The following is a 72,089-nucleotide window of genomic DNA, read 5'->3' as shown; positions in this document are numbered from 1 at the left end:
AGTGATATCATTATGTATCTCCAAACCTCCACGTTTCGATCCGCATTGACCAAGGATGATCATCGAAGGATTCGACATCATTCCCAACCCTACCGTATTATTCACGATACTTTATACCATGTCAATGTCGATTCTATTCTTAACTGATACCTCATGATCAAGGAAGGTGAAAGAGTTCTCAAAGATTACCACTCCAGGGCATGTGGTGGTCATATGTTTGGTTACGCTATAGCTCAAAAAATCCTGCACACTAGTTATTTCTAGTCGTCTATCTTCAAAGACTACATTCTTGTTGTCCGTAAGTGTCACAAATGCCAAATTTACCAATGCAACATGTGTGCCCCACCCACTCACCTACACCCCATCATTATAGATGGTCCCTTTGCCAAATGGGTCATCGATTATATGACATGTAACCCTCGTTTGGCCAGGGGGCATGGCTATATTATCGTCGCTGTGGATTATTTCACCAAATGGGCCGAAGCAATGCCTAAATATTCTGCAGATGGTAAGATGGTGGCTCAATTCCTTTTTAACCATGTTATTTCCAGGTTCGGTGTACCGCAAGCCATTTTCACAAATCATGGCTCCCATTTAAGAGATTACATGATGGAAAAACTGACATCTGCATTGGGCTTGTGCCATGATGGCTCAACCCCATATTACACTCAGGTCAATGGTCAAGTTGAAGCTGTGAACAAGGTTTTGGTCACCATGCCTCAGTGTACTATTGGTATAGACAAGTGAAATTGGCATGTCATGCTCTTTTCAACTCTGTGGGCCTACTGAACTTCAACCAAAGACGCATCTGGTTTCACACCATTCGAGCTGGTCTATGGTCTGAAAGCAACATTATCAATCGAATGCGAAATTCCTTCACTCAAGCTAGTTGTTGAACTCCTCCCCGAAACATCACCTCAAGAGGAATGCCTCTTATATTTAGAATGACTAGACGAGACTCGTTGTCTCACTGCCTTGGTCATCAAAGAACAAAAGAAACATGCCAAATCCCATTTTGATCATTTGGTCTCCCCTCGTGCTTTCTCTAAGGATGATTTGGTCCTGTTATATGACCAAGCTAATGATAAGCTAGGGGTAAGAAAGATTGAACCTATGTGGCATGGGCCCTATATTGTAAAATGCCTTTTGTAGAAAGGAGCCTATGAGCTTATTGATTATCAAGGAAATCCTCTCGATAAGCCCCGAAACAAGCTTTACCTCAAAAATTACTATGCTTAGGTCATCTTGCATGGTTACTTATGGACATTAGTGTGTGATAGTTTTCAAACAGCTTTCGTGTTTACTACGCTTTTCTCACTTTGCAAATGTCTGCAGTTACTCCTCACATTGGTTTCACCAATCGTGCTTGTTGTAGTACCCGAAACCTGTCATCCGTGGCATGGGATATTTATGACCCTAACAGTGAGTTGATTGACCTTCAAAGTATCTGCCTAAGTCATACAACCAACAAAATTGCTAAATACAGTCTGGTCATCGAACTGTTGTCAAAAGCCATCACTCTGGGCATTAGAGAATTGGTTTTCAACCTAGATTCATAGCTTGTCATCCTTCAACTGAATGGGCAATATTCCATCAGGAACACTCAAATATTATGAATGTATCTTTGTATCCATCTATTGGAAAGGAATTTTGATTATATTACATATCATCATATTCCTAGATGCATGAATAGATTGACAGATGCATTAGCTAATTACGTGTTGGATAGACATTTACAAAACATGTAAAAGATAAGACAAACCATTTGTACCATAATAGACAGGAAAATACAACATATATATATATATATATATATGTTTAGAATTTTTTATACATCAGAACCCTAAAAAAATAATATGTGTGTCTATAATAACATCAGCGACTCACATGCCTCATACATCTGTGGCATGTAGGCCTCAAAAAATATGTAAGTGATTGACCTAAGAACTAATCAGTATGGTGGTCATGGTAGCACGAGACAACTTATGCAACACGGCTCAATAGTCAGCGGATCCAATATGAAACTCCCACCATGTGCCTTTGGTACCAATGGGGCATGTCTCCTATCCGAGCATACTCCAGGATACCATGAGTTAACCCCTCGAGGTTCCTCGCGATCTCCTCCTTGTTATCACTTCCCTCTTGATAAGGGGTGACACCATCAATAGGGTGGAGGATGTGCCTGGCTATCGGGGACATCTTGGCTGGCCGCTCTGGTCCAACATCTACATAAACAAGAGAAATTTTATAAATGTGCATATAGCAAAAAAAATTAAAAAAAATCTCAAACTTAATTTTTTTTATTTTTTACGTTCGTCATCTAAGTCCTCTCGATACGGTAAGGGCATATCTAGATCTCCATGGAAATCAGTTTCATTGTACAGCAAGTCCTCCAAAATGATCTTCTGTCATCATAGCAATGAGGAGAATGTAGGTCAGTATGGCATATGCTAACCCCCAGTGATCCTAGGCATCAAGCGACTCCAGCGGGTCATCCACGGATCATGTGGCTTAGAAAGGACTACCTCAGTCAACTGATATTGGAATAATGGCACTCGTTCCAGGAAGAAGGTCACAAGTATTGATCTGAAGTCAAATTGCTTCAGATTCCTTGCCTTGGCATTGGAAAACTGGCACTTGATGTTCATCTTCATGGTCTTTGCCCAGTTGAAGATCATAGGAGTTGTGTAGTCAATATCATAAAGAAACTTCGACTTGTTAGTCTCATGTTCTGCCTGCGACCCCGCCACTCTGTTGATAGTCAATAGAAGCACCCTCAGTGTCAAATCTCGCATGTTGGAAATCTCTATCTTCCCACTTTTGGATTTCAAGGCCTCAGGGCAATGTTTGGCAACCAAGGAAGAGATGCTCGCCCCGATTGGACGTGACCCATACAAGTTCACTGGCTCACCTTTGCGAGATAGTCCAGTGATGAAGTAGATATCTGAAGTTGTCAACTCCAGCTCCTGGTCCCAAATGACAAAAATCTCCTGATTAATTTCACAAACGCTTATCAAATATCGAAGTAAATCGGGTTGGGCCCACATCCCTGGTGTAAGGAACAATTTGAGGAGCCTGCAAGCCCTCAATGTCTCCAGGAAATTTGGATCATTCATTGCCTTGGTGTCAACGTCCTCATGTTACCTTTCTTTCCAATCCACCATTTTCGGCTATTTCTCCCTTGCAAAAGCCATTAATTTGAGTCAACAACCATCCTTGGCACATAAAATCCAAGATTAAACGGTTAGTTTTTGAGAACATAGGGTTTTTCCCTATCCATGGCGCTAGCATGCCTATTTTAAAAATATTTGCACTGATCGACGTGAATGAAATTGCAAATCGCCCTCGGCCGATGCAATTCCATGCTCAGAAATCGCGCCGACCGAGGGTGAAAAATATTTTCAAAAACCTCTCTAAAAATCCAAAAAAATGGCTAAAAATAGAAATAAATAGCATGAAAATGGATCTCAGGGATTTGCTTGTTACCTAGAACTGGCGGCTTGTCGATTGACGTCCCGGATCTCCCGTAATTTGCTCTAGAACAATTAGGGCAAAAGTGGGTAAAAATTCTTCACAGCAAAGTAAAATGGTAAATGGTAAAAATATATTTACTTTTCCCCATTTTATTTATTTTTTCATGAAAATATTAGGTTTTGTAAATATTTTTGACCTATTTTACCTCAAGGACTCGATAATACACTTTGCCTTACTTGTGCAAGAACAGGTGATGGATGTCTGACGATGATGATGAGTTACATTTCAGCTCTTTTCTTGACTCCTTAAACTTAGATGAAAATATTGTCGAGTATTTTTTGCCTTTTTGACTCGTTAAAGAGAATAAAAATAGGAGGTCCACTTTCACCGCTTTTCTAACCCTTTAGAAGCGAAAAGATGGCTAAGCCCTTGTCGTTTTGAACTCGTTAACGGATGTGAAACATCATGTGCCCAGAATAAGTTTATCTCTTTTTCAGGGTGGGAGACACTATTTACGAAAAAAAGGTACTCCTTAACTAAAATGGTCAAGTGGTTCTCTCAAGTATTGTTTTCTAACTTTTCGGGCTCGAGAGACACAAATGTATGAAAAGGGACCATGTGGCCTTTTCTTTTACGTGTCTCTTTCAAACTCTGTAAACATGAAAAAGATATCGAGTTACACCTTTGTCGGACTCGTTAAAATATTAAATGACATTAGATTCGTGACCATGACGAACATGAGCTTCTCCTTCCTAGCGCTCGTTAAACTTACTAGGTCAAATTTGTCCAAAGGATGAACTTACAGTGCAAGCATATGTTATCCCCTTCAAGCTTGTAATTAAAAAATAATTGGGGTACTCGCCAGAAATGGTGTTTTGGGGAGGGGGGGGGGTGGGGGGGGGGAGAATTTGGAAATCCATCAGTCATGTCAGTAGCTCACTCTTGAGCATGACACTCTTTGCTTCGTGTTGGGTTGGGATATCCTCCTCTACATCGTTGACCTTCTTAGGTTTGGGCCATTCATTTTTGCCTTCAATTTGATATTTTCCACATTATCATGAATATCGATCCCATGGATCCAAACGCTACCAAAATTCCAAATGTGTTGTTGATACATTCAAGATTTGTCCTTCTGCAGTTACACTTACCTCTGATTCTCTGTATCATCCAAAGTTATTTTTCATCCTCTCGCCTCTCGTCGATGATGGGGGATTCATTATGGCCCTCCTTCGACACGGTCACTTTCCTTCAACTTCAACTCATTATCTGGGAAGTTGATCAAGAGACTCCCTTCTGGTACCTTAGAGCTTGCATGCCCTAATGACAAGTTCTACTCGACGACAAGTTCACATCATTGGCTTTCGATCGAGTGATTTCATGGATGTTCGACTTTAGTTCTTGTATTTACATTCTGTGAATTGTGCTGATAGTACCTTGAGGGCCATTGTCATTATTGGTGGTTTCTCTTGTGCTTGTTAACGATTTACATCATTGACTGATAATCAAGTGACTTTCTAGCATGTTTGATGTCAACACCTCTATTCACATGTTAGAATCTATACTTTGATTGGGTCATCTTGGAGCGTAAGACCCTAGAATCAAAACATGCAAGTCCAGGTTGCAAAGTGGTGTGACATGGTTTATGATGATATGCATGTTTCTTTCAGATGGCTAGCTACGACCAGACCATGAGTTATCATATGTGATCCTTCTCATTATTGGATGGTTGCGACCATACCTTGGTTTCATTGTGATCCTCTTTGATGGATGGCTGTGCCCATGCCTAGATCCATTTACATGATCATTCTCTAGATGGTTGTGTACATGCCATGATTCATGTATAATTTGACAGAGATCTCAGTTTATGTATATGCATATGTACTTTCTTGCAGGTTTTCAGACGACAAACAGGTTCCCTGCACTGATTTATAAAGAATTACATCCCTCACACTAGCCCAACCTTCATGGTTTAGGGGGGCATCTGTTACACACCATTTTTTCACTGTCCCTATACTCCCTATTCCTTGATCCTAGAGGACCTCTATAGTGAACCCCACATGCTTTTCCTTCATGAAGAAACTCCCACTATGTCTCTCTTCATGAGCAGATCATTTCCCTTTTGCACCATTTCCCTAAAACTTCTTTTCTACCCAGTTTACAAGACGGCGCTAATGGCCTCTGTCTCCCTCGCACCAATGTGCAGAAATTAGAACTACTCCTCGTGCTGACTGGAGTGACTGAGTTGTGTTTCAGTCACATTGGTCCTGTTATGGAAAGTTTTTCAAATTAGAGCTGAAGCTTCCAGCTCTAAAAGCTCCGTAACAGAAGTTTGGTAAATGGTTTGGTCGGATGGGGTCAAGGATGACAGTTTGGGCTCCTTTCCCCTATAATGATGGAACTACATCTAGGGATAATTCCTTCTCCCATGAGAAGAGGATCCATCTCCCATCCATATTTCCTATATAAACCTCCCTTCTTCCGAAGCACAAACAAGGGTGAATGTTATAGTCACAGTTGATAGTTTTGGCAGAGTTATTATTGAGTGTTGATACTATTTTGGAGTAGGCAATCAAGCCATTACTAGTTGTAGCTATCTAGTTGTGTGAGGGAGAAGTGTGTTTTGATTTGTAGTGAACCCTAAAGGGAAGAGCCTTTAAACTATTATTTTTTGAAGCCATTTTGGAATGCTAGCAGAAGTGTGTGGGAACCTGGTCTTGTCAGAGGAAGACTACAACGTCAAGACGAATGGTTGTAATCTCTCTTTGATATTAATATATGCAACTATCGATTTATTTCCTACATGTTTTGCAATATTAATTATTCATGTCTTAATGTTTCTTTACTTGTTAAGTAGGTTGAATTGCAATTTGTTTATTATCATGCTTGTTTGTTGATGTTGTTTACCTGTTTCAGGAGCTTGAAGAAGGAAGCGAGAGATTTTTGGAGTGAGCAAGCGAGGACACCATCAAGCAGGATAGGCGACCAAGAGGTAGGCCCTCTTGATTGATTCTAACCTAAGGAAATCTTCCAAAGAATGTATCTATTGGGGCTAGACCCATTATCGCGCTAGAGGAATTCGTTCATGTCTGCACTTATAATTTTACTTCACCACATCATCTCGATAATATATTACTGGTGATTCTCCTACGTGTTATCTAATGTTGCATACATCTTTGGAATGCTCTGCCCAACATCAACAATTGTCTGCACTTCCTGTGCACTGTAAATATGAGGCCTATCACCCTGATACTACGGGTAATCTCTCTTGACATTCTCCTTGCCACATATCCAACACTGCAACTTTCCCTTACCATCACCTTTATTTTTCTGCCCTCCAGGCTAAGGTCCATGTCCTTGTCTAACTATCTTCAACTAAATATTGTAAGCAACAACATTCTCCTTTTCACCTGCACCTTGGGGTATTATTATTTTTGGATTCAATTTACTTTTATTCCTGTCTTTCTCTTTCCAACCTTGGTGAGATTTTTTCTTATGCTTTGATTTCTCATAACATTGCTTCAACTTCTAGATGCCTTCTTCGGGTTACCAACGCTCATCATACTCAATCTGATATTTAACTACTAATGATAATGCACTCACAAATACTTGAACTTTGGCTTTCTCATCTTTTGGATATTCTACATACCTCAATGAATCTAGAAACTTAGTTGTATACTTCTCATCTATCATCAATCCCATCTTTAGCTCATAGAACTCCTTATTTTTACTATCACAGTACCTCTCTAACAAATATTTCCTCTTGAAAAGTGTCTTGAATTCATGTCAACCAAACTCTTCAGTCCTAATGTGCCTAACCCGCTTCACATATTTCCAAGATATGTTTGCTTTCCCTTTGAGGTTAAAGATAACTATTATGCTCTTCATGTTCTCTATGTAATCATGCAGCTCAAAGACTTCTTCATTCTAAGTAACCATGCCTCGGCATCTTCTGGTTTCTTCAAATATCCATTAAAGATAGGAGGCTTTTATTTCTTGAAGTCATCTGGTAAGTATCCCTTGCCATTCCTCCTGTAAGGATGATAACGATGATGATCGTACTACTGGTCGAAACCATAACTAGAATAGAACCTATGTCCATCACCTTTCTTATTCACTATCCAAGAACCTACCATCTATGATTGTGCCATCTCTATCTAACATATGCCCACCATGAGACCTACTGGAATTTTCCCCATTATTCCTATCCTCCTTCCCATGACTGATCCTAAGTGGTCCTTGTCTCTACAAATCTGAAAAACTCTAAAGGATAATTTCATTAACCTCTGCTTGTTTCTCCTATGTCTGGATCATTCTATCATTATCTACTTTTAAACTTCTTACTTTCCTTCAAAATTCTCAATGTGTATGTTATGTCAAAAGACTTCCCATCACCATGATACTCATCTAATCTATATTGAGAGTCTCATGAACTATAGCCTACCATCTTGCTAGTCATGTTTACTCTTCCTCCTGCAAGTATACAATCTCGACTAAATGAGATATAAACATAATCAACATACCTTAGTATAGTTCAGGGGAGGATATCTGGTCTACAAGATCAACCAGATTAGTGCAATACATGTATAAACATAATCAAATAAGGATATAGACATCATTTTAACCATTATCCATTTACCATGCATGACTATATTATAACCATGACAATGCATGCATAATGACATATAGACACTGACATGCATAACAAATCCATAACCAACATGCACTCACATTGACCAAATCCAACAACAATCACTATCATCCTCTCCATGGTGACACAAATGCAACAATGGCCACCACCATGCATACACAACAAGCACATAAACCACAATCATAAAGAAAACATATGCAACTCACATGTATGCATGACAAACACATTTCGCCCATCTAGTCCAAGGGGTGTACCATGCTCTGATACCACTCTATAACACCCTCTTTCGACATTTACCCAAGCTAACCAGTCCACGAGGGTAAACATATTATGAAGAGTTAATATGATATGATTCAACCTCCTAGATTACCTTAAGTAAATGTTACCGATGAACCAACACTTTAAATACCTCCCTCAAGCGATACAAAACGTTCAGGAGCCAACCAACCCCTCCAGGTTTCCAACCCCTGAGAGAAATTACTTCTTGGCTAAACTAGACCCTAAGTCGCTCCCATGACAAGCCTTCCATATGACTGATACCCTCTAGTTTCTCCCACAACAAGGCCTCCATGCGACTGCAACATTTTCCACGTAATTATGTGTTATCTACCCCAGATTGTGAACCACTTTTTCATGGAAAGAACTCATTCCTCTGCTCATAACTTCATGAAACTTCCAGAAATGATAAATAAAAAGATGACAAGGTTGCTAATGAAAAATTTGAATAAGGACCTGACCTAACAAAGCCTAGCCATGACAAACATTCTGCCAAACGCATCACGAACATGTATTCTACAAGTCACAACAATATATCTCAACACAGGGACATCATACTTATCTAAGATTCATCAAGAAGGTTTGATGCCCTCTCAAAATACCTACATTATCATATATTAGGTCATACATTCATTAAAATTTCATTTACTAATCAAAACATGATGAGATCGATAACCAAAGGTTTTCATAAACCATGATTATAACCGCATATAACCAACATAATAAAAATAATAGAATAACCATTAAAACCACATATAAACAAGTATAGTTACACATGGAACCCAAGAGGTAAGATATCTTATTAACATATGCAAAATCCAACCAAGTCAGGGACTTCCACGTACCACTCAATCGTAGATTGGGTTGAACCAAATATTTCTTTCAACCAATCACCCGTGTGCCATATTCCAAGTATGAATGTGGGACTCACAACAAAACCAATCAAGGATTCCTCAGGATTTATTGTGTATCCCGCCAAGGGATTCCTAGGCCCAAACAATAAACATACACTATAGGCTTTACTGCAACCCCACCATATATCAGTCAAGGGATTACTAGGCCCTAAACAAGCATGGATTTCTCCAGATCTATCCACCTAAACCATTAGGGATTTTGTCTGTCTCCACCCACACTAGGATTTTTTTCCCAACATTCATCTTGGAATACATGTCCCATGACCTTGTTTATTATTTTTCCTTTATTAACTTTATTACACGGATTTTTAACCCGTGGTTGTTACACCCAAGTTGTCCCAAGTATTCCAGAGTGTTTCTTACATCCGATATCCATAAGGAATTATGAGCACCAATCATAAAATAATCAAGTGGAAAAACCCACAACACCATGGCTCTCAAGGAAATGGAAATGCAAGTCTAGAATAATTTTCAATCAAGGAAAATATCCATGCCAATGAAAAAAACATAACCAAAAAATCACATGCATATACCATGCATCCATAATCAACAAGGAAATCACCCATGCAACCTGTTACTTGCAAAGAAATTTCATTGTAGTTATTGAACCACATGCTCCCTTATGGTTTCCTTCTTTCCTTTTCCTTCTTCCTCCAAATCCAATGTATGCCAAACCCCCCCCATTAATACTCCAAGAATTCTCCAAGTGTGCAAGAGTATGAGATAATGAGAGATTGATATGAGAGCTCCAAAACTGAACTGACAAAAGTTGTGAACTGATCCTCAAAAGAATTTTTATCATTAAGGCCTCTATTTTCTTCATTTTCCTTCATTTTACCTTCAATTTCCCTCTCATGCACATTTGTGACTCTTCATCTTCATTTTCTCCTAATTTCCTTTATGTCATAAATAAAATGCCAATTAATGCCACTTTTCCTTTGCCAATGTCTTTGCCAATTTCCATAGCCATAAATTAATCGTAAGTGATACCCATCATTATGTTTTGCCCAAAATTCAACTTGGAATAAGTGTCCCATGACCTTGGTATTGTTTTATTTACATGGGAAAACAACCAAGGGATATTACCCTTGGAATCTAAAATTTCTGAGGTGATCATGTCACCATTTCAAGAGATATGAAAATCACATAAAGGTAGTAAGGAAGAAGAGTTAAGGTCGAGCATTTTTCTAGATTGTTCTATGTATAATATTGAATATTCTTGGGACTATTTTGAGATTTCCTTAGAATTTGAAGAAGAGTCGAGTCAAATTAAATCAAATCTGGGAAACTATTATACCAACAACAGTGAGTATAAATCTTTGAACAAAGTCCCAATCCCTGTGCAAGAAATCTCTGGATTTTGAGATTACTCAAAACGTGAAGCACATTGGTCGAAAATAGGTCAAGTAGTCCAAGAAGAGGTCTATCTCATGAAAAAATAAATTTTGTAAACTTAATATTGGGAATGCTAGAATGGAATAGGAATGGCCCTACGATCCTACGAAGAGAATAAACTTGAATGGTGGCATAAGCTTCATTCCACATCTACCATCTGTTAGCACTTTGTAAATCCCTTAAGCCCGAGGAAAGAGATCCCAGAGGTAACTACAAACAACTTGTAGGTTAAGGACCAGTCTCCCTAATATTGGAGAGGAGTTTCTTGTTGGATCAACTATCAATCAAACATTGATAGGATATTGACTTTAGACTAGATATTAAGTTCGGAAAGTAGATGATATAAAGTTGAATGAAAATTATTGGGAGTGAGGGCCACTAAAGTATAAGATTATAGAACATCAGGGCATGAATGAGCCATCTAGATATCATAGGAAAGGTAGGCACATATTTCAAGTTGATTGTCAATTATAGTATAGTGAAGAATGAGGGAAACACATAAATATTTAGTCAAATGTAACAGGGAATAAGGTTATGAATTATGCTACACAAATTATAATGAAATATTCAGAAGAAACATGACAGAGCAATAAATAATTATATCACGTATAAGATCCATAATTATCGTGAGCATATAAAGATGAATTGAAGACAACACTTTCAAAAATGGGTATTAAGTTAACATAAATAAAACATAGACTTGAAACTACACAACACAGGAATCTCTAGAACTAATAGCAAAGTCTGCTTTGAGTTTATTTTTTAATGTTTACAATATAGGGCCTCCTCCTACTCTCAAGAACTCTCCCTTATGCCTCCTTTTAAGATTTCTAGGATTTTAAGAAAAGGGGGTCAATTCTTTGAAATATTGCATTATAAATGGTCCCCATGTGTAACACATGGGACCACATCATATGCGCCTGAGCCTTATAAGATATCAGAAATTTACAATTGATGATTTCACAACGTAGCATTTGGTTGTAGTCCCAAAACTTGCAATATGGGTTGAGTGACATGGCCCGATTCCATGTGGAGAGGGTATAGGAGAGTGCCCATGCCAAGTTTAACATATATATCCTCTATTAACCTTTCTCCTCTTTATAAGAAACATTTATCAACTTTTCTTCCCAACCATTGGTTTTAATGCATAAAACATATTTTTGTGTCGCCGCTCCTCTGATGCACCAATAGCCCTCGGTGCTTTGATTCTTTATGACCATGGCACTAGCCTCCTTGTCGGATCCCCTCAATTGGATTTTTTCAATCGAAGGTTTTAATTTCAAGCAACAAAATTCCTCATCCTTCAATCGTCGATTTTTATCTGATTTTATCCTTTGCCACATGTCACATGGTGAGTGGTGACATGTGTCACCCTTTCTTGACCTCTTATGACCCCTACAAATCCCAAATCTTCCCACCACATGTCCACCATACAGACATGTCAATATGACATCAGCTGCCACATGGCTTAATCAGAACCAATTGTTGCTCACCACGTGTCCCGCTGGAGGAGAGAGAAAAGTACCAGAACTGCTATGGTTTTGTTAATGAAATCCTTTGTAAAACTTGTTTCGGCCCTCCCCGATGCTTTAAAAATGAAGGCATATATGTGTCATAATTTTTATATCACAAATTTATATTGTAACATGCCCCTCTTACCATTTCTCCAATCGTTAATTGCGATATGCGATCTGCACCAAACCCTGTTGATTCACCGATTAGACCCCGTCGATTTGCCTGATCAGTGATTGGAGATCATTGATATGTTTCTGCTATGGCGCCATCATTGAACCTTCTGATTTTCAATATGTGATATCAGTGATCATTGTTCGCATATTTTCTCTGACCTCCATTGCTCCTCTTTTAAAAACTTCTGATATGTGTGACACTTAGCCTTTTTCCCTTGTTTTTGGCTTTTGAAGAAGGATTTTTGTTTTGCCATAACTTTTGATGCTTAAACCCATTTGAAGATATCTATAGCTCTATAGCTCTTCATTTTTTTTTCACCTGAAAAGTCATTTTACAAACACTTGACAAGAAAAAATCCTTCCCAACCTTTGACTAATTTGATAAATGACCCTTTTAACATGGAAAACTTTAGACTATGATACCCAGTGATTCATAGGCTAAACCGACCAAAATCAATAGTAAGAAACCAAAAAAACGTATTCCTATTATGGGACCCTAACACCATCAAGGAGGGAAAATGATTTATGTAGAGAAAGAAGAAACAATTGATCATCTTGAGAAAGCGTATTGACTTTACGTTCTCTTGAAGGTAATATTCATAAAGGGATCATGAGAGTAGTGGAAGTAACCATGCCTTGAACTATAATATTAAGGTTTAATATTTTGAAGAAGGCATTGTAGAAACTTACTATGATTATGAAGGAAAAATATACATAATCATTGTAAAGAAGGATGTGTAGCAAGTGATCAGCCCCAGTATCTCAATAATATTGTTGAGACCCAAAATTCTACCAACTTTAATTATTAACCTGATGTTCATACAAAATTAAGAGGTGATAGTGTTGTATACATAGTAGGTCAATTTCGTGCCACATTCAAGGAATGGACCAGATCAAGGAATATAAATACCACTATTTTAGCTAGCTCAAGGAATGGAGTTGAATAAAAAAGAAAGTTCTACTCTAACTATAGAAATGAAAAAAAAAATCTCTACTTGCAGAAATGGAAAGTGCCATTCATCAAATATAAAGTTTAACCCTAGTTGCAAGAATTTAAAGGCTACGATAATTGAAGGAATGAAAATTACTTGTATACTTACAAAATAAAAATATTGTGTTATTTGCAAGAATGTGAATCATTGGTCTAATTACAGAATATGAAAAAATTCTTTCAAAAGAAACTAATCCTATGCAAGAACAATGCTTTGTAATTGAAATCCTATGAGCATGAATTCAAATAAATAGCCCCAAGACCTAATCATGAAGGAAAAATTTGAATATTGATGGGGTCTTGGGCTTATTGATTTATACAAATATGTTAGGTCCCTATAGTACTTATTGATTTGGATTAAATTATTTTCTTGTCTTGGTACTCAGTTAGCTCATAGCTCATCTTATCATCCTCAATCTGATGGGAAAACCGAGATAGTAAACAAATGTTTGGAAGGATATCTTCATTGATTTGTATCTGATAAACATACACAATGGGTCAAATGGTTACCTCTGGTTGAATGGTGGTATAACACTTCCTTCCATACTACAGAAAAAATGACCCCATTTATAGCACTTTATGGATATCATCCACCATCCATCACATCATATTTAAGAGAAAATTCCAAGGTTCAAGAAGTGGAAAATCACATCAAGCATCAACAATAGGTTATCCAACTCTTAAAGGATAACCTCACTTTGATGCAGAATAGAATGAAACAATAGGTAGATCAACATCTCAATGAAAGAAGTTTTGATGTAGGTGACTGGGTATTCCTACAGCTACAACCATATAAATAAATGTCCCTCAAGCAAGCTAAGAAGGATAATAAATTATCACCAAAGTATTATGGTCTGTATAAGGTGTTGCAAAAGATTGGTACTATGGCATACAAATTGGAGCTTCCTACAGCTTCTCGAGTGCACCCAGTTTTCCATGTTTCATGCTTAAAGAAGGTTATAGGTGACAAACTCCCAGTTCAAACAATATTGCCAAAACTTAACGAGGAAGGAAAAATCATATTGGAACCTAAATTAGACATAGAAACAAGAAATCGACAGCTACGAAATCGATCAATTTCGGAGTATCTCATCAAGTGGAAGGACTTACCCATTGAAGACTCCACATTGGAGGGTGAGAATTTTATACAGAAGCATCCAGAACTACTAAAGCATTGAGGACAACACTTTTCTAAAGGAGAGGGGCATGTTAGGTCCCTATAATACTAGTGATTCCCCCATTACTATTGTCATTGTATCCCATATTGTTATTTTTATGTCCCTATTGTCCCCATATTGTTATTATTGTGCCCCATAGAAGCCCACTATTGTTATTGTTGTGCCCTTATATTATTATTGTTATGTCACATTTGATGATATTGTGAATTGTTAGACTCCTATATATAGAAAGGAGGTTTTTTCATTTGTATCATCCAAGAATTGTTCATTTGTGTAATGTAAAGGAGGTTTCCCCCTTGAAGAGGCTAATTCTAAAGGCGTTGATCTATCTTTTCTTCTATTTTGTGAGCTGGTTGCATAACAAAATATGATGAAGGGGAAAGCTCCTTGGAAATAAGGTTTCTTCCCTCCATAATCGCAAGAAAAGCGGATCTAGATCCCTTAGATCCTCACATTCTCTTCAGTTCATTGGCTTCCAGTAGACCTCAAGTTGTAGATGAGTAATTTTAGGGATCACTTCGAGTCAAAGGAGAGTAAACGCAGGGGACAAACCTCCTACAATTCCTCTATATGCCTTAAGCGTACCTCTACATCATAAATGTACTAAAAAAATCCCTTTTTTCCAACACATTAATCATATTAGCCCATGAAGCATGACAATCATCCTTTAGTCTTCCTATTTAACACTTTATGGTCAAAACGATGTTAATTAATGTGAGAAAAGGATAAATTATGGGTTGTAGGGTGGAAGGATGGCCTTATAATATAACTTTTGATTGTACCCATCATCGCCCCCTTGCTAAAAGTGTTGCTCACTCTCTGAGCAACTTACTCACTGATATATAGTTCATGCATGGCCCGAGTGGCCTCCTTAACATCCCAAGACATATCATATGGTGTGTCCTCATGTGAATAGAATCATGAATTTGTGCCTATGGTTTCCAAATCCCTTTGTTCCTCTACTTGATATCTTCTCTCTTGTAGGTCCAATAACAAGGGAGTACTGAGCTTTAGCCCTATCTAATTGATTTTCAACCTTTGAATAATTATTTTCTAGAATGGGGTCAACCTTTCTAAGGCATTCCTCAACCCTTCAGAGGAGTTATATTCCATAATTTGTAGACTATGGGGCAAAGCATTCCATCTTCTTTGGAAAGCCTGCAAGCTCTTAATCCCTAACAACCTAAAGGTATCTTCAAAATGGAGGATGACTTGTTCTTTTGTTTCCAGGTAGCAAGGGGGTAATTTGGGATCCATAGAGATGATGTTGTGGTTACTTATGTCAACCTTGAGACTTATTAACCTCGTTCTAATGTATAGGGGCTCACTTTCTTCTTTGGCGGTAACTTTATTTACTTTCTCAACCCTTATTCCTTCATGGGTCAACTAATAGGATAGTGCCATTAGTTGTTCATCCCTCAATATTGAGTTGGGGTCCCAAAAGTTCATGTTTGTCAGGACCATGTTGTGCATATAAGATTCAACCAATTTGAATTTATCCTCAATGATCACCTACTGGAAGAATTCATTGAACCTCCTATAATCTTGAAATGATAGAGATCCATATCATACCAATGTTTTGATTTGGAATTGCAGCCATTGTTCTTTGAGGAAAATGGCATATGAATGCTATATTTTCTTGCATTGGATGGCCTCCATGGAAAAAATTTCCATGGTGGCGAGTTGTGCCTCCTTTTCCTTTAGTTTCTCTCTCAACCTCTTATTCTCTAATTGCATCTTATCCTTAATGATTGATTCCTTTAGCCTCAAGTCAGCCAATTCCTTTCCCATTTGTTGCAACTTTTCCTCCATGAGGCCCACATTGTCTAATTTCTTCGATTTTTCAATTTTCACCCACCAGTGAGTTCTACCTCTCTCTTTTTCTAATTGAAACAAGAGGGGAATTGCAAAATTTGTAGGTATAATTCTTCCCCCTTCAATACATTTGTAATAGGACCTAGTATTATGTTGTGGATTAGGCTCTTAGAGTCTTTGTGGACCTTCTCCCTCCCCTTGAGGTGTTGTTTTCCCTTCCTATAGCACTTTTTCTTCTTCATGTAGCAATTTTGTTCTTTCCTATAACATCTATGTTTGTTCCATTAGTTTCTTGGTTGTGACTTCCCCAGTGGTTGGCCTTCCCATGGGTGTTAAAGGTTTCTTTCCCTTGGCTTTAAGGGAGGTGGTCTCCTCAATTTTCCTTTTTCTTCCTCCCAACTCTTCTTCTTTATGGTTAACTGATTCATTAATTGTGATTGGGACTATTAAGGAAGGTTGAGGTTTCCCTTATTTGATTTTGGTGCTCTTTCTTCTTTTAAAGTATAAGGAACCTTTCCAGGGATGCCTTTGCTTGGGTTTGAATGGTGTTCTAAGGGCTTCTAGAGTAGCACCCACCTAGTTTTATGTATTCCCCTTTGAGAGGCTTATTTTTTGCCCTTGTTTTCCCTTCTTATGAGGTCTAGAGGGCTCTCCAAGGGTATCTTCTACTGCTTTTTTCCCCTCTTCCTTCTTTCCCCTCTTCTGCACCTTCTCCTTAAATCTCTTATTCCTTCTCTCTAGCCTCTTCATGTTGTTATTCATCCTCTCCTTCTTCTTCTTACTTTCCTACAAAACTATATTTTATGGTCTCTTCAGGTTGTGTAAGGGTTTGGACTTGTGTCTCAATGAAAGCCTCCCTATCAATTTCCACAAAATTAGTCCACAATATAGGGCTCTTGAGGTGGATTAAGGCATTTATAAAAATAAGCCTTATGAGGCCATGATGGAAAATGTACTATTTCATCCCTTACCTCACCCTCTTTCTCATTTCGATCATGGAGTGGAGGAAATGTGGAACATTGAGCCTCCTTGGAATGGGCCATTTTATTTCGAACCTTAGCTCATAAAGCAACCTAAATTGATAGGCATATACAACACTCAACCTCCCTTCACAATATATGTACTTAAGTATGTTATAGGCCAATTCACCCCAAGGGTAATGAAGTCTCTCCCTTCTTACTCCATTTTTTTCTTCAATGATCTTCTCTTCAGGGACGGAGACATTTCTCTTGGTTGTGTTGGCTTTTGTTCTATATTCCTTGTCCCATTTGACTCCTAGAGGTATGGTGGTCACTCTAATAATTATATTTTCATTCAAATGGATAGAAATTCCCATTAAAACAATGATGGAATTTTATTCTCATTGAGAGGGTTCGTGGAAAATTCATGGGTTACCTCATCATCATACCCTTTCAATTTTTAAAAGAATTCCATCCACAGGTGGCTTAGGAATATATCTTTGACTGGGGTATGTTGATGGATTATGTTGGTTTTTGTAAGTTCCCTTATATTGAAACCTCCCTCCATGACTCCTATTATTTCTCCCTAAAGTTATTTCAAAGAAAATATTTTTATGAAGAATTATGTTTTGGGAAGCCTAGGGTCTCAAGGTAAGGTAAGGATGTCGGTGCCTATTTTCTAGTTAGAGTGGAGAATTACATTCCAAGCTTAAAAAGGAATACCTCTAATACCACCTCTCTTTCCTCATGTAAAAAATAATAATTTCAAACGAAATCAATTCTACAGGGATTTGCTACAAGATGCTTGTACATGTAGAATTTCACTTAATAATTACATGGAGGGTGAGGAGGAAAGATTCCACTTACCCATGTTTGGATGGTTTACTTAGGATTATGGGAGTTTGGAGGAATATTATCATTGGTTTAGATCCTCTTTCACCTCTTAGCTTGATCTTGTAGCACCTCCCTTGCAATCACGTAGCAATTCTGGTAATCATATAGCTTTTGTGTCTGATGTTGTAGCACATGCTCTCTATACTATAGAAACTGCAAATTGACTTTGTATCTCCTTTGTAGCACCATATCGAACCTATGGTTTTAGCTAGCTTGACCTTTGATATCTTATTGGCCCTTTGTAACACCCTCCTGCCACACTTAACCAAATTTACCGGTCCACTGGAGTAAATATGTGACGAAGAGTTTCTATGATAGGATTAAACCTCCTAGATCACCTTAACCAAGTGGAAATGATAAAACAAAATCTTACTAACCTTCCTCAGATACTACATAATCCCCAATGGTTAAGCCACCCTTCCAGGAGTCCAAAACCTCAGCTAACTTTCCTTTCCACTGATTTCGACTCCCATTTGCATGCACAAGCCAACATCCACTGCAAGGGTGTGACTGCAGTCTTTTTCAACCCATTTTGTGCCTAAGATTGCAAAATTTGTGCCACCTTTTAAGGGTTGGACTCCAGGTCGCCACCCAAAACTAGATGAAAATTTCCAAAATGATAAATTACACAAGGACAAAGCTTATAACACAAAACTTTAGCAAGGACTTAGCCTAAGCAAGACATAAATTTCATCAAACACATCATGAACATGTAATGTACATGTCATAAATAAACATTTAAACATAGGGGCATCATACTTATTTGAGAATCATCAACAAGGTTTGATGCCCTCTCATAATTGCTACATTATCATATATTAGGTCATTCATTCATTAACATTTCGTTTACTAATTAAAACATGATGAGAGCCATGACTAATATTTGTCATAAAATCATGCTTATAACCAACATATAACTAACAAAATAGTAATGATGTAAGAATCATTAAAACCACATCATAATAAACATATTTACACATAATACACAAGAGGAAAATATCCCTTATTAACATATGAAAAATGAAACCAGGACAGTTACTTCCACATACCACCCGACCATAGATTGGGTTGAACCAAATATTTCTTTCAGCCAATCAGCCTTGTGCCATATTCCAAGCATGAATGTGGTACTTACAACAAAACAACTAGGGCTTCCTCAAGCTTTACCGCAATCCACCAAGGGATTCCAAGGCCCAAGCCCTAATCTATACAACCAAACTTTACCATAATCCCACCACGGGATTCCTAGGCCCAGACAAGGAACATACATTATCAAGCTTTACAACAATCCCACCATATATTGTTCCAGGGATCACTAGGCCTACATAAGCATGGATGCATCCAAATCTCTCTACCTAAACCATAAGGAATTTGTCTGTCTCCACCTCTAGGATTTACTGCATATCCTTCCATTCACTGGTCAAGAATTCCTAAGCTCAACGAGGCTCCAACCTTGAGGATTTATTATATATCTCGTCATTCACTAGTCGAGGATTCCTAGGAACAAAAATGGTATACAAAATCAGGCTTTACCACAATCCCACCTTCACTGGTAAAGGGATTCCTGGGCCTTTTGTTTCACCAATGAGACCACCCCACTCAGTTTCGAAACCATCTATAAATCCATCTCAAACAAATATGAGAAACCCCATCACCCCATGGTTATCCAGAAACGGAAAGCCAAGGCTGAAAACCAATGTCACAACTGGAAAAGCCCATGCCCATGATAGAAAAAGAACCAAATACACACATGCATGTACCTTGCATGCCAAAACTAGCAAGTAAATCACACATGCAACTCAATACTTTCAAGTAATCCCATTGCGGCAGCTTGATCCAACTCTTCCTTGCTTGATCTTTACTTTCATTTGTCTTATTTGTCCTTCCTTTTATTTCCTTGCTCCAATGCTAGAGTGCTCTAAGAATGTTCTACGTGTGTGAGAGAGAATGGAGAGAAAGATCCACCCAAAAACTGTCCAAAATCCATGAATTGATCACCAGAAGCCTTTTTATCAATGAGGCATCTATTTTCTTCATTTTCTCTTATTTTTCCTTCATTTTCCTCGTCACATGCAACCTGTGACCTTTCACCTACGATTTCTCCCAATTTCCATTATTTTAATAAATAAAATGACAATTAATGCATCTTGCCTTTCCAAAGCCTTTTCCATTACCTTTACCAATTTCTTTTAGCCATAATAAACCAAATGAACACCCACTAGGTGTTTTCCCCAACATTTAGCTTGGAATACGTGTCCCATGCTCTTCATCTTATTTTCCCTTTATTAAATTTATTGCATGAACTTTTAACCCAAGGTTGTTACATCCTTTCGAATAGTTTTGGGAATGGGCTTTAGTATAATGGAATTCAAGTGTTCCTTTTATTTCCATTTGTGGTAGTGGACTCAGTGCATGTAGTGAGCTGGCCCCTACATATATTTATTTTTTTAACTATTGGCCCCACTCCTTGTAGTTATCACCCTCCCACTCTAAATTTTCCATGTTTCATGGAAGGGTGAGTGAACTACACTTTTACTATTCGAGGGTGGCCAACTTTAGTGGCCACCTCCATCCCGTAAAAACTTATTCATCATTAATTTAAAACATTTTTTGAACCAACATGCACTTAAGGGAAGAGGTGAGTAGTATCATACATAAGCCTACCTATGATGTTGAGTTGCTGTAGATGCACGTATGTTGTTATTGTATTGATGATCGATATGTTGGCCTTTGGTCATCATTCAAGCAAAGCATTTTAGTGACATTTTTAGTTAGGTGTTCGACTAAGAAAGTCTCTTTTCTTTATGTAGGTTCTGCCAGTGTTCGATTTTCTACTATTGGAGTAGATAAGTGGCCTCGCAGCTGCCTCTCAAGGATTGTGTGGCTTCCTTAGATCTCAAGGATGGCCTCTTGATGCTTAAGGATGGAAAAATCTTCATTTTGGAACTACAAACATTCTTTTCTTCTGGTTCTATAGGATTTGTGCAGGCTGCTATAGAATTGGTTTCCCTAATTTAATTTGTGTATTAGTTTCCCTAATATAATTTATGTATTTCCGTAATTTAATTTTTGTATTTGTGTATTTCACTTTCTAGTTAATGTGAGACTTTATCTGATGAATCGGCGCATAATCAAGGAATTGTTTCAATGCATGATAACATTTACTCTTACGCATTGCATAATAATTATTTCCTTTTAACAAAATAATCGATATTGTAAAATAGTCTTTTCAACATTTATTGAATGAATGCACGTATAAACATGGCTCCACAACTAGTACCGATTATAGCAAGCTAGATGGTTCAAACTTACGCAAAAACACAAGAAAGTACATAAATACCCATACGCATAGAGATGTAGCAGAAATAAAACTTCATTTCATTACTATCAAAGAACTGGAATATGCTTACCTAAAGAAATAAAAATAAACTAGCTCGGGTGATGGTAGCTTATCTCTAAGAGAGGTGGTAGATACATCCCTCTGAAATATGTTTCAATGAGGCTCAAGGGCCTATTTAATATTGAACAATAAGGGAAAACCATAAACAATAACTTGGTTAGTGGGCCCCATTGGGGTTATTTGGGCATCCAATTCTCGGGGTCGTAGCTTGGTCATATTATCTTTGTTTGACATGTGCAATAACTTGTTGGAAAGGTCTCTCTGAGTACTACAGGATTTGTGGTAAGCATGTTATGAACCCATAAAAAACACTATCTAGAAGAAATGGTCCCCATTGCATGCAGATCCTCCATGAAGTGAGGAAATTTCTATTGAACCTGGTCCCTAGTGAACCACTTTCCCTGGTGAAGGAGTTGGCCTGCTTTGACGACTCAATATAGATGGATCCTCTGTTGGTGAGTGTTCTTGATCTGTGTATCCATGATATGATTAGTTGTGGCATGTTCCACGCAGTCTAGGTTTAGCTCTATTGGTGTGAGTTGTTCTGCAATGTCGGATGTGTCGAGCAATGGTGGAAAGTATGGCTAAAGGTGGTCTACATTGAACACTAGGTGCAAAACAAGGAATTGTGGAATGTTTATATCAAAGGAATTTTCCCCCACAACCTTGGTGATGGTGTATGGCCCATATTAGAGTAGGAGAATCTTGCATTAGGGTTTAGCGAGGTGCTCCTTCTGTAAATGTAGCCAAACTTTGTTGCCCACCTGGAAATTATGCGAAACCCGATGTTGATCATGGTGTTGCTTGTAATATCATTAGATCTATCCAATATATCATGGACCTACTGGCAGATGTGTTGAATGCGCTCAATGAAGCTGTTAGCCCTGTCAGCTTCAGACTGGACATGATCCAAGTCTACCTACATAGCTATAAATGGTATGAACACATCAATGGGACATAATGGCTGAAATCATAGCCCTACCTGAAAGGGGTTATGGCCCATTCAGTTGTGGCAAGCTCAGTTGTAGCTGTGCTCGACAAAGGGTAGGATTTCATCCCATGTGTGTGGATTCTTCGAGTTGTACATGTGCATAATGTGTATGATCATATTGTTGATGACTTTTGTTTGGCCATCAATTTGGGGATGGAAAGCCATGGACTTAGTTAGTCTGGTATCCAACATCAACCAGACAATTGTCTAAAATGTACTGAGGAATATGTTGTCCCGATCTGAGACAATGGACTGTGGGATCTTGAAGTGTACCCACACTCGCTCAAATAAGTGTTTAGAAGTGGCCTCTGCTATGATACTCTTCTTGTAGGGCATCATAATGGCCATCTTAGAGAATCTATTGATGATCACAAAAACGCATTTTTTGTCATTCTTAGAAGAAGGAAGCCGCGACATGTAATCCATGGAGATGGATTCCCAAGGTCGACTAGGAGTAGGAAAAGGAGTATATAGGCCTTTCTTCTTGATGGTTGGTTTGGCAATGGCGCATGTAGTGCAGGATTTAATGTACCTTCCAACATCATGACTAAGGTTCGTCCAATAAAAATACTTCTGTAGTACTGCCATTGTTTTCTCTACCCCGAAATGTCTAGCAACTCGATTATAGTGTGCCTCCAAAATCGTCTTGGCATGCTCGCTTGAAGGAACATAGATGTGTCCCAAGTGGCATAACAGTGCATCCTCGAGGTGAAAATTTGGAACTTTATTACCTTCTAGGAGTGTCTGGTATGTGCTACCGAATTATGAATCACTCTTGCAAATATGCATCCACCCCAAAGTCTCATGCCCACAAGATTCAAGCACAGTGATCAACGCCATGACTGGTGGTTAGCTGAGGCATTATGCAACATTATTGGTGGTGCCCTTCTTATACTTAATATTCAAATGGAATTGTTACAATTATGTGGACCATTTCTGATGGTGATCATTCTATAACTTCCTTTGTGTTTGTATGAATTGTAGGGGTTGGTGGTCTGTGTGGATGACTGTTTCCCTCCCCATAATGTAATGCTTCCATTGACGACATGACTACAAAATGGAATGCATTTATTTGTAGAAAGTGGGATACTTTGGGACTGTTTCTAAAAGTTTCTCACTATGGTAAGCCATTGGATGCCCTTGGTAAGTAAGAACTACACCAATAGCATAGTTGGAGGTGACTATCTCAATCTCAAATGGTTGCTACAGGTTTGGTAATGTAAGAATTGGTGCAATGTAGAGGTAATGCTTCAACTCGGCAAGTGCCTTCTATTGGGTTTCAGACCAAAAAAATTACTTTCACTCTTCCCTTGGTGACTTGACTTAACAACCAAGTGATATGAGAGAACCCAAAAATGAACATGCGGTAGAAATTAGCAAGACCTAGAAAGTTGAGGAGCCCTGTTAGAGTGGTTGGTGCAGACCAACCCCAAATAAAACAATGTAAACTTTGAAACGGGAACTATAAACTCAAAACGGGAACTCTGGCCCAAAAACCCCAAAAAAACCACAAAAACAGTGCTCAAAACGAAAAGTGTGTATACTGGAACGATGTTTTTTTTTTTAGGTGTCAATTTTGCGGCGGTTTTAAAAATGGCAGTGACTATGAAATTTTCTACGAAATTTTCCTGCAAAATATAGCTTCAGAACGAAAGTGTTGATACTGGAATAATGATTTTTTTTTTTAGGTTCAATTTTCATACTTTTTAAACAATGCTAATAAAACCAATTTTTTATGTCTCAAACAAAGTTAAATTTTAAGGAAAAACACATTAATGTTTCTGGTAGAATATCATTTTTCTTTCCCAAGTATAAATTTAACATGTTTTCAACCACAAAACTAAAAAAACATGACATTATGAACAAATTATATCACTGAATGAATTCAAAAGTCTTTATTTGTACACTGAATAAAACAGACATTATATCTCTAATTTGATATTGCATTGTAGATATTTAAACAATAAAATTTATCATACTTAAGACATAATCCAACAACATAAAAATGCTTCATAACTTCTCATTTAACAAAATATGGAAAACATTAATTTTATTTGAAGATACGATGCATACATCAGTTATATAAACTGTCTTAAACAATTATTCAAAATCACTCATATTTTCTTGCACACCATCAGAATTCACATCTTTAGATGAGTGACTGGATGCTGACAAAGATGTTCCATATTCTTCTCTGTCATCAACTAGTGCCCCATCTGAGTCCACATGCATGCTCAATATTCCAGGTTTCAAAAGTCTTCTAGATCTACGACTGGTTTCAGCAGAGTCCCATGTCAACACTGTTCCTTCTGGTAACAACCTTTTCAGAATCTCTGTCGTCTTGAAGCGAAGAGTTCCTCTCTTTGTTAAATTGAAGTCATAAACAAGTATGTCAACATCCTTCAATTGTAATATGTCTGTGCGGCGGCGATTTATATTTGTACCCTTTCTTTTTCTTTTTCCACCATTTTTTTTGTCAACTACCATCTCTGGCTTATACACACCATTGAATGGGTGTGTATTTGTGGCATACCAATGTACTTCAACACTTGTAACATCCTCATTTTCTGTAAAGACCTTTATAACTTTAGCAACCCAAAATGGATAGACATTGGGATCTCCATCTGCTAGCACTGCAATCATGCAACCCTCCTTAATATCCTGTATTGAACCCCTATAAAGGTCTTCCATGGCTTCACGTTGTGCACGAGATCTTCTGGAACCTATATACATCTCTCTTTCCTCTGCCTATGAAGAATTAATAATACCTTGAGATTGCTGCTGTTCAACAATGTTTACTTCCTCATGTTCATTCGACACATTTTGTGGCCAAATAAATGGATTTTTCAAAGGTATATCTTCATTTATTGTTGTCGAAATGAGATCACTTTGATTATTGAAAAACGACTCCCACCAAACTGAATCAGCAATGTCAAAGTACTCATATGTATATCTAATACATTTTTTAATTTCTTCCAGGCAATCAGAATAATTTATAGCCCTGTTCTGTCTACGTGCATTCTGAACTTCACCAACTGATTGTAATAACAATATTTTTGATGCAAATATTGGATGATCTGGAATGAACTTCAAAAATTGCAATCCTGATGACGGTGCCCACTCTGTAGTAGTTGAATACTTCTTGCCCCAGATTAGTGTTTTCCCATCAATTTTTTTGATACGAAATTGATGTTGGAAGCTAATGTCATTAAGTTGTTCAATGCATTTCCCCTCACCATATGATCCCAGAATAAACCTTCGCATGTCAACAGTTTCTTCCAACACTTCAAAAGCAGGTTCTGGCATGTATGATTTCTTAATACATTCAATTAGTGATGGCAAGCTCCCAAATTCCTTCCTCCTCAATGTGACTGAAAAACGACTGAACATCTGATCAATATGGTCATGAGTGTGCCCAACAAGAAGGAAACCAACCTTTACCTTTTGAAAAATTCTCAATTCAACAAGCATGTTCAGATACCCAAAAACAACCTGATTTTTGTTTTCACGGCAAGTGTTGTCCAATTGTAGATACAAAACTTCAGGAAGATTACCATACCAATGAGAAATCACATCATGAATTACGGTTATGGTCAGATTTGCATCATTATGAATATTTGGAGCTGTGAAGTACACCCTTGGCAACATTTTCCCATTGAAGACCATACAACCGACCAAGTGAAACTGAATAAAATTTTCCTCTTGTAGATTTTTGGGTGTGCGAACAAAATGTGGTAAAAGTGTTTTCTTCTGGTCCATACCATCAATTATCAAACCCAAATATTTATTTGGATTATCATAAAACTTCTTTCGATGCTTGTACAACTTCTTCCTTTCATTTGTTTGTTGTTCGTGATGCTCCTGAAGTTCTTTGACAATTAAATCTACACAACATAAAAGAAATTCATTAAGAAATATGTTTTCATAGTTAATGACCATACAATTTTAAAAGTAAAAGTTATGAACACTTACCTCTTTCTAAGCCTTCACATTTGTCCCTTTTTTATTTAAGAGAAGCACATGTACTGCAAATCCCCATCCTTGTCTTCTTAGGAATACGAACATTATTGAATTCTTTCTTCCATATCTTCACAAAATATTGATATGTAATAAAGTGGCCCTGTCCCTCAGCACTTTCTGCATATTCTTTGTATAAGTTGTAGATTTCTCGTCTTGAAAAATTATCTGGAATATGTATTGTCTCTCTATTTGGCATACACTCTCCATGCTTTGAAAAGAAATCTTTCATCCATGACATTGCAGTATTTGATAATGGCCCAAACTGTCTTTTATAATGTACTTTTGAATAAAATGTGGGATCCTTTTCCAAATTTTCTTGAATTCTCGAGAGACGAAAATTCCCAATTGAATGAAACATTTTGAAAGCTTTTCTACACAATAAAAAATTCCTAATATGATAATCATAACCTGACAATGTAGATTGCATGCAGCCAACTAAATATGAGTTTTGCATGCTTTTATTCATTGACAAATATCTCTTCCTGCTTTCTAATGCGAATGTGAAATCCATACGTTTCAAGCAATTTTTTTGGCAACATTCACTTGAAATGAGAGCGCTGATAGAACTTCTTCTCGTCATATATTCTGCTCTACCCCTTGTATAACTCGAATAGCTTGCATTGATACGAAAAGGTCTGCTCCTACTCCTCGATACAATATTTCTTGGCAACATCTTCATCATTGGATCATCATTTTTATAAGGATTTTCATCATCATTAAGAGGAATGTTATCCACACTATGATCAGCTCTGATTTTCAAATTTTGGCTGAGAGGATACCCTTCATCTTCCCCTTCTTCAGTGCTACTATCATAGTCCTTAGAATTCAGACTAAATGGAAAATCTGACTCGATGTTTAATGGATATTCTTCCTCATGTACATTGTCAGTGCTACTCTCATAGTCCATAGAATTAGGACTATGTTGAAAATGTGGCTGTTTACTTATTGAAGATGCTACATCCTGTCCTTTGTCACTACTACCTTTGTACTGATTAGAATTATGACTAACTGCATCATCCTGTTCTTCATCACTGCTGCTCTCATAGTCCTTAGAATCAGCACTAAGAGGACATTGTGATACTCCAATGTTTTGAAAATCATCATCCCACGCTTCATCACCGCTGCTCTCATAGTCCTTAGAATCAGGACTAAGAGGACATTGTGATACTCCAATGTTTTGAAAATCATCATCCCGTGCTTCATCACCGCTGCTCTCATAGTCCTTAGAATCAGGACTAAGAGGACATTGTGATACTCCAATGTTTTGAAAATCATCATCCCGCGCTTCATCACCGCTGCTCTCATAGTCCTTAGAATCAGGACTAAGAGGACATTGTGATACTCCAATCTTTTTAAAATCATCATCCCGCGCTTCATCACCGCTGCTCTCATAGTCCTTAGAATCAGGACTAACTGGACACTGTGACACTCCATACTTTTGAAATTCATCATCATGCTCTTCATCACTGCTGCTCTCATAGTCCTTAGAATTAGGACTAAGTGGACACTTTGACACTCCATTTTTTTGAAATTCATTATCACATTCATCATCACTGCTGCTCTCATAGTCCTTAGAATTAGGACTAAGTGGACACTTTGACACTCCATTATTTTGAAATTCGCCATCATGCACGTCAAAACTGCTGCTCTCATAGTCTTCAGAATTAGGACTAAGTGGACATCGTGACCCTCCATTCTTTTGAACTTCACCATCACACTCTTCAAAACTGCTACTCTCATAGTCCTTAGAATTAGGACTAAGTGGACATTGTGACACCCCATTCTTTTGAACTTCACCATCATGCTCCTCATCACCGCTGCTTTCATAGTCCTTAGAATTTGGACTAAGTGGAATCTGTGACTCTTTATTAATTTGAAATTCTCCATCCCCTCTTTCATCAGTGCTGCTCTCGTAGTCTTTAGAATCGGGACTAAGTGGAAGAATTCCCGCTATATTCATCAATATGAATAGAGTTGTTACGCGATGAAGATGTTGATGGTGTATAAACCGAAACTTCACCATCAGAGCAATCCATCACTTTCAAATAGAAAATGTTGAATGATACAAATGGAGTCTCCTAAGAATATTATATAGCTTAAAGAATGAAATATTCCCTCCAAAGTTATTCCCTCCAAAAATTTTCGCGAAAATATTTCCCTCCAAAAATTTTTGCGAAAATATTTCCCTCCAAAAATTTTCGCGAAAATATTTCCCTCCAAAAGTTTGTTAGATTTATTTACCTTTATTATTTTATTCTACAATTGATTGAAAAACGTAAACTAATTTTTTTTATGAAATAAATCACTAAAATTCAAATTGTAAATCACAACTTGTACATTAATTATTCTAATAGTTAAAGTATATAATATTTACTTAACAATTATTTTTTTGTTAATTTTTATAATATATTCTCAAACAAATTAATCCCACATTCAATCCGTTGTAAAACAACTCTACAATATTCGCTCTATAATAATGTAAAACAAACTATCTCACATTAATCGTATGGAAAAACATCTTCGTAATTTCACTTATATAATAAATTTCACTATCACTATTACTCGCCTCACATCTAGGTTTTTTGAAGTCCCTTGAAAGACTCGTGAATTTGTGGAGTAGCGATATTGCTATCAACAATATATACAACGAAGAATTGTCGCAATTGAAAGGTAAGTTCAATTATTTTTTCGAAATTTTCGTATTAAATTACTTTAATAAAGAATATTTTTTTTTAAATTAAAATATTTTCCAAGCCAAATTTTAATATTGCTATCTACCCCACCCCGCCCGCCACACCTCCCCCCTTCTCCAACCCCTGCCCCCCTAACTCCCTCCCCCCCCATATTTTTTTTTTTAAATTAAAAAATTTTCCAAGCCCACCCCGCCCCGGGCCCACCCGGCACCCGCCCCCACCCCGGCTCCCCTGCCCATCCCACCCGCCCCTCCCCCCTTCCCGACCCCTCCCCGGCACCCCCGCCCACCCCACCCCCACCCGGCACACGGCCCACCCGGCGCCCCGGCCCACCCCGCCCGCCCCTCCCCCTCGCCTGCCCCCTCCCCGGCACCCCCGCCCGCCCCTCCTCCACCTGGCACACGGCCCACTCGGCGCCCGCCCCCACCCCGGCCCACCAGGCCGCCCCACCCTCCGCCCCCTCCCCCCCCCCCCCTCGGCCGGGCCGCCCCACCCCCCTCCCCCTCCCTCCCCCGGCCGGGCCGGCCACCCCCGCCCGGGCCGCCTCCTCCCCCCCCAGGCCCCCCGCCCAGGCCGCCCCACCCCATTCCCCCTCCCCCTCCCTCCCCCGCCCGGGCCGCCCCACCCCCCTCCCCCTCCCTCCCCCGCCCGGCCAACCCCGCCCGGGCCCCCCCCCCCCCCTCCCTCCCCCCCCGGCCCCCCGCCCGGGCCGCCCCACCCCCCTCCCACGCCCGGCCCCCCCGCCCGGGCCGCCCCACCCCTCCCGCCCCTCCCCCTCCCACGCCCCCTCCCCGGCCCCGCCCCACCCCTCCCGCCCCTCCCCCTCCCGTGCCCCCTCCCCGGCCCCGCCGCCCGCCCCCTCCCCGGCCCCGCCGCCCACCCCGCCCGCCCCCTCTGCCCGCACAGGGCCGCCCCGCTGCGCCCCTCGGGCGGGGCGGGGCGGCCCGGGGGTGGCGCTGCGCGGGCGCCCCCACCGGGGGAGGGAGGGGAAGGGAAGGGGGGAGGGGGGTGGGGCGGCTCGGCCGGGGTTGGCCGGGCGAGGGGAGGGGGAGGGAGGGGGGTGGGGCGGCTCGGGCGGGGTTGGCCGGGCGAGGGGAGGGGGAGGGAGGGGGGTGGGGCGGCTCGGGGGCGGCCTGGAAGGGGAGGGAGGGGAAGGGAAGGGGGAGGGGGGTGGGGCGGCCTGGCCGGGAGGGGGGGGGGGGGGGGCGGGGTGGGGCGGCCCGGGTGGGGGGGGGGGCGGGGCGGGGGTGGGGGAGGGAGGGGAAGGGAAGGGGGAAGGGGGGGGGGGGCGGAGGGGGAGGGGGGTGGGGCGGCCCGGGCGGGGGGCCCGGGGGTGGGCTGGGGGGCGGGTCGGGGGAGGGGAAGGGCAATTTTGATTATACAAATAAAAATTTTATGGTATATTTTTGTTGTTAGTTTAAGTTAATATGTTTTTTTATTTACTAATTTATGTGTTTTTTTAGGAAAATGGCATCAAGGAAAATTTCTGTGAATCTTTCTGGACCAAAGAGTCTTAAAGGTGTATCTTCAAAAAACATTGGTGAACGAACTCCACCTGAGCTCATACCTACAAATATTTCAAGTGCTTTAAGTGATAAGAAGCTAATCTCAGATTGGAAAAGTTCAAAAGAGGTGAAATTTCCATCAAGAGCCTGGTATGTGAAAGAAAGAGAGAGCACAACTGTGAATATATATCTATACATTGATACACGCAATTATAATGAAAATTTGGAGGTGATGGGAAAAGTCATAGATATGTGTTCGGTACCAAACACTGAAGTTGTTTACATACTTACAAAAGCTGCCAAGTCACATGAAAGGATTAAATACCGACTATCATATTCATTATATGACAGGAGAAAAGTATCTACAAAGTTGTGTAAACAAATCATAAATGATATGACACAAAACATGGTAAGTATTGTTATTTTTATTTTTATTTTGCGTTTTGAAAATGTCTCGCTGTATTTTTTAACTTTGTTTATATTAACATATGATATTTTGTTTGGCAGAATTTTGTTGAAAGCTGTTCAATTATGTTGGGAGGCATTCATTTCATAGAGCATGATATCAAGAAATTTGTCAGCCATTTTTACTCAGTGTCAGAGGAAGATATGCAAAACATGGAAAATGTAGTAATTGATGATGCTACAAAACTACATCCAAAGAATAAAAAAAAAGGCCTCTGGTGGATAAATCTAGCAAGGGTAAACAAATTACTTTTGAGGACGATGAAGTTGAAATTGACAATGAAGCATATGTTGCCATTACTGAACATGACATTGAAATTGCGGAAGGTCGTAAAAGACCAAAAGTAACAATGCCCAAGAATAGATCTCTTGAGAATGTTAAGATGAAAAAAAGTAGAGTTGAAGATCTTGAAGTAGTCATTACCAGCAGTCAAGAACCTAGTGAAACTTCAAAAGAAAGCAGAGAAATCATTACACCAGGAGCTGATTTAGGTGATGGCATTAGCAAAACAAAACAAAATGCCATTCGACAGAATTTGACAAAGAGAAACTTAATTGATGGTGGTCGTACATTTCAGTTAAATGTCAGACAAACCTATAAGGCAAGTGAAGGACAATGCCAATATCAAGTCAGAAAGCCACATCATCTGCATGTTCACAACTTGAAGACATTGATGAGGTACAATCCATATGCTCATGTGGTTAGTTATGTGCTTCTTGTTGATCCACTTCAAGTTCCCAACAAAGAAGCATTTGATAAGTCAAAATGTTTTGAATACAATTATTATGTGCTTGGGGGGAACCATTCTGTTGAAGCTCAAAGACAATTGATGGAGGAATATCCTAATAACCCACGTTTTGAAACAATGAAATGTATCATTTATGCTGGTTTAAATGAAACGAAAGCAAAGTTAGTGGCATGGGATCATAATTCAGATAATGAATATAGGATGTCTATGACTTTGATCCAAAAGGTTAGATTTATTCATAGTGAATTCCTAGAAAAATGTGGTGGGGATAAGATCAATATTACTGCAGATTTCCGAAAGGAATGTTGTATGGAAATAGGCTATCAAATTGAAGATAAAGGCAATTCAAAAAGTGGAAAAGACAACAGATCTAGCGATTTATTCAGAGGTGTTGATAACATTTTCCAATTGGCATTTAGAACTGGAGATATTTGGAATTTGATTGATGACATTTTTAGCACGTGGGAAGACATTCGCATTAAAAACCAGAGGGTCAGAAAGTCTAAGCCATTGATATGTAGCAACAATAAATCAGCGCCTGAACTAATGCAACTTCCAGACGATATGACCATCACGCCTTGGAGGGCGATGCAAGGAGTGAAAGATGAAAAAATTGTCAAAACAATATTATCTCATGTGAAGTCGGGGGAATTATCATTGGAAGAAATGTCTGAAGAATTTCAAAAGTAAGTTTGCTGAATTATTTTTACTTATTTCCAGGATTATAGTTATCTTTTAAATAAAACATGTTGTTATTGGTAGTATTTGTTATACATATCATTATATTAACTTTTTCTTACTTTATCTATGCAGTCACAAAGTTTACATGAAAATTCAGGAACAAATGGTTAAATTGTTGAATGAAGATAGTTGGGATGATGTTGTACGCAACTATCTAGATTCAAGTTCTACATCAACATTGAAAGATTTTTATCTTGCATTTAAAAAGGTAACTTGATTTATACATTCAGTTTTAATCATCTGTGTACTATTTTTAATTTAAAACTTACACATACATTTGTTTGTTTGGTAAAAGATGAAGAAAGAAGATAATGGAGCACCAAACAGTTTCAAGACTTTTATTGAAAAAATAAAGATTGAAAGACTGAGAAAGCAACGTATTAAGAATGTTGAACTTGATCCAACTCTTAATCATTTCATTTGGAATGGGCTAGACACTATTCAATATCAAGTAATACAAGGCGACTGTGAAGACATTGTGAAACTCGTACCAAAAAGGGATTATGCCCTGGTTATTGCAGATATTCCCCATGGTTTCAATATTCCAAACATTTGCTATGATATTGACCCTTATACTTATCAAGCTTTTAATAAAGTGGTGGCGGGATTTAAGGAAGTGACGTCATCACCATTATGGAGATCTGTGACATTTCATTCAGACACACAATTGGCAATGTTATTGTCAAGCTTCAAGGGGAAAACAAATTCAAGGATGCAGCTTACATGGTAAGATGTTTAAAGGTATATTTGATTAATGTTGAAAAATTAATTTATGTACAAGTTAATTGAACTTTTACTATTTTATGTTACAGGCAAAAGTCAAATCTTCTTGACAATGAAGATCGACAATTTATAAATGACTGTGAGTTCATTCATATTGATAGTTGGGCAAAAGATGATAGCCATATGTCTATGATTTTTAATCGGGTGGACAAAAAGAGTCATAGCCAAATACTGACTTATGATGCTGTTGTGAGAAAACTAACATATGAAGACAAAAAAATGAAAGGAGAGATAGTTAACATTTATCAGAAACCACAATTACTGATTAACTATCTTATAGACATATGTTCAAATGAAGGAGATTGGGTTCTGGATTTATTTTCTGGCTCAGGTACGTTTTGCCACATGGAATTGAATTTCAATATGTTCTTTTTTTTAATTAATATGTCATTGTACTAATTTACTTCATTATTTTTTTGTGCTTGATAATTAGGTACAACACTAGCATGCTGCCTTCAAAAAGGAAGAAATTGCATTGCAATTGAGAAAGATCCATTACAATGCAATTTCATTCAGCAAAGAATTAATGCTCTTCAATTTCTTCCAAATGCAATGCAAGAAATTGGGTTGAAGAAAGGGGACTTTAGTGAATCACGTGTGGCAAAAAAGGCAAAGGAACCCCAACCACCATTACATGGAATGTATGGAAAGACATATATTGGGGGATTTGCAGACATGAAAGACCCATTAGAAGAGGAAAATGAGCAAAATGAAACAGAAAATATTGTGGAAGAGGACAATGATGAAACTCTAGAGGACGAAGAGTTTGGATTACGTGACATTGTTGATTAAATTTAAGTTATGCTTGTAACTCAAGCTTTGCAATGTTTTGACTTTGACATTTTATGAGAAGAATAAACACTCAATTAGGGTTGTTATACGTTCAATATTGGTAATATGTGATTTTTGCATTGATTTTTAAGTTAATCATTATTTTTTGAAAAAAAAAGTAGTTATTATTATCTTTTTGACATGAAATTCATAAAAAAAACTATTATTTGACCATTTTTAGTTAATATTTTTGTATAAAAATTGTCATTTTGACATGTTAATTCTAGCAAAAAATTATCAAAACGTTTAGTTTTTTTGTTATATTTATGTTAAAAATGGTTATTTTTTATGTCCATTGTTAAAAAATGTTGTTTTTTAGAAACAATTATTTCATGTGGATTGAAAAATTAATTAAGGATGTCTAAATATGTAGATTATCTAAAATTCAAACTATCGACTTTCTAATTTAAAAACGCAAAACAATAAAAACCCCACTAAAAAAAAAAAAAAAATTAAGATAGAGAACAAGAAAATATGAATACAATGACGACTTCAAAAACTATCAAATTTAGAAAATAATTTTTTACATTTCACACACTAGAAAATTTAAAGTCAAAAAATAGGTCTTTTAAAAAAAGGGTGTGATGCAGAATACTCACTTTCTAAAATCAGGATGAAAATCACTACCATTCACTACCATTCTAAAACTTAATGCACATGAAAAAAATTAAAGTTCCAAAAACCATGTTCTTAAAAAAACATGTGTATTCTGCATCAACACTTTTGAAAATCGGGTCATTTTTTTGCCACCTCTACAAAACGGGTAACAGTAACAGTTCCCGTTTCAAAGTTTACATTGTTATAACTTGTATCTTTCTTGGGTCCACATTCACGCCCTTCTCATCAATGATGTGCCCCATATATTGAACCCAGGTCATGCCAAAAGTGAAATTCTCCAAATTGGCATACAACTTGTGTTGTCACAGGATTTGAAGGACCTGTCGAATATGGTGGAGGTGCTCTTCCTAAATCTAGTTAAAGATCAAGATATCTCTAAATACACCACCACAAATGCATTGGTGAAGGGTCAAAAGATGTTGTACATCAATCTCATGAATGTTGTGGAGGCATTCGTCAACCCAAAAGGCATGAACAACCATTCGAAAAGGCCCTCCTTGGATTGGAAGGTAGTCTTCCACACATTGAAGTGTTTGATAGGCACCTGGTGATAGCCATACTTCAAGTCAATCTTGCTTAAATATTTGGCCCCCTTGAGCTAGTCCGGAAGGTCGTCAATCCATGGGATTGGTTAACTATTCCAGCCAGTGATCTTGTTCAGCACCTGATAGTCAATACAGAGTCTCTAGGTCCTGTCCTTCTTCTGTACAAATACAATCGGGCTCCCAGAGGGTGATGATCTTGGCCTAATGTGTTGTTTTTGCAACAGATCTTGAATCTACCTCTTGGTCACATCATTCTACAGAACAGAGTGTCGATAGATCGGTCCATTAGGTAGCAGTGCACCCAAGGTCAAATCGATGGAGTGCTTGAAATGACAATGCAGAAGCACCCCTACAGGTGATGCAAAATGTCCTTGTACTCCTCCATGACCTTATCCATTTATTGTTGTTGTGTAGAGGAGCCATGTCTAGAAGTTGTGACCACAAACTTCTTCTTGCTTTGAGGGAGAATCACAAGGAAAATAGATTTCCTCATCTGGGAAATGATCTTACTGCATTTCTTTGGAGTGGTCAAAGAGATGGCATTAGGTGGGGCTACCTTTGGTATCCTATACAACTTATTGCCAAAAGTAATAATCACAGAGTGAGGTCTAGACTCATATACAACATGTCACCTCAAAAAGTATGGTTGTCCTTATAATACATCACAAACTTCAATACGAGAAACATCACACAGTACCTCATCTGTGAAGGACTTGATGCTCTAGAGAAGGCGGCACTACTGGCTGACGTGAAGATCTCGTCCTTGATGAAGCCGCCTAATGGTGTATAACTATGGATGTGTTTTCATCGGTAGGCATAGCTGCTTCACGACCTGTGCTGAAATGAGGTTATTTTGGCTCCTTTCATTGACAATGAACTGTATCGAAGAACTCTTCACCCACATCTACGAGTGGAAAAGGCATTCCCCCTCCTCTGGACCTTCAGGCTCATTCTTCTAGATCTTGGTTATAGCCACGGTGGGATTAGGGTTTTCGTCAATGTTCTGCTTCCCTTTTTCATTCCCCTTGTTGGGTTCTCACTCTTAGTCAGAACATGCATATGATTCAAAAACCTTAAGCTTGGCCAGTAATGACTACGTGGCTTGACAGTCACTTGTATTGTGAGTGGAGGTCTTATGGAAGTCACACCATTTTCTCATGTCCTTATTTGTCTTAGGGGTGTTTTTCTTTGTTTGCAGCTTCAGCGGGTTCTCCTAGGTCACCCCACCTTGGCTTTAGCCTTTGCTTTGTGGCTTGGGGGTGCCTTTTCCTTGCTTCAGATTCGCAGATCCAAAGTCTCGCTTCTTTTCTTTAAACTTCTGCTCAATCTTGACATGGTATCGGTATATTGTTTTGACTGAGGAGATGTCCATGAACTCCATCTCATCCTAGATGTAGTTTTGCAGGTAGTCGCAGTACTTTAGTACAAAATACTACTCATAATTCTTGATACCAAATTTTGTGCAAAGGGTATGGAAAAAATTGTGAACTATGGCACATCTCGGTCCCTTCCTTTCCACAGCGTGGTCCACTTTATGTATTTATCTTCATAGCTCTTTGCAAAGTAATATTATTCCTTGATGGAATCTCAGAAAGAATCTGAAGTGGGTGTGGTTGAAAACAATGAGGATTCTCTCTCGTCATTTCGTTCATAGTAGGTTTCCCACCAGTCCTTAATGTCTGGGGGGGCTTTGAGAAGTGTAAAAGTAATATTTTCCCAATTGGAAAATTCATGAACTAAAAAAATATCCTTTCAACAGATTCAACCATTTATCTACAACCTCTACATCTATTTGTTCCTCAAGTATGGGAATGTCAAAGTTAACTTGTACCTTAAAAGGAGTGGTGCCTCTAGAGTGGCTATTGGATGAAAATGTGTTACTTGTGATTAGTCGTCGAAGCATCTGGGAAAAGTTATCCATCATTGCATTCCTCAGTCACTCAAGGGGTTCCTTGAGGAATATTTTGATAGGTTCTCTTGCCCCCTCATCTTTCTTTTCTTCCGCCACAGGAGGCCTTCAGGATTTGTGAGGCTGGTCTTTCGAAGGTTCAATCAGATCGAGCCCTAACTCCTTATACCTTGACCTCATTGGGGAGATGTAAAGAAGAACAAAGAAAGAGAAAACCCCTCTAATACCACTAATCTGGACTTATACAAGAATGAAACAAAATACATAAATACCCATATAAACAAAGATGCAAATGAAATAAAAATTCATTTCATTTATATCAAAGAACTGAAATATGCTTACATACAAAAATAAAAATAAACTAGCTTGAGTGATGGTAGCTTATCTCTGAGAAGAGATGTGGTGGCTACATGCCTCTGAACTATGATACAATGAGGCTCAAGGGTCTATTTTTTATTGAACAATAAGGGAAAACCCTAAACAACCAAAACCCTAACCCCAGGAGATGGAACACCAAGAGTTTGTGGACCCCGTTGAGGTTAGTTAAACAACCAATTTCCCAGGGTCGTAACTTGGTCATATTATCTATGTTTGGCATGTACGATACCATGTTGGAAAGCCCTCTCCGAGTACTACATGATTTGTTTTAGGCCCCTGCCCATAGCTATGACTATTGCGGACCTCAAAAAATGTCGTTTATGGGGTCAAAACTACTTTAGAAGTTTAGGACTCGAAAAAATGCTAAAAATAGTAAATGTTTAAATAAACAAGAAAATAGATGAAACTGACTAGAGCTCTAGGTGGAATAAGTGGGTGGCCAACAATATCCACAAGAATCACTAGAAGGATGTACAAAAGAAATATATGCATTATAACTTACCTCTTCCCACATATCAACTTTCCTGAGCCCATATTACTAGGTATTAAAAACTAAATTAAGGCTTAATCTTTTGACTAACAAAAATATTTTCAGATCTTAACGACTAATAATGAAATGGTTATGCCTCACATTGCAATGTGCAGAGTGCGTAGATGTGAGAATACTGATTATGACAATACGAAGTTTGTGTTTTGTCATTATATGAGAATTCTTCATTTCATAAACCGTTTCTTTCATCTGTTGTTATTTTCGCCTCTGCACATCCACAATGTGCATAATGAATGGCATCTATACACCCTGCACTTTGCACATGTGATCGCCTAACAATTCATTTTAAATTTAAATAGAATATTAATATTTGCATATCATCTCTGGCCACTACTATTGTATTCCTTATTTTTCAAACTATTTATTTCTTTAATTAAATAAATTTATTTAAATACGAAAATAAATATATTTTTAAGACTATTTATGCATCCATTCACTAGTCTCCACATTCCTTTCAATTCACCAAAAACCAATAACACAACTAAACTTGTTTTTATTACTTTTCTATTTTCAAGGTTGAATATGCATATTAAATCTACATGTTCTACTAATTTCATTTCTATGGAAACAATTGCAATGAAAAAAAAAAAACTAATACATAATTATTATATTCGATAATCATTGCAAATTTCAATATTCACATAAATACAAATAGAAAAAGTAGTAAATGCAATTAGAACAAAGCCCATAATTCATGCAATTTGGACAAATAACAATTGATGTCTTATTATATTCAATATTCAATGTGTTTTTTTCTAAGTAACTAATGTAGCAGATAGATATCTACCCACTTCACTTCTAAAGAAGTATTTTTGAACTGACGATCATGGTTACATCGTTTTCGGAAATATTGTTTCACATGTACATAACCTAACTCAACACAAACCTCATCCTCAGTCCTTTATACATATTTACATATTTTTCACAACAACTCCTTGGAATTATTCTCACCCAATGCTCTAATTTCTTATCTTTAATGGCTATTATCTTTGAAAATTGAACAAATCATAATTAGAAACAATTTCCTCTCTTTGTATTGCATTAGAGAGGTCTCCCAAGTATTTCATTATCCTCATTTACAACAAAATGATAATTGAGTATACAAGAGGAATAATATTATAAATTCTCTTCCCATAAAGTGTGTATTTATAAGCTATGAGTTTTTCAGAAATGTCAATTCGACTTGTTTCTTCATTCTTTTCTGGGCAATGAACTTTTTCCTTGATATACTAAATATTATCGGCTTATTAAGTGATGTATATTATGCCATGTTTTTTTCGCAATGCTAAAATAATAATACACATTTGAAAAGATATTTGTTAACCATAAAATTAAGTTTAGTTAAATTTTTATTATATGCAAATACACATTGTAGAAAGTTGATATGTAAAAAAACATGGAACAAACGTTCTGTCGCATATATTAGTTTTCCGCACATCCTTTCGGTCTGCTGCATTAATTAAAGAAATAGCTTTCTCTATTAATCTGAGCATTTAGGATCATGTAGTAAGCATTAATCGCAATCATTCTTACTCTTCATCTATTGATGAATATGTGAAGAAAACTAAGCATCACGTCTGCATTATAGATGCCTTCATCATTGTGAGGATTAATCATTTTCATCATAGGAAAAGATATTTGTTAACCATAAAATTAAGTTTAGTTAAATTTTTATTATATGCAAATATACATTATAAAAAGTTGATATGTACAGAGGGGTAACCAATGCAGAGTTGTAAAAAAACATGGAACAAACGTTCTGTCGCATATATTAGTTTTCCGCACATCCTTTCGGTCTGCTGCATTAATTAAAGAAATAGCTTTCTCTATTAATCTGAGCATTTAGGATCATGTAGTAAGCATTAATCGCAATCATTCCTACTCTTCACTCTGCATTATAGATGCCTTGATCATTGTGAGGATTAATCATTTTCATCATAGGAAGTTAAGAGAGGTCATTGAAATTGAGAAAAAAAAATGAATAATATCATCATGAACAATAGTTGAAAGTTAAGTAAAAATTGGATTCTCAACCACTCTTCATGATCTTCTTTTTTCCTTTTGTTTCGTTTCTTTTTTCTTTACGTGTAATTTATATGTATTCTTCTTACTCTGTTCATTTTCTTTCTTTAATTGCATTTGGCTTATTTTTATATTGTTATTATTATTAATTTTATTATATTTATTATTTATTCTTGGAGTGGCTTCTTTAATTTAACTGGTTTTTCTTTGTCTCATAATTTTTTTTAATGATAATATTGTATTTTATTTTAATAATAATATGGTTTTATAATATTTATTTTCATTAATAGTTAACTATTAGTATAATATTTGTTGATCTATATAATTATATAGAATATTACTTTATAATATAATATAAAATTTAATCTCTTAACTTTTATCTAAATTTTAATTTGAATTTTATTTTATTTTATTTTTAATTTTTCTATCATTAACATTTTACTATTAAAAAAATTCAATCCTATATCACCTCTTTTTATTTGATTAATTCCTTTAAATTTATATATTCTAATACCTAGTATAATAATAATTTAGTTTTTTTAGATTTCAATCTCTTTATTCTCTTTTTACATAGAATGTTATTTTTCTTTCCTTATTTTGTGGTTTTTTTTGTTATCATAAAGGTTAGTTTCCAAAACTAACTATTAGTTTTTAATATTTTTTTTAATATATTTACCTCATACTTTGACCTTACTTAAGGTTTATTTTTCAATTAAAATACTTTATTTTGAAATAAGATAATTTTTGTTATTTATTCATAACGATAGATTGATTTTTTCAATTTTTTTCTGAAAATAAATCATATTAGATGGCTCAAAATATTGACCAACAAATAATAATGTGATTAATTTGAAAAACATTCTCTAAATAAATTGCTCATTACACAATTTGTTTAAAGTAATCAAAAAAAGACCTTTAGTTCATTATAAGATTAAACCTTGATTATTATTTTAATATGATATTAAGCATTTGAAAAATGTCCTCACTGTGTATCGTTTATTCTTTTATATTTGATAATATCCAAAACGTTGTCGGAAAACAAGAAGCATGTGAAACATATTGTTTCATTCTACTATAATGGATACTGGTTTCTTTTATATTTGATAATCTCCAAAACGTTGTCGGAAAACAAGAAGCATGTGAAACATATTGTTTCATTCTACTCTAATAGATACGGGTTGTAGAGTACGCATGTTGCTCACTTGTTTACAAGCGTGTTGATTATAAGTTGATTCACTGAATAAAGTCCTAAAATACTATTTTATAATATCCATAAATATGATATTTCTTATATGTTTATAAGAAAAAAATCATTACACATTTGCAGTGTGAAGATGCGAAGGAATCTTCGATTGTGCAGAATAAATATGTGAATGGAAGTGTGTGAAGGAGATTCACACATCATTTTTATTTTGTATGGCGGTTATTGGCTGCAAAGACTTGTGCATATTTTTGAATTGTTTACAGGGTAAATGTTTAAGGAATTTAGACTTCTGTGATCCATAACAAATTTAGACTTCTGTGATCCATAACATTGTTTAGATAATCTTCGGCAAAATCATATAACCAATCTTTTGTCGAGGCGTTTTGAACCAATGTTATTAAACACTTGAATGATATGCTAATTACACATTAATTCACTAAGTAAATATCCAAAATACTATTTCATATTATCAAAAAAATATTGTTTTGATTAAAATGTTTATAGTAAATAATCATTAGACAATGCATCAGAGTAATTTCTATTTAAAATTTAAAAAGGGCATGATGGAGCATCGATCAGCTGAGTAAATATTAATAATATTGATAGGTCTTAATTAATTCTTCAACGGTGAGTTCGAAGTCCTCTGCATTCTCATCATATCTGTCACTATAGGTTGTTGGCACCTTCGTAAACATTTTCGTTTCGACACATTTTCCCATATATAGCTACCATGGATACTTTTCCTCTCTACTTTCAAGAGTGTGTATGTCACTTATTATCATTACAAATATTACGTAATATAATATGTGAAGATGGACTTCATTACAGAAAATATGGAGGTGTGGAGGAAAGCTATTTAAAAATGGCTTTCATTATGTGAGATACAAAGATGCAGAAGAAAGCTATGTGACAATAGCTTTCATTGTGTGGAATTGAGATGGCAAAGCTATGGGAACATGGTTTTCATTACGTAACATATTGATGTGTGAAAGAAAGCTATAGAATGTGGATTTCATTATCGGAGTATGAAAGTGCAGGCACATAAATAACGATAGGTTGTGAAAATGTGAGCATCTTGAATAAGGACGAAATGGCATTATATCTGCAAATTAAATTTTAAATTTTAAATGGTTATAACTATAAAACTATGAAAATATACCATTAAAATTTGTTGCAAAATAGAAAGTTATTACCATACTTTTAAGGTAGACTAGGACTTGGACAATGTGCATATTTATTTTTTTTCCTAAGATGAAATGTGTGTATTTGTGTGTTCATTGCCCTGCAATAGAGTTTGGAAGTACGGAAAGGCTCTTCCAGTTTCGAGGCGTGGAGCTTCACATAACCAAAAAAATCTTTGCAATTCCATTGAATATATTGGTAATACAGTAGTGTTAGATCCTTATCATTTTTTTCATCACGAAAGAAACTATGCTAAGATGATGCAAAAATGCAAACCACTGTTCGAAATTTGTTGTGTTTCTTACACTTCTTTGACATTTTATTAGTTCTTTTTTTAAAAAGTTCGATTATAAAATTTAAATTGTTGCGACCATAAAACCACGAAAATATACCGTTAAAATCTGTTTCAAGATGGGCATTTAACTTTAAATATAATAAATTCAAATTACCATACTTTTAAAGAAGATGAAGCCACTTGAAATGTGTGCATATCTATTTTTTTCCTCCAGTGAAACGTGTGTGTATTGACTAACCCGCACTAGAGTTCAGAAGTGTGGAGCTTAACTCTGCGAGTTTGGAGATATGAACCTCCGCATAATCAAAAAAGCTCCGCACCTCTAGTGAATATATTGATAATAAAGCTAGCTCTTTAATCATTTCATTTATCATATTAAGCTTTTCATTCATTTTCATTATAATTGTTATTGTGATATATTAGTGAATAATTCATCGACCTCTGCTATGTACAACACTTTAAACCCTAAACTTTAAGCCCCAAATACCCATATAATAACTAGTGAGATACAAGATTCGCATTCTCATAATTACTTTAAGTGACAATGCCTCATCTTCATCTTCTGGAAACAAACAAGCACGTGGAGTAGCTGCCTTCGCCCTCCAGCGAGGATTGGAATGAACATGTGAGCCAAAAACGTTGTTGAGTGGATAATCATTCATAATTATCCATAGCAACTTAATTTATTTGCATATGTTTATTTAAAGTATTTGTATTAAACTTCACGGGTTTGAAGTTGCGGACTTAAGTCCGCGAGTGCAGAGGTGTAAAGCTCTACCTAACCAAAAAAAACTTTGCACCTCTGAACTTTTGCGGAGTTTTAATGCATTATTTGTTTGAAATGTGGATAAAGCTTTTACTGCGCACACTATGGAAATTTTGAGAAGCCCAAAAATGGAGAGGAGGCTATGCCAAAATGTCTTTCATTATCCCCGATACGGAGATGCGAAAGAAAACTATGCGAGGAAAGCTTCCATTTTACCAGATTGAAGTAATAACAAATTCCACAAAAAAATATCATAACTTTAATCATTTAATTAGTAGTATTTTGCAGCTATTAATCTTGTTAACAATTGTATTGACCCCAAATTAAAATTCAACCAAATAAAATTAAAATTCACCACATAAATATTAAATCAAACATTCCTTAACATATACTGAATATGTTATTAGAATTTATGTTGACTTTAAATAGGAATAACTGCCATAAAAATATCTATCTTTACACAAAATTAAATTACACAAACAAAATTCTGCAAAGTACATGTAATTCAGATCAACTAGTCAATAATGGCAAACGCCATCAAGCTCAATAGAAAGATTAATATTAAATGTTGGACCCAGATGCACAGCTAAAACAAATAAACTCATAGGAGAATATCAAGCACATATGACACAATTTTTAACGTGGTTCACCCAACCAATCTGGGCTACGTCCACACAACATAGGCATCGGCAATTTATTAATCAAACTGGAGATTACATAATGAAAACCACATAAAACTCTCATCCTCTCAGCAAACCATCCGAATGGTTACCTGTTATATAGCATAGAGAATCTAACAGCCTCATTAACTCACTCACATCAAATATAGGAGGCATTAACTACCTCCCAACAACCTGGAGCTAATCTAGGAACTGAATTTCTATTGTTGTCATCAGCTGAGATTTTTCCTATTTTGCTCCAAAACAGAAAATCTCAACAATCTCCACCTTGACAACAATTAGCCTGATGCCCTGTTATTATTATTTTATCTTTTCTGCAAGCCAAGAGAAGCCAAACACCAGCGTAGCTTCTCCAACAAAACTGGGTTCGTGAACATGTCTGCACAGTTCTCCTTTGTATGCACCTTTTCAAGAGAAACTCCGCTTTCAGTGATAACCTGTCTTACAAAATGATACTTGATTGGAATATGCTTTGATTTACTATGGTAGGCCGGATTCTTAGCCAAATGTATTGCACTTTGACTATCACAAAGTAACCTGATGTTGTCCTGTAACCTACCAAACTCACCAAGCAAACCTTTCAACCAAACCGCCTCTTTGCAAGCATGAGAAGCAGCAATGTATTCTGCTTCAGTAGTGGATAAAGCAACAATATTCTGTAGCTTTGACATCCAGCTTATAGCTCCACCTGCAAGAGTAAAGACGTACCTTGAAGTTGATCTTCTCTTATCCAAATCACCTGCAAAATCGGAATCAACATATCCGCAAACAAATTCACTACTCTTATTGTATGAAATACAATAACTACTTGTGCCTCTCAAGTATCGAAGCACCCATTTCACTGCTGACCAGTGTTCTTTACCCGGATTTGCCATGTACCTGCTGACAACCCCAACTGCATGTGAAATATCTAGTCGAGTACAAACCATCGCATACATTAAACACACTACTACATTGGCATATGGAATTCAAGACATATAATCCTTTTCTTCATCTGTATTAGGACATAAACTCGAAGAAAGCTTAAAATGGGAAGCTAAAGGGACTGAAACAGGCTTCACATTATCCATACTAAACCTCAAAAGTATTTTCTCAATATACTTTTGTTGTGATAGCCATAGCTTACCATTGCTCCTGTCTCTGAAAATCTCCATGCCCAAAATCTGTCTTGCCGCTCCTAGATCTTTCATATCAAACGTCCTTGCCATCTGAGTCTTCAACCTGTTGATTTCTTCAATGCTTTTGCTTGCTAAAAGCATATCATCAACATACAACACTAAGATAATGAACATGCCATTATTTAACTGCTTAAAGTAAACACAATGATCATATTCACTTCTTACATATTTCTGACTCAACATGAAAGAATCAAACTTCTTATACCACTGCCGAGGTGACTGCTTCAGGCCATATAATGACTTCTTGACCCTGCAGACAAATTTCTCATTGCGATGCTGAACAAACCCTTCCGGTTGTTCCATATATATTTCTTCATCTAAGTCTCCATGTAGAAATGCAGTCTTAACATCTAATTGCTGCAACTCTAAATCAAACAAAGCCACTAATGCCAACACAATTCTAATTGAAACAATTTTAACCACTGGTGAAAATATCTCATGAAAGTCTATGCCAGCTTTCTGAGAAAACCCTTTTGCAACCAACCTCGCTTTGTACCTGTCTTCCGTATCATTCACACCCCGTTTCACCTTGAACACCCACTTGCATCCCACAGTTTTCCTGCCTTTAGGAAGTTCAACCAGATCCCACGTGCCATTCTTACCTAAGGCCATCATTTCTTCCTTCATGGTTGCTTTCCATTTGTCACTATTTGAACCTTCTACAGCTTCCTGATAACACAAAGGTTCATCATCATTAGCGATCAAAGCAACTAAAGTAACATGATCATCATACCTTCTTGGAGGGCGTTTGATCCTTGTAGACCTCCTTAAGAATGTTTCTGGTACTTCCACAATTGGTTGTCTATCAACTGTAGGAACTTCTTCATGATCGCCATCTGAGACCTGTTCATGACCTCCATCTGAACTTTGTTCATAATCTGATTCTGAAACCTGTTCATGACTAGAATCTGAACTATGGTCGTTATGACTATCATTAGAAATGCTGTCAAACTGAATGTGCTGGAAATCAAATACATCATCCTGTTTCAATCTTCTATCTACATCTAACTGTACAAGAGAGGATTCATTAAACTTTACATCTCTGTTGATGATGATTTTGCGGGTAGTAGGATCCCACAATCTATATCCCTTTGTTCCATCACCATACCCAACAAAGATATACCTTTTAGACTTTGGATCTAATTTAGTTCGCTGATGTTTAGGCACTAGAGCATATGCTTCACAACCAAACACTCTGAGTTTAGAATAGTCACAAGGGTGTCCTTTCCATACCTCTTGCGGAATCTTGCAGCCTATTGCCGTTGATGGAGATCGGTTTATCACATAACAAGCTGTTGCCACCACTTCTGTCCACAACTCCTTTTGCAACCCGGCGTTACTCAGCATACACCTTGCTCTCTCTAGAAGAGTCTTGTTCATGCGTTCAGCAACCCCATTTTGCTGAGGAGTATAAACCGTGGTCTTATGTCTCTTGATCCCTGCATCCTTGCAATAGCTGTCAAACTCCTTGGAGGAAAACTCACCACCATTGTCAGTTCTTAAACATTTTATAGTTCTACCAGTGTTGTTTTCTACCAATGCTCTAAACTGCTTGAAAACTGTAAAAACATCAGACTTCCTTTTCAACATGTAGACCCACACTTTTCTAGAAAAGTCATCAATAAACGATACAAAATATGACGAGCCACCATATGACGCTGTAGGGGCTGGACCCCAAACATCTGAATGGATATAATCAAGTATGCCTTTATTAGTATGTTTGCCTGTTTTAAACTTTTGTTTACTTTGTTTACCAAACAGACAATGTTTACAGAAATCCAATTTTCCAGATCTTAGATTAGGAAGTAACTTTTGGTCAGCCAAAATTTTCAATCCTCTTTCACTCATATGCCCCAATCTTTGATGCCATAAGTGAATGGAACTACTGTCATGTTCAGACACAGACACATGATCCGACCCAGTTCTACCTTCTAACTGAAATAGATTTCCTACTTTCTTAGCTTTCATAACTAGTAAGATGCCTTTGTAAATTTTCATTACTCCACCTTGAATTACAGTTTTATATCCATTTGAATCAAGTGCTCCTAATGAAATCAATTTTTTTCTTAAATCTGGTACATGCCTCACATCAGTTAACATTTTGGTTGTGCCATCAAACATTTGTAGTTGTACACTTCCTGTTCCAACAATACTGCAAGTGACATCATTACCCATGTACACGACTCCATCATCAACTGATCTATATGTTTTAAACCAATCTCTATGTATACACATGTGGTTAGATGCCCTGGAATCTAACAACCAATGTTGATCATGTTTTGAAACATTAACAGACAATACCTCATCACTCATACCTGAACCAGATACTGAACCTGTATCTGTGGTGTTGGCTTCCTTCTTTTCTGTCGAAGAGCCTTCTTTAGCAACCTGCTTTCGCTTCCAGCAATCCTTTTTCAGATGTCCAGCCTTGCCACAATGCCAGCACTTCACCTTTGGCTTCTTTCCTTTGGACTTTGAGCGAGAGTCGCTATGCTTTCCCCGGGAGTGTCTCTCTCGTGAGCGACCTCTGGCCATCATTACCTCTGATGTAGAGGTGTCTGCTTTCGACCTCTTCCTCGCTTCCTCAGCCAACAAGGCTCCAACAACATCGTCAAAATCAAGGATTTCTGATGTACTAAAGCTTATGGAAGTAACAAAGTGATCCCAGGATTTAGGCAAAGAACATAATAGAGTTATTGCCTTATCCTCTGAATCAAATTTCACATCTAGACTGTCTAATTGCACCAGTAAGGTATTAAAAACATTCAGGTGATCAGCAATTGAGGTACCTTCTTTCATCCGCAAACCGTAAAGCTGCCGTTTCAGGAGAATCCGATTTGTCAAAGATTTCGTCATATAGAGCTTCTCAAGCTTCGACCACAAGCCTGCGGCGGTTTTCTCTGACACAATGTTGAACAGAACATCGTCCGCCAGACATAACCGAATTGCGCTCAGAGCTCTATCGTCCATCTCATCCCATTCATCCTCCGTCATGGAAGGAGGTCTTTTGTTTTTCCCCAACAGTGCTTTCGCCACACCTTGTTGAACCAACAGATCGTGCATCTTCACCTTCCAGATCTCAAAATTATTCTTGCCATTAAATTTCTCAATTTCAAACCGGGCACTTTGAGTTTTCGCCATTTGTATCAAAAAACACAATAATCTCCAAAACTAACCAGCAATTAAAAAACAACTGCCTATGCCTTTCTGCCTTTGCTTTTACACACAAAAAAAAACTAACTTATTTCTGTGCAAAATTACAGTTTAAACTGAGTATCAACCATGCGCCAGCAATCAACCCACACACCAACCATTAATGTTCACAGCTCAGTCCTATGAATTGATTTCTACTATTTGTTTTTCTTTGGGGATGATGGTTGATATACCAATTCACAATATGAAAGCAATTCAAAACAGAACCCAATTTGCAGCAAATTCAGCAGCCCTTTCAAAAAATCCGATAACAGCAATGCGTCGTTTTATATGATATATTCATGCTGTGTATCATACATCCACACTGATATATATATCCACGCCATTTGATATTATATAGTCATGCTGTTTTTAATCTATATACCCACGCAGTTTGCCAAAAAACATATCCATGCGGTTTATATCACCGTGTGTTATATCACTGTTTGAATATATATTCACGCTGTTTTTTTTTTTTTTTTTTTTTTTTAAATATACCCACGTTGTTTGGATAATATATCACCACCGTTTTAGATATGAATCAACGTCGTTTTTTTTAAACATACATCCATTACCATTGTACGCAAACATTGAAACACCGTTTTATAAAGCAGCAATGATCCACATCATTTAACATCCACTCAGCATTACCACGCAGCAGATTCAGCGCTCCACGCAATAGAGACATACCTTCTCGGCACACCGCACAGCAAACGCACCTTCAGCTCTTCACGTTTTTGGCACTAGGTTCACACCACGCAGGTAGGTTCACTCCCGCACCAGCTCCATGCAGGGTTCACACACCTCCAGCAATGGTCAACGCAGCAAACAAAAGAGTCCTCGCCGTTTTCAAAATAAATGAACGCAGGTGTATATCTGGGCGCTCTTTAAGACACAGCTCCAGCACTCCAGCACGTAAGACACAGCTCCCTTTGCGTTCCAGCACCATACGGTCTCCACGCAGGTATAGAACTTTTACTCAGCGCTAATCCACGATCTACATGCAGCAGCAAACATCCACGCACCAACGCTAATCCACGACCAGCGCTCAGCTATGCTCCAACATCGCTCTGATACCAATTGTTGGACCCAGATGCACAGCTAAAACAAATAAACTCACAGCAGAATATCAAGCACATATGACACAGTTTTTAACGTGGTTCACCCAACCAATCTGGGCTACGTCCACACAACATAGGCATCGGCAATTTATTAATCAAACTGGAGATTACATAATGAAAACCACATAAAACTCTCATCCTCTCAGCAAACCATCCGAATGGTTACCTGTTATATAGCATAGAGAATTTAACAGCCTCATTAACTCACTCACATCAAATATAGGAGGCATTAACTACCTCCCAACAACCTGGAGCTAATCTAGGAACTGAATTTCTATTGTTGTCATCAGCTGAGATTTTTCCTATTTTGCTCCAAAACAGAAAATCTCAACATTAATCAATTAGTTAATCTATATTGCATAATAGCAACCTACTTCCATAGTGAGAGAAGAGTAATATTAAAAGAAAAGTGAATAGATATGTTGCATAAAGATAGGACAGGCCTCTCTAAGATGGGCCGTGAATAAGATCTATTTGTTTGTTATTTACTAATGCATTAAGACTCACGGTAGGCATCTATTTTCTATTCACCCACGTATTTTAAGTTTAAGGAATATAGGGTCTCCACGTATCCATTACACCATAAATTTTCATGTGCAGATGTGTTTATTTTGTTTATGTATATCTTGTCCTTAATAATAAAAACATTCATATTCTGATGGAGACCATTACAATTATCTTCCACTTCATTCGTGCCTTCCCCAGTTTGTTCAGTCAAGCAATTGCAGGATAGTGATATGTGAGACATATCATCATCTAAAGGAAGGAACTTGTTACAGGGTCAATCAATCTGGCTTTCTTGGTACGTAAAAAGGCGTTGCAATACAATAATAATAGGAATTTGTCATGAGTGAGGATATTAAATACAAATTCTACCTTTTGACCAGAGATTAGAATGTCTATGGGAGCAATCTTGTAGGGATGAAGATTAACGTGGTTATATGACTGCGTTTCAGTGCAGCTCACTCCACCATGATCACCGACGATGTGAATGGTCGAGCAGATAAATAATAGTTATATTTATGTTCCCGGTTTTGACTTCCAACGAGCACCCATCTTCACACAGAAGTAAAAACATAAGAATCACGTGGAGAAAGAAATTAACGTTTATCTGTGGAGTGGAGGGCCATCCTTAAACCGCATTGTAGATCACGGTCATTGGAAGGCCCAGTCACAAAGTAAACTGTTGGCTGCGCACTCAGATCAATCTAATCTACACATTTGTGTAAGTGTTTTTGTTTTTGTTTTTTTTTTGTTTTTGGGGAAGTGGAGGAGTTTTGATTATAGATTTGAGAAATATTTCAGAATTTGATTTTAAGTTATTAATTTGATTTTATTTTGATAATGAATTATATTTGTTGGCTAAAAAGTGTCAACGATAAATGATTTTAACTAAAAACTCTTCCTAATAAACAAATTCCAAAATATTCTTAAAATTATAATCAAAATAAAAATACAATCATATATAAACTGAATAACTCAAAAACAGTGTTGAGTTCTCCTCTCGGAATAACTCAGAACAGTGTTGAGTTCTCACAGGAGTGGATGGAGATGTTGTATGATGGTCAAATAACCGAACTCTTGCACTGGAAATGTTAATATAAATTACGACTGAGTCGTCCAACCTACCCAACGATAATGAAACAGGACGACCACTATAACGAAAAGAAAGTTCCCGAGTTACAAATACAGGTTTTGTAACTGCCACTAAAAATAAACGTGTAGTCTAACGAAGTGAAGGAGTTGCGCTGAAAATTATAGTTTAAAAAAATTTGGCAAAGATTTTTTTAAATCCAAGTTATAGTTGTTAAATTTCAAAATTTTAGGTGTTCTAGATGTTTTTGATGATGCTGAATATCAGTATCAAAAGCACAATTCAAACCCTACCTCTACAAGATTTTTTGAAATTATTTTTGTCCAAATTCCGATCACTTTTGACTGTGCAAGCAATTCCCCTGTCTTATAAAAATACTCCAAAAATAAATAAAAATGATACACTATAGAAATGGGCCAGTGAAATGTTCAGTGCTGGAAAGGTACGGCAAATTGTTAGTGGTGGCAGGTGCGGCGTATAATCTAGACCATGAGCTTAGCGTTAGTGGCCGGCCAGATTCGGGTCATCGCAGGGCCGTTGACATTGTGGCCGGCCCTGCCGATGATCCGTATCTACAATGCGATAAGATGAGGTCGGCCACCGATTTGCGAGTCAATACAGGAAATTAGCAAAGTAACTTCGAATGGTTATCGTTGTGTAATCTGATTTCCATTCGGTTCCTCCTCAAAACATGCGAAATGAATCAACTTCATCTTCATTTACAAATCTCATCACCATTCTTATCTTCATTGGCAGGTCTCATCATTCTCGGAAAGTGGCGTCTAAAAATATAGCACGCACGTCGCATATGTCATGCATGACGCCGCAAGCATTAGGTCGCCATTGCCATACAGGAGCATTGATCAATCTTGATATATATAATGGGTAATATGAAGCTAGGGAGGTTTGGTCAGAATCACGGTTTGAGTTGTGAATTTTTTATAATTTAAATGTTTAATTATTTTTTAAAATAATATAAAAAATAAAACTTCAGATTTTATTTTATAACAGTGGTTTTAACTAAAATTTTAAAAAAAATTAGGAATTTATAATGTTTAAGTCACACTAATATAATGTGATGTTGGTGAAGTTGATAAAGACCTGGTGAGTATTTGATGTGAGGTTATGTAATTTCATGCAAAAATTATAAGAGTAGGAATTGTTAAGACTACAAAAAAATGGCCAGAATTCTGATAAAAAATTTCAAAAAATCTTGTAAAGGTAGTGTTTGAATCTTTGAATCATATTTTGTAAATGGATTCAGCATCATCAAAAACTTCTACAGTACCTAAAATTATAAATTTTATCAGCTTTTACTTAAATTTACAAAAATCCCTACCCAATTTTTCAAATATAATCGAAATTTTAATAATTTTCAAGAAAAAAACATAATCACTAAAATACGGCAAAATTATAATTTAAATATGATGACTGAAATGGTATAATAGCATTAAATACACTGTTACTCATGCAGGTTTCTTCACTGTTGGGCAGAGAACTAACTGCAGCCATAACATGACTGATAGAGCCACTCCTCCAACGGTTAGTACTCGGTAATCCATTAGAGCTTGGGCGAATTTCTGTAGAGAAGTTGATAATGGTTACAGACAACGCCGTTTTATTTTTACGCTTTATTTCCTGTAGTTGAATAAATACCGGCCCACACCTACCTCATTCTAGTTTGCCTCGAAGCTTATGGCCGCGCGGTGGGGCGGGTTCCGAATTGCTTTTGTTAGTTATTTATATATATGTAGATAGATAGATAGATAATACCCTGTTTTTCTTAGCCTTATTTACATATTAGCAATTTCATGCAAAGTCCCTCCCTGTTGATGTGAAGCAAGAATGGCATGTGCGGGCGGGGAAGAATTTATCTTCAGTTATTTTCATCGTCGCGGTGAGGTTAATAATGGGAGGAGAGATATCAATAAGATTGGTGATTATGGTATTTTTCTAAAAATTTTAATGAATGATTGAGATTTATTTTAAAGTAGTTTTTGTTTTGCTTCTTTTAATTAAATTGATTAATTAGAAAAATATTTTATGAAGGTGATTTATGATTTAATAGGCATGTGGTATTAGTAAATTATGATCTTGGTCCAAGACACTGTCACAAAGTTTATTTACAGGTTAAGGCTCTCCATGATAAGGTGGAGATGAATCTCCAATATAAAAATTTTGTTACATATTTTTATAAAATGTATATATATTTAACTCATATATTAATTGTTTTTATAATTAATAATAATAGTCGTAATTAATTAATAAATTTATAATTTAGTTAATTTTTTTAATTTTTTTAATCTGGGCAATGTGAGATGTATAGTAATGTAAATCTTTTGATGTCTATTTAGCCTTTTTAATTTATATGGTTGTGGTAGTATATGTAAAGAGAGAAAAGTGAAATATTATATTCCACTATTTAACCATATCTAATGAAACTCAACTATGGCATATTAATCCTTCCAAAAATTATTTAACCATAGTCAATTAAAGTCAACTATGGTATATTAATCCTTCTACCTAAGTATGTTTAAACACACAAAAAAAAATTGATATAACACATATCCTGTTAATTTTTGAAGATGAAAAATAGTGTGCATCTAGGTATATCAATCACGTTTAATGTGGTTGTGCTAGTAACATAGAAAAAATAAATTAAAATAATAAAATAATTTTGACAATATTATTTTATATTAATATTATATAGTCAAAAATTATATTATGAAAATAAAAATATTGATATTAACGTGGTTAATTGTGGTTACTTATGTTTAACCATGCTTGATTTTTTTTTACCATGGTTGGCCATGATCAGGGATGGTTAACTATGGTTGAAAATGTTTCAGCATCTTTGACTATAGTTTATGATGGTTTGACAATGGTTAATTATACTTAATTATTGTTGACCATGTTAGTTGACTATGGTTGATCATGCATCATTATGGGAAATAATGGATGACTATGGCCACTAGGGCTTCACTAGGGAGCAATGACATACCACATGTGTTCATATTGAGAGATATATATTAAGAAAAATATGACATAATATATTGAGCATGTAATAGGGGGTAAAGTGTTTTTATATTGGTAGGTATAAAAAATGGAGCTCAAAGTTAATGAAAAATATAAAGCGGTATAAAAATGTTAATGAAAAAATTGATACTTACAATATCTAGTGAAAGTAGGGGTTTTATAAATTAGGAAGGTGTATTGGGTTTATGGCAGGGGTTAAATAATGTGATTTTTAGAGGTGTTTTCCAATATGTAGTCAAATTAAGCGCATTGTCTAGTATGCCATGAATGCATCTCATATGTTAGAGGTCCATTGAGTGAAGCCCCCATGATTATGACTAACTTTGGTAGAGAATCTTTTAATATAAATGACGTTGGCTCATCCTTTTCTACTTTGGTTGACCATGTCTGAATATTGTTAATTATAATTGCCTATTGTTAACTATGCTTTAGTATCTCTAAAATCCATCCTTAACTTGATTGACTTTCACTGACTATAAAATTTTATTAGCTAGGTTTGGCTATAGTACAATTCTGTTGAATATGTTTAAACTTGGTTGGTTATAATTGACAAATTTTACTATAATTGAGTATGCTTACCATGTTTGGCTACGGTTGGGAATGTTTGGGCATGGTTGACTATGATTGAAGGGTGATTATGGCTAGCTATGATTGACAATTTTTTACCATGTTTAATTATGGTTGAGTAAATGTCGAGGATTTTTTAAAATAGTTGATTTTGGTTCATCATTATTGACTTTGGTTAGCAATGTCTTAATATGGTTAGTTATAATTTACAATGGTCAACTATAGTCGAGCATGTTTGAAGGATATTCTTGACTTGATCAACTTTTGTTCACTATCATATTTCATTAACTAAGTTAGACTATACTTGAATTTAGTGGACAACATTGGTTGACTCTAATAGTGTAACATCCCCCTATTCTACCCTTCCTTATTGTAATGATGGTTGTAATTGTAATGCCAGTATGGAAGGGCCACAACAAGCTGAACCTATGATTAAAAATATGATATTTATTATTTTTTTTACTCAATTAACGCAATTGAAGGTTAGATAGCCTTACAGATCCTTGGTCTGAGGCAAGCTTGCTACCCATCTGTATTTCTTAAAGCCATGACCCCTACCAACTAAATTAAAAGACATAGTTATTGGTGGTGTCCTAGTGGGTTGCACTTTTTTCTTTCTTTTTGGGTACCTATTGTGTGTTGTGAATAGGTCCATACAAACCTAAAGAGGAAGGAAATGGCAAGCCACCACCCAAAACCTAGAAAATATAGGATTGGACAAAGGAAAATAATGGATGTTTCATGTTGGGATGTGAAGAAAAGGAAGGGATGCACTTTCATAGAGTGATATGAATGGATTCAAAGGAAAAGATGACGGGATAGCACTAGCTGGAGGGAGAGAGGGGGAAGTTCTTTGAGAGATTTTGGGGACTCGACTCGAGTCCTAGCTTACTAGTATACACTAGTCTAGCTACTATTAGAAGGCATTCAACACTGGCGCAAGGAAACATGTATAGTTGTGGAGGTATGAAAGTGTTGATCAAGGGAATAACTAGGATGATTGTTCAGTTATAACTTGGAGTTGGTGCTCTATGACCCTGAGTATTTTCTCTCTGAATCTGGGCAAAAATTCCTCTGACTATGTCTGAGACCGTATTTCTATAAGCATGTGTGGGTTATATGAAGATTAGTCGATTGAACAAACCATTGGTGTAAACTTCCTTAGTGTGAGAAAATTCCTTATATTTTGGATCCAACTTGAGGGTATTCCACTACAAGCAAGTTTGCAGTGTAGCTAGCCTATGATTGGGAGGAGAGTGGAAATCCCTCCTTTAGTTTCCAACCATCTCAGACTAATTAAAGTAAATATTCTTGAATTATCCATGTTAGCATATCAATATTAATATGTCTTATTGGATTCATGTCCAATGATTAATCCTGTGCCATTATATAAGGATGCATGATTCACTATTTAATAACAATTGACTAGCTAACTTGCATATATGTGATTATTGTGAGTTTCTTGAGTTATATGGATGTAGTCTTTCTATCCTTTGGTAGGTTATCTGATATGATCATCTAAGGTGATATGATATCACTCAATATTGATTAGTTATTTCATGAGGTTTTGTCATCATTATATGTTTACAAATTTTTTCATCTTAGAACCATAACCATAACGGTGGGCTACCTCATCAAGAGTGTAATTTATGTGTTGTGTGCAAAAACTAGCTCTATCTTAGGAAATTGTTGATATATTTGTATGATCATGGTGTAAGACTTGCTTTAGATGTATCCATGGTGATGATTGACTTATGGATCTATCTGCTTGAGAATACTTTCAGGATTTACATAGTTACATGCATATGCACGATTGTCTAATATGATTCAACTAACATGTTTTGATATGTGACCTCTATAATCTAACATGTTGTAAATATCATGATTCATTTCCTTGTTGGAGGATGCAGACTCCCTCGAGAGAGGAGGAAGTAATTTGGTGCACGAATGCTTGAAGTTCCTTTGTTAATATGACATAGCATGCAATTTCGAAGATATGATATGTTTATGATGGTTATTTTCCTTGTTTAAGATTGTAAATTAATTAACAAGTTATGAAGGTTATCCATGTGTTGTATTCTATTTAGGGTTCAACAAAGTTCATTGTTATCTATCATCAATAAGAGAATTTGGTAGATGTATGCAAACATATAATATTTAAATGTCTTGAGCCTCCTAGAGGAAGCATGTTATTGGAGCTTCCTCATGAAATATTGCATGTGAGTGTTTCCATGGTTGAAAGGATTATCGAGTCTGTGTATATTGATATGTGTTCATGAACTGCCAAGCTATTGCATGATCTTGTATAAATGTTTAATATGCTCAGAGAATCATTACAGTGCATCAAATATTGTGTTTGGCATGATGTGGCTTTTATGGATTTTTTTTCTTATGACCGATGAAGTTCTATGACTAATGATGTGCATGCTATGTTATATTAGTAGATATATATTCTAATTGGGACCCATTATAGGGTTGTCATGATGTTGTGTGTTGAAGCTATAGATAACTAATAACTATGCTTTAGCTAAGAGTTGAAGCCTAATAGTAGGCATGTTGTTGAACTTATTTATTGTATCTCTAGGTTGAATCAATGCTTGAAATGTTATGTTGGAAAGAAAGTTTCATTCCTGTCGAAATCAACATTCTGAGCAACACTCTGTATCAATGGAAGTTTGGGTTAAGTCCCCAGAACCCTTAAAAAAATTAAGTTTGAAGAGTTGTAGAGAATCTAGTAGTATCCAAATTTGGATATGTTATCCATATTACAGTCTCATATTAGGGTCAGATACAATGTGGATTGAGTAGATCTATCTGGGAGTCTAGACATCTAGGTTGATTTTACTTTTGCATATTCACAAAAGTACCAGATTCAAATGGATATAGGTACATCTCGAAAAATGGAAGGATAAGTAATATATGGAGTAGATCCATTTTGGGATCCTGAAGGCACAGAGATGGATATGCAATCACAAGCCAAATTTTGAATGAAATTTTGGGTTGGGGCCCTTTGGAAAAATCTTAGCATGGGACCAAATCAACTCACAATAATTGTATGAATATGGGAGTGTAACATACACGATTGTAGGTTAAGAAAAAAGACTGGGGAGCCAAAATGTGGGCTAGTCATTGATACGCTGTGATGAGGTGAAAATACAAGAGTCTTGGGATTCATTAGTTGTTATAGCGTGATTTCTCATCCAACTCATATTTTCCTTAAAACCATATATAACATGTTTTCACTGCAAGACATGAATGAGCTTGGTCCTATGGTACCCTCTAATGTAGCCTAAGGTGGCAAGAGCCACGTAGGCTGGGAAAGGCTACATAGATTCCACAAGGATGGTGATGAGGATATATTATTTACGTGGTGCCAAAGAGACTATTTTTGGATGACACATGGCATGCTCATAAGATGTCATTTCGTAGGGTGACATCACCCTAACGTTAGCAAGAAAGGGAGATATGAAATTTGGCATGAGATGATGTAGCCTTCAGGCAGCACCATGGGGCATGCCACATAATCTCAAAGATGAAAGGTGTAACATTAAATTTTGGTGTTGGGAGATGGGAACGTTCCAATTCACATCGTCTGTCTAGCGCCTGAGAGAGAGCACTAGACAAGAAACATTTTTGGAGATTACCATTAAAATATCCATCTTGCTAGACCAATTTGGAAAGGGTTAACCTCTTTCCTTGGCATAATGGCACATTCGCACATTGGAATTGGGCACAGTTAATAGATAGCTCAGACTAGCTCTTGGGTCAATTAGTATTGAAACAAACTGGTTACAAATTTTACCTTCAACTTCCACCATCGGGGACTGGTGTTATGTTTGATCATTTTCCAATGTTGCACTGATACGAAAGATATTCTAATCCACATCATTCACATTGGAGGCTTCCTGGATGTTCTCAACATTTTATATGGATCTTGGATTGTAGTGTTAGTTCTGCAACAAGTGTGGTTCTCCACAACCCCAACATTTTAAAGGATCTTTGCCTTTCCCATCGGGACCCTTATAGGGTTCCATTTGATTTGACCCCATCTCAGTTTGCACCTAAAATATTTGAGGTTGTCCATTATTTTTGTGGGAATTATGGTTTGATCCTCCTTTATTGTTTTGTTTTGTTAGGTCATTGTTTATCCCCCTATTGTTCAGCTGGGCCCAATCCTTCTTTTTGCTATTCCAATATTTGGAGTTATCATTTCTTTGTTTTTCTTACTAGTTACAAATCCTTGCTCTTTGAATTTCTTCATCCATAGTTTTTGGATTGTCATATTCTATTCATTCCTTGAAAGAGGATGGAAGATAACTTATAAACCGCAGGAAATTTTCCTTTTATTCCTTAATATATGACACATCATAGCAAGTGGGTAAATTTTGATAACAACTCATCCATAGTCATTTTTCAGAACTTTAAGTAATGAAATTCTTTGGCCTATTCATGAAAATAATGTTTAGTCAGGTATTTTTCATTAAATTTTCATTGGAATTCATCTCAAATGACCTCCTTTCCTTCCACATTGTGTGTTGTGTAGACTTCTTCCCACCACAGTGAAGTCATCTATTGTAACTTATATGTAGTTAATTTTTTCTTAAGTTCTGATGTATAATAGAGAACTTATAAGTATCGATTTATTTTCAATAGCCATGCCTCCACTTGATCCAGGAGGATCTTATCAGTCCAGCATGAGTGGAGTCTTCAGTGGTTCAACATCAAAGTGGTCTTCAAATGATCATGGTCGATGAGGTCTTGAGCTTTATCAACTTCGCTAGTGTTCGTCGTCAGCATTGAGTCCAATATATTCAGCTTCGACAATGATGTCAATGGTTGATATGGTTTTCATGGTGTTCGAAGGATATGATGTTTGGTACCTGGTTGTCAACATGTGGTTGTCATCAGTTCCGCCATGGTTTGGTTGTCAAAGATGGAACATGTTGAAAAGTGTGCAACAAGAAATGCTAAAAATAGAAGATGCTAAAAATAGCACTGCTATAAATAGCAATTTAGCCATTGGTGATCTTAGAAACAAAGGGTGAGAAATGAAAGTGCTAAGAATAGCGTTTTTAAAAATAGCATTTCAGGATCCCTTCTTATTTTAGTCAGTCCCTGGACTAAAAATAGGAAGTAAAATTCGAATTTGATATCAACAACAGTTTGGAAATTAATTAATTAATTCATCTTGAATTAATTAGTTAAGGAAAATCAAACTTGAAGTCTATGTGAGGACATGCAATAGTTTCTCATTTGATTGATGGATTTATCCATCAGTTAAAGAGATAAGGATGAGTTGTAATATTGAGTTGTAATTAGTTGACTTAGTTTAACTGAGTTAAGTCCAGTTAGATTAATTTAACAGTTTGTTAAATTAATGAGAGTTCAATTAGTTAATGCTTGCATGCATGTAACTATTGTATTTTAGATAACTGAGTATTCACTCATGGATAACTTATATGCATGTCAGTTCAGTCAGAGACCTAGTTGAGATCAGATGGAGGGATAGTGTACTATTAGTTGCTAGGATATTCCTTGGTGAATATTCCTTGCATGCAGAAGGAATATTATTCCTTATGGATTGCATAGTTGGACCTGAGGTTACAGTGAGTGTGATGAGGCCAATTCACACATGTGATATCATTGGACCCCAATCAAAACTGTGCAAGGAAATGGGAGGCTTAGAGGGCTTCAGGAAGATATATTCTATGTTTATTGAGTCTATGAGCTGTATTGTTTGATTGTAGAGAGAGCAAGATAGCTTGAGAGTTGATTCTTCTTGTAACTTGAACAATATTTCCACTTGTATGATAATACAGAGTTAGGGTTTTAGGCTGGTGCTTTCCCCAATGATATATCTTTTGTGTTATGGTTGATTACTTCTCATTCTCAGTTATATCTGTTCATGCTTGATGTTGCTCATGTTCAATTAACCTTCCACTAAATTGTTTGTAGAAGTATATCAAGTGTTTTGCTTTAGTACATTGCATTACCAGGTGATCTACAGTGGGAATTTCTACATGGTATTGGAGCAAAGGTGATCAAGGAGGAACAATATACAAGCAGGAGAAGTTCAAAGTTTGGTTTCTGGATATTGAATTGAGTTCTTATCACATCTATTTCACTGATGGCGTTCAGTGGTTTAAGATTCAAATATGCCCTTGATGGCAGTTCGAATTATATAGCCTGGAAGGATCACATGGAGGTAGTATTAGAAGATAACAACCTAAAGGACTTCATTAATTAAGAAGTCTAGAAGCCCACTGATGCTACTCAACTCGCAGAATAGAAAAAGTGTGTGTCTAGAACAAGGAGTATCCTCCTGGAGGGAGTTCGAGATCACATTGTCTCGAGCCTCCATGGGAAGGAGACTCTGTTTTTGATGTGGAAAACATTGAAAGATATTTATCATAATAGCAGCTATCAGAGGAAGCTGGCGCTAAAAGACAAGCTTCGAATGATCAAGTGCGAAAAGGGTGACACAATCTCTACGTTCCTAAACAAGCTCACCACCTGCAGGGATGAGCTTGCAAGTGTAGGGGTTGTGGTTGTTGATGACGACATGGTGATTCTATCACTTCTCGGTCTTCCTAAGAGTTGGCATAGCTATCATGACTTAGTTAATGGAAGAGAGAAATTTCCAGATTGGGAATGACTTTGGTCGAGCCTAATGTAAGAGGAGGTAAGGCGGAGCACCAAGGATGGATCTTCATCAAAACAATATGATGAAGAAAATCTAGCTTTAGTGTGTAAAGCTAAGAAAGGGAAAGGGAGGGCATCCCAATCCAAATCTTCTCATGGTGGGAAGAAGGTTGACAAGTCGAAGGTGCAATGCTTTCACTGTCATGAAGTGGGCCATTATGCTATGAATTTTCCACAGAAGAAATCCAAGAAGGGTTCCTCAAAGGGATCTGATGGTGATGCACTAGCTTCACAATTTGAGCTGGATTTCTCGCTTATCGCATGCATGGTTTCATCCATGGTGGGATGTCTTTTTCGCCTCTTTCCACATGTCGGGTGGCAAGAATCTTTTCAATACATTGGAGGAGAAGGATCTCCAGATGCGGATCGAGATGGGCGATGATGGAAAGTACTGTGTCTCAGGTGAAGGTACAGTTGTGTTTCAGAGGGAGCACGGTGCTCCTCTCACCCTAACTGCTGCTAAGTATGTACCAGGTTTGAAAAGGAATCTTGTGTCTATTGCTATGCTAGAAGATAAAGGTTCTGATGTAGTCTTTAGTAAAGGAAAAGTTTTCCTGAGGCATATCGGCACCGAACAAATCAAGCGAATAGGGATTCAAGTAAAGAATCTCTACAAGCTGGAGGTAGATGATTGTGTTGCACTATGTTCCAAAGAAGAGGTGGTGCAAATCCAAGATGTTGGCGAGCTATGGCATAGCAGACAGGGCCACTTGCATCATGGGGCTTTGAAGATCATGCAGCAAATTTCTACCGGCTTACCCAAGGGAAAACTGGAGCAAATAGATACATGCAAAGGATGCACCTTAGGTAAGTATGCGAAAGCTTCCTTTCAGGATTGGGATAGTAGAGCTGGAGCAATCCTGGAGCAAGTTCACTCAGATGTATGTGGACCATTCTCTACAACCTCCACCGCTAAGCAAAGGCACTATGTTATTTTTATTGATGATTTTTCTGGTAGATGTTGGATCTACTTTATGCAAAAGAAGGATCAGACCTTCTTGAGGTTTTGTGAGTTTAAAGCCTCGACAGAGAAAGAATCTGGAAAGAAGGTAAAAGTCTTGCATAGCAACAATGGTGGAGAGTATGTTTCCCAGCAATTTAAAGACTTTTGTGCTGCAGAAGGAATTAAACGGGAACTGACGAAACCCCATAACGCACAACAGAATGGGGTGGCCGAAAGGAAGAACAGATCTATTGTGGGAGCAGCTCAAGCCATGTTACATGACCAAGGCCTACCACTTCATCTGTGGGCTGAGGCATGCAATACAGCAGTGTACCTTCAGAACAGAAGTCCTCATCATATCTTGGGGATGAAGACACCTATGGAGGCTTTTTCGGGGAAGAAACCAGATGTGAGTCACTTCTGCATCTTTGGATCATTAATTTACTGTCATGTGACCAAAGATGCTCGGAAGAAGCTAGACCCAACAGCTGAGTTGGGGATACTTGTGGGGTACACAGATACACCCCATAACTATCGTGTGTTTCTACCTGCCAATTAGAGGACCATAGTGGGCAGGGATCTGAAGTTCGACGAGCAGAGAGCCATGCGAGTGTCATTTGAGAGAGAGCTTAAGTTGCATGGTGATGAGGAACTTTTAGTTCCAAAGGAGGAGGAACCTCACAGTGATGTGGATCAGCCACATGCAGAGGACCCAGTAATGGAGACCACCACTCCTAGAGAGTCTTCCAGAGACGGGTGAAAACGCTCGTGAGAAGCTGATAGATTGATGTTATATGTGAGAGAGAATGTGGGGTAGCCATCCTCTCAGCACAGATAGAGGAGATCTCCCGAGAGATACACTAGCTACATGGCCCTAGTTGGGGAGTGTGTATCAACTGAACCTTCTTCTTTTTAGGAGGCAGTGCAACAACTAGTTTGGGTTGATGCAATGGTAGAAGAGTATGATTCTATCATACTGAACAGTGTGTGGGATGTTATCCCTAGACCTGGGGACAAGTCAGTGGTTAGTTCCTGATGGCTTTACAAGGTAAAGCAAGTAGCTAATGGCAATGTTCAGAAACACAAGGCAAGGTTTGTTGCCCAAGGTTTCTCACAGGTTGAGGGGATTGACTATGATGAGACCTTTTCTCCCGTAGAAAGGTACTCATCTATCAGATCGATGCTAGCTCTATCAACTCAGATGGGTTGGAAGATCCATTAGATGGATGTGAAAATGGCGTTCCTCAATGGGAAGATTGAGGAAGAGGTATACATTGAGTAGCCTGAAGGATTTGAGACCTTTGATCGTGAGTCGCATGTCTACCGACTTAAGCGAGCACTGTATGGGCTGAAACAAGCACCCCGTGCTTGGTATACTAGGATCAATAGCTATTTGATCGGGTTGGGCTTCACCAAGAGTGAAACATATGCGAACCTTTACCACATCATGGTAGAAGGTAAGCCATTGATTATTGTACTTTATGTCGATGATCTGATTTTGATAGGTGATGATCAACTGATATAGTCTTGCAAGGAGGACCTTGCAAGAGAGTTCAAGATGAAGGGCATGGGCCTCATGCACTACTTTCTAGGCATGGAGGTGTGGCAAAAAGATGGGGAAGTATTTGTGTCTCAAGGCCAGTATGCCAAAGAGATACTCAGGCACTTTCACCTGGAGAAGTGCAAGCCCATGTAGATTCCTCTAGTTGGGAACTGGAGGAAGGAGGATGCTACTTCAGATGAGATAGTCACTACTACTGTTTATTGTCAACTGGTGGGTTCACTTATGTATTTGGTGAACACATGACCCGAATTATGTTTTGCGGTGAACCAGCTGAGTCAAGCTATGGTTCAACCTACCAAGTTGTTTTGGAATGCAGCGAAGCATGTGCTGACATATCTCAAAAGCACTACAAAATGTAGATTATGGTACAGACAGATGGAGTGAAGCTACAAGGCTTCACGAATGCAGATTGGTCTGGTAGTCCATCAAACCGGAAGAGCACTTCTGGAGGAATCTTCAACCTTGGTTTTGCTAAAGTTTCTTGGTATAGCAAGAAATAGAGATCAGTGGCACTTAGCTCAGCAGAGGCTGAATACATGGCTACCAGTCAGGCAGCATGCGAGGCCATTTAGATGTGGAAGATTCTAGTAGGATTGTTTGGTCAGATGTTGGATCATATAGTGATATACTGTGATAATTAGAGTTGCATAAAACTCTTTGAGAATCTAGTGTTTCATGATAGGTCCAAGCATATAAATATATGTTACTATCATCTACGGGACTGTGTGGTCAAGAGGATCATGATGTTGCAGTGTGTTTTGACCGAGGAGCATGATGCCAATATTTTGACTAAGGCATTGTCAAAATGCAAGTTCGAGCTCCACAGAGACAGGATCGGGGTTACTGATAATCCCTTTCTTGTTGAGACAGAGTGTTGAAAAGTGTGCAACAAGAAATGCTAAAAATAGAAGATGATAAAATAGCACTGCTATAAATAGCAGTTCATCCATTAGTGATCTTAGCAATAATGGGTGACAAGTGAAAGTGCTAAAAATAGCATTTCGGGATCCCTTCTTATTTTAGTCAGTCCCTGGACTAAGCATAGGAAGTAAAATTCGAATTTGATATCAACAATAGTTTGGAAATTAATTAATTAATTCATCTTGAGTTAATTAGTTAAGGAAAATCAAACTTGAAGTCTATGTGAGGACATGCAACAGTTTCTCCTTTGATTGAGGGATTTATCCATCAGTTAAAGAGATAAGGATGAGTTGTAATTAGTTGACTTATTTTAACTGAGTTAACTCCAGTTAGATTAATTTAACAGTTTGTTAAATTAATGAGAGTTCAATTAGTTAATTCTTGCATGCATGTAACTACTGTATTTCAGATAACTGAGTAATCACTCATGGATAACTCATGCATGCCAGTTCAGTCAGAGACCTAGATGAGATCAGATGGAAGGATAGTATACTATCAGTTGCTAGGATATTCCTTGGTGAATATTCCTTGCATGTAGAAGGAATATTATTCCTTATGGATTGCGCAGTTGGACCTGAGGTTACAACGAGTGTGATGAGGCCAATTCACACATGTGATATCATTGGACCCCAATCAAAAATGTGCAAGGAAATAGGAAGCTTAGAGGGCTTGAGGAAGATATATTCTATGTATATTGATTCTGTGAGCTGTATTGTTTGATTGCAGAGAGAGCAGGATAGCTTGAAAGATGATTCTTTTTGTAACTTGAACAAGATTTCCACTTGTATGATAATACAGAGTTGGGGTTTTAGGCTGGTGCTTTCCATAGTGACATATCTTCTGTGTTATGGTTGATGACTTCTCATTCTGAGTTATATATGTTCATGCTTGATGTTGCTTATGTTCAATTAAGCTTTTGCTAAATTGTTTGTAGAAGTAGATCAAGTGTTTTGGTTTAGTACATTGCATTACCAGGTGATCTACACTGGGAATTTCTACAGAACAGGTATCGTCATGTGGTGTTTTATGTCACATTGTGACAATTTGTTGTAAATTGGTTTTTGTAGATCAAAGTGATGTAAAAGCAAAAATATAACACTAAAATACATGACCTAAAACATTATATAAAAACCTATGCTGCATACATAAGTGAACAAACCTAAGTCCTAGCTCAAAACCTATGGTACAAACCTCAACACATAAAATCTATGCATTAAACCCAAGCACTAAAACCCTCTCGAGCCTTTGTAAAAACATTACAAAACAAATAAATCAGTTAACCATGGTGTCGAAAACAGCAAAACCACATTCATGTGAGTGGATAATGGAGTTAACATCTACGGTAAGCAGGTTGTTGGAGGTTACAGCTAACGACAACATCAAACCACAGTAGAACCATAACCATGTGAGTAGTCATAATTGGGGCAATTTGGGAAGCCGCAACCTTAACCGCAACAGAACTACTAGGTGGTAACCATCGACATGTGAATGGTTTGGAAGGGCGCAACCAAGCAAGTATGGAAGATTTCCAGATGAAGTTGCAGCCATCGAGGGTATGCATAGTCACATTCACTATCACCGTTGTCAACTAGAAACGTCGGTAACTAACTTGCATTGGTGTCCGCCTATGGTTACCCGTGGCCTATTCACATGGACACAGTCAACCTTACCCACATTGTTAGATTACCATTGGTGGCTATCTATAACCTAAAGTTATTTTTGGGTTATTTTTGTTAGTTTTTGCATTAAACTAATTCAAAGACCATGGCCTCTATCCCTATGTGACTTTAATTCCTTCAACTAAAACCCTAAACTCATCCCTAAAGTCAGCACAAGCATTCTAAAGTTGGGAAAAAGAGGTTAGAGTGTATTTGCAGGGTTATAAAGTCAACTTTTGGTTCATTGAAGAGGGATGGAGTGGTTTTGAAGTTTTGTATTCAGATTCCGGAGGATATAGGCTGTTTTGTTTTCAGTGTAACAAGAGCATCTAGAGTTAGAATTGGGAACCATGATAGGCATTGGAAAGCTATTTCAGAGAGACTTCTTGTGATAGTGACCAAAAGTGCCTGTGTGCACAATCAGTCTGGTTAATTTGCTGTGTAATCAACCTCCTTGGATTCAATCCTAATAAAGTGATTGCCCATCTTGAAAGCAGACCCAGAGACGTAGTCCATCAAGGACGAACTCCATAATCAATCTTGTTGTCTAGTATCATTGTGTTTTTGCTTCTTTTCACTTCTGTTTGCATCTTACTTATGTTTCAATTCTGTCGTAAAGTCATTCTTTTCAATTAGTTCTCATCGTTAAAGCACTTTAATTTAACATTCAGTTCAATGTTGGCATTAATTAATTCTATTTCAGTTTAACATATGATCATTTCAGATCATATAATTTGGTACAAATTTTTCTATTGAATGTTAACCAGGTCAAAGTTACAACGTGGAGAAGGAATCCTTGAGGATATTGATCCAGAGATTAGAAAGCGAAGATTCACTCGTAATTCAACCATGACAGGATCTGATGCAGGTGAAAATCCTGAAACTAAGATGAGTGATGAACAGCTTCAGCAGAATTCTTGAGTATGCAACAGATGTTGGGAGAACTCTACGAAGATAAGAAGGCGAAAGATGCAGCTTCTTGTTCAAAGACATTGGAGAAGGGAAAAGGTAAATGCAAAGCTGATAAACCTCCTTCACCTTCGTCATCTCCATCATCATCATCTTCTTCTTCTTCCATTTTAGAATCTGAAATAGAAAATAAACCTAAGAAAACATCTCTTTTGGAACTTGATGTAAAATTTGAGTTACCTATTTATGATGGTGAAATGAATCTTGAAAAGTTAGATAACTCGATTGAGGAGTTAGAAGTTTATTATTGTATTTATAACATTTCTAATGATAAAAAAAAAAAAATTAGTTAGCTACACTTAGAATGGGGGGAACAACTTTAATATGGTGGGAAAGTAAAACTCAAATAGATGTAAATTGGAAAGGTAAAGTCATCTCTTCATGGTCTAAGTTTTTAAAAGCTCTTAGGAAACAATTCTATCCTTTAGGATACATGCAGCAAGTTGTTATTGATTGGCAGCACTTGAGGCAAGGTAAAGGGCAGAGTGTTCAGGAGTTTACTCAAGAGTTTAGAAAGAAATAATTGGCACTTGGTATTTCATTGGATACACGTGAAACTTTATTAAAATACATCGGTAGTTACATTCATATTTGCAGCATACATTATTGATGTTTAATCATGATGATTTTTATGAAGTGTGTGTTCAAGGCATACATATTGAATCAGGTGGCAGACCATTCAAATTTTTACTGCAATCATCCAAAGAGCTCGAAATCAAGGATTCCAATGACATTAAAGTGAAGAACAATTGGAAGAGAAAGAAATTTGCGATAGCTCAGAAAGAAAGACCTACTTGTTCTGATTGCGAGAGAATCGGTCATGATGAATCTAGGTGTTGGAAACTTCATCCCGAACTTAAGCCCAAAAATTTCCTTAAAGATAATGATGAAAATAAAGAAATTGCAGCAATCCAGGAAGATCGAGGTTCCGATTCAGGTGATGAAAGGAGGATAATTGCCATAGTTTTGACAGGTAAAACTTCTGACACTAGTTCAAGTTCGAATACTATTGCATCTTCATTAAACATAAATCCTTCAAATGAGGATAAAAGAGTTGAACTATTAACATAAGGATAACTTCTAAGCATATAAAGATAGATAAAATGTTTGACAGTGGATCACAGGAAAATTTAATGTCTTAATATTTAGTTAAGAACTTGGGTTTGGAGACACAAAATCATCCAAGACCTTACCCATTAGGATGGCTGAATAAATCAACTCAAATAAAAGTCACAAAATAGTGTCGATTAAGATTTTCCATTAGAGCTAATTACATTGATGAAGTGGAATTAGATGTGGTTGCACTAGACATATGTGGAGTTGTCTTAGGAAGTCCTTATCTTTATGATCGTGATGCAGTATTTTATAGGAGATAGCATAAATATCACCTTAAGAAAGATGAGGCTGAATTTATTGTCAAGGAACATCAAAGTAAAAATCACTTGAATTTAGTTGTTGCTAATCAAATGAAGCAATTAATAAGTTCAAATAAGATATTTGTAATCATGTGTGTAAAGGAACAACATAAGAGTCCACATGATGTTTGTTCAAGTTATGAGTCTAAGCTTAAAGATAGTTTGATCAAAGAGGTAGAAACATTTTCAATTCTATTTAAAGAACCCAAACATCTTACTCATAAGCAGGAAATACAACATGAGTTATAGTAGATGCCCAAATCTCCTCTTCCTAATGTTAGAATGAATCAATTTAGTCCATGTTTGGAAGTTATCAGTTACAGGGATGTAGGTCAGTATTCGGGAAAGTCAGTGTTAAATTTCTCTTGTATTGTGTCACTATTACATGTTTCAAACAGTTTGGAAGCCTCTTTTCATGTAGAGAGGATTGATCCAGAAGGATCTTTTCAGTCCAGCATGAGAGAAGTCTTCAGTGGTTCAACATCTAAGTGGTCTTCAAATGATCATGGTCGATGAGGTCTTGAGCTTTACCAACTTCGCCAGTGTTTGTCGTTAGCATTCAATATGGTATATTCAAATTCAACAGTGATGTCAATGGTTGATATGGTTTTCATGGTGTTCAAAGGATATGATGTTTGGTACCTGGTTGTCCTCAATTCCATCAGGATTTGGTTGTCAAAGATGGAACAGGTATCGTTATGTGGTGTTTTATGTCACATTGTGACAATTTGTTGTAAATGGGTTTTTGTAGATCAAAGTGATGTAAAAGTGTAAAGATAACACTAAAATACATTACCTAAATCATTATATAAAAACCTATGCTACATACCTAAGTGAACAAACCTAAGTCCTATCTCTAAACCTATGGTACAAACCTCAACACATAAAATCTATGCCTTAAACCTAAGCACTAAAACCCTCTCGAACCTTTGTAAAAACATTAAAAAAAACATAAAATAGTTAACTGCGCTATCGACCATAGTGGAACCATGTTCATGTGAGAAGATAAGGGAGTTAACAGCTACGATAAGCATGTTGTCATAAGTTATAGCTAACCGCAACATCAAACCACAGTGGAACCGTAACCATGTGAGTAGTCGGAGTTAGCGCAGTTTGGGAGGTGGTAACCATTGGCATGTGAATGGTTTGGAAGGGCGCAACCATGCGAGTAAGGAATACCACCAGACGAAGCCGCAACCTTCGGGGGTATGCATAGTCACATGCACCGTCACTGTCATCAACCGGAAACGCCGGCAACTAACCTGCATCGGTGTCCACCTATGGTTAGCCACGGCCTGTTCACATGGACAGAGTCAACCTTCTCTACACTATTAGCTTAGCATCAGGGGCTATCTATAACCTAAAGTTATTTATGGGTAATTTTTGTTAGTTTTTGCATTAAACTAATTGGAAGACCATGGCCTCTATCCCTATGTGACAATAATTCCTTAAACTAAAACCCTAAAGTTAGCACATGCATTCTAAAGTTAGGTAGAAGAGGTTAGAGTGTATTTGTAGGGTTATAAATCCAGAGTTTGGTTCATTGAAGAGGGATGGAGTGGTTTTGAAGTTTTGTATGCAAATTCTGGAGGATATAGGCTGTTTTGTTTTCAATGTAACAGGAGCATCTAGAGTCAAAATTGGGAATCATGAGAGGCATTGGAAAGCTATTTCAGAAAACTTTCATGTGATAGTAACTAGAAGTGCCTGTGTGCATAATTATTCTGGTTAATGTTCTATTTGATCTACCTCCTCGGATTCAATCCAAATAAAGTGGTTGCCCATCTTAAAAGTAGACCCGGAGATGTAGTCAATCAGGGACGAACTCCGTAATCAATCTTGTTGTCTAGTATCGCTGTGTTTTTTCTTCTTTTCACTTCTATTTTCATCTTACTTATGTCTCAATTCTAAAGTCATTCTTTTCAATCAGTTCTCACAGTTAAAGCACTTTAATTTAACATTCAGTTCACTGTTGGAATTAATTAATTCTACTTCAGTTTAACATATGATCATTTCAGATCACCACCACTTCTATTCTTTCTCCATCATAAGTTGGCGGTTAAATTTTCTTAAATCTTCCATGCAACTCCACTTTTGGTTTCTTTTTTGCTTTTATCATAGCTCTAGAAAAACTTTTCTCTTCCTCTTTAACTAGTCTTCTTCTACTTTCCATATTTTACTCCATGTTTCTTCTTCCATCGTTCTCTTCCCTATTTACTCCTTCCCTTGTTCCTTCCATTGTGTTAGGGTTAAGCCGGTTCGAAAGGTTCCTTGTCACTTGTTCCTATTCTACATTAGCTTTCCCCAATATTTCTTGATCCATCTGGAGATTAGCTATTTCGTTAAGAAGTTCTCTCATCATATTTATTTGTTCCCTAGTGGGAATATGAGCCTGTTGTCCTAAGTGAACATATATTTCATCCTCCCCAATAGGGATGCCTTATGGATTTCCTTCCATGATATATCCTTCTTGCCTTCAACAATATTAGAAATTTGTATCTTCTCTGTCTAACATGGAAATCAACTATTAGTTACAAGGAAAATCATAGTCATCCTAGATCTCCAGTTTGAGAAACTTGGCTATGATACCACTTGCAATTTCTCCAAAAACAACTATTTTTTTCTTAACTCTCTTTCCCTTAGATAATCTACCATTTCTTAGACAAACTC

The sequence above is a fragment of the Pinus tabuliformis genome, chromosome 4_2 (assembly GCF_031772625.1).
Source record: "Pinus tabuliformis cultivar Carrire ecotype Pingquan chromosome 4_2, CPIR1, whole genome shotgun sequence".
Lineage (NCBI taxonomy): Eukaryota > Viridiplantae > Streptophyta > Pinopsida > Pinales > Pinaceae > Pinus > Pinus tabuliformis.
The sequence above is the reverse complement of the archived record's forward strand: the minus strand, read 5'-3'. Positions refer to the sequence as shown.